General features: G+C 33.8%; 8 protein-coding genes and 1 long non-coding RNA gene across 20 annotated transcripts in view; 5 read left to right on the forward strand and 4 right to left on the reverse strand.

Moving 5' to 3' along the window:
• Positions 1–316, forward strand: part of LOC133687899 (uncharacterized) — a 4,741-nt gene extending 4,425 nt beyond the window's left edge. Inside the window, exon 2 of the mRNA XM_062107235.1 lies at positions 1–316. This exon is cut by the window's left edge and continues 1,879 nt beyond it. Within this exon, the coding sequence (XP_061963219.1) occupies positions 1–195 (195 nt within the window). The 3' untranslated portion in view covers positions 196–316.
• A 1,167-nt stretch (positions 317–1,483) lies between these two features.
• LOC133688764 (F-box protein CPR1-like) lies at positions 1,484–3,764 on the forward strand. 3 transcript variants are annotated; one of them, XM_062108374.1, is made up of 3 exons: positions 1,484–2,824; positions 3,200–3,286; positions 3,383–3,764. In XM_062108374.1, the coding sequence occupies exons 1-2, from the start codon at positions 1,623–1,625 to the stop codon at positions 3,237–3,239; spliced, it is 1,242 nt and encodes a 413-aa protein (XP_061964358.1). In that variant the 5' UTR covers positions 1,484–1,622; the 3' UTR covers positions 3,240–3,286; positions 3,383–3,764. The 3 variants fall into 3 exon arrangements, with proteins under 3 accessions (XP_061964358.1, XP_061964357.1, XP_061964359.1); XM_062108373.1 differs by having other exon boundaries at positions 3,419–3,764; XM_062108375.1 differs by having other exon boundaries at positions 3,452–3,764.
• A 2,012-nt stretch (positions 3,765–5,776) lies between these two features.
• On the forward strand, positions 5,777–9,270 carry LOC133690021 (F-box protein CPR1-like). Of its 3 annotated transcripts, none has more exons than XR_009841381.1 (4): positions 5,777–7,033; positions 7,127–7,204; positions 7,441–7,578; positions 8,818–9,270. XR_009841381.1 is itself a non-coding variant. In XM_062110164.1 (3 exons), the coding sequence occupies exons 1-2, from the start codon at positions 5,883–5,885 to the stop codon at positions 7,164–7,166; spliced, it is 1,191 nt and encodes a 396-aa protein (XP_061966148.1). In that variant the 5' UTR covers positions 5,777–5,882; the 3' UTR covers positions 7,167–7,204; positions 8,818–9,270. The 3 variants fall into 3 exon arrangements, 1 of the variants encoding a protein (XP_061966148.1); XR_009841382.1 differs by having other exon boundaries at positions 7,441–7,566; XM_062110164.1 differs by lacking the exon at positions 7,441–7,578.
• A 3,328-nt stretch (positions 9,271–12,598) lies between these two features.
• LOC133689089 (uncharacterized) lies at positions 12,599–15,010 on the reverse strand. The gene is made up of 3 exons (XR_009841246.1): positions 14,760–15,010; positions 13,786–13,857; positions 12,599–12,852 (listed from the first exon to the last, which is right to left on the reverse strand). It is a non-coding gene; the product is annotated as an uncharacterized LOC133689089 (long non-coding RNA).
• A 9,257-nt stretch (positions 15,011–24,267) lies between these two features.
• LOC133688735 (E3 ubiquitin-protein ligase UPL5-like) lies at positions 24,268–30,617 on the forward strand. 8 transcript variants are annotated; one of them, XR_009841194.1, is made up of 5 exons: positions 24,268–26,384; positions 27,464–28,050; positions 28,760–28,918; positions 29,515–29,721; positions 30,006–30,139. XR_009841194.1 is itself a non-coding variant. In XM_062108328.1 (3 exons), exons 1-3 carry the CDS (start codon positions 24,503–24,505, stop codon positions 30,267–30,269), a joined length of 2,586 nt encoding a protein of 861 aa, XP_061964312.1. In that variant the 5' UTR covers positions 24,268–24,502; the 3' UTR covers positions 30,270–30,617. The 8 variants fall into 8 exon arrangements, 4 of the variants coding, with proteins under 4 accessions (XP_061964312.1, XP_061964313.1, XP_061964315.1 ...); XR_009841195.1 differs by lacking the exon at positions 29,515–29,721 and having other exon boundaries at positions 30,006–30,144; XR_009841197.1 differs by lacking the exon at positions 28,760–28,918 and having other exon boundaries at positions 29,515–29,676; positions 30,006–30,144.
• Positions 30,618–32,550: 1,933 nt separating this feature from the next.
• On the reverse strand, positions 32,551–34,058 carry LOC133690281 (major latex allergen Hev b 5-like). The gene is made up of 2 exons (XM_062110513.1): positions 33,901–34,058; positions 32,551–33,392 (listed from the first exon to the last, which is right to left on the reverse strand). The coding sequence occupies exons 1-2, from the start codon at positions 33,913–33,915 to the stop codon at positions 32,955–32,957; spliced, it is 453 nt and encodes a 150-aa protein (XP_061966497.1). The 5' UTR covers positions 33,916–34,058; the 3' UTR covers positions 32,551–32,954.
• Positions 34,059–40,582: 6,524 nt separating this feature from the next.
• Positions 40,583–45,181, reverse strand: LOC133689755 (uncharacterized). The gene is made up of 8 exons (XM_062109769.1): positions 44,907–45,181; positions 44,547–44,640; positions 43,994–44,113; positions 43,850–43,898; positions 43,553–43,652; positions 43,365–43,426; positions 43,125–43,183; positions 40,583–41,036 (listed from the first exon to the last, which is right to left on the reverse strand). Exons 1-8 carry the CDS (start codon positions 45,056–45,058, stop codon positions 40,932–40,934), a joined length of 741 nt encoding a protein of 246 aa, XP_061965753.1. The 5' UTR covers positions 45,059–45,181; the 3' UTR covers positions 40,583–40,931.
• Positions 45,182–49,443: 4,262 nt separating this feature from the next.
• LOC133688307 (F-box protein CPR1-like) lies at positions 49,444–50,722 on the reverse strand. Its single transcript, XM_062107744.1, has one exon. The coding sequence runs from the start codon at positions 50,679–50,681 to the stop codon at positions 49,587–49,589; it is 1,095 nt and encodes a 364-aa protein (XP_061963728.1). The 5' UTR covers positions 50,682–50,722; the 3' UTR covers positions 49,444–49,586.
• An 8,656-nt stretch (positions 50,723–59,378) lies between these two features.
• On the forward strand, positions 59,379–65,540 carry LOC133689361 (hydroxyproline O-galactosyltransferase GALT2-like). The gene is made up of 7 exons (XM_062109195.1): positions 59,379–60,946; positions 61,474–61,706; positions 62,178–62,468; positions 63,474–63,602; positions 63,729–63,902; positions 64,808–64,915; positions 65,069–65,540. The coding sequence occupies exons 1-7, from the start codon at positions 60,037–60,039 to the stop codon at positions 65,273–65,275; spliced, it is 2,052 nt and encodes a 683-aa protein (XP_061965179.1). The 5' UTR covers positions 59,379–60,036; the 3' UTR covers positions 65,276–65,540.
• The last annotated feature ends 4,583 nt before the right edge of the window (positions 65,541–70,123 follow it).

Here is a 70,123-nt window from a genome sequence, read left to right on the forward strand (position 1 = left end):
GCAAGTCATTCTGGATGGAAGCAGCATGCTGATGCACTTGCCCGAGGTGGGGAGCTACTCACTCATGTCTGTCTTCTCATGGCACATCTCGGTTTAAGTAAGCAATGTCCACCTGCACCAAGTGACGATTTGGATGCTCGGTATAGAAGGCTTGATGATATTCTCGAGACTGTCGACTCTGAGTATGAGGTATAGAGTACTATCTGGGTTTTTTTCGGATTAGTACTATTATTTTTAATGCTTCAATTCGGATGGGGCTTTGTCATGTACCCATGATTATATTATGCCTTTTTGGCTCTATGCAATTCCTCTTCATCAGCTTATATAGTTAATTTAATCCTTCTAGGGTTTAGCTTTATTTTGCTGTTCTGATATATATATATATATATATGTTCAGTTTAAAACTTGATTAAGAAGAATTATTGTCTTTATTATGTAAAAATTGGTCTAGAAATTCTAGATAAATAATAATAATTAAAAAAGAAATTTGGAAATGTTTGAGCTGCAAGTGGCTGAACTCTTATTTGTGTTTTTTCCTCTCTTTTTTTCTTGAAACAAATATTTTCTTGTTTTTCATTATCCAAAAACTGATGTGAAAATACTCTTACTATCAAAATTACACACACAGAAGAACTGAAAGCAAGTTCAAAGACGAACCTCCAAAGTACACCGCATGACAGTGGGCTAGCCGTGGATTTGCTCACCGACTTATCAGTGATTTGAAACAATATGTAGTCTAAAGTTTTATTTGCAATAATCGGTTGTAAAAAATAATAGCAAAAATTATCATAAGATAGGTCTAAAATATCAATATCAGTTACATTATTCAATTTGATGAAATAATGATAAGAACCCATCCATTATAAATCGAATGACTTGAATAGTATCTGATTTTTTTTTATTGATATTGACTTTTAGTAACTATTTAAATATAGAATTTATTTTATATTAAGAATTTTTTATATACTAAGGCAAAATCTCATGTTCTTAATTCTTCATAGAAAATTTAAGAAATTTCAACAATTAAATTAAGATTTCATATCAATTTTCTTTTTACTAGAAAAAAATTAAAACAAGAATAATAGTATAAAAATGTAACTTTTGAGATATTAGTTCTGCAATACAACCATAATTAATAAATCGTGACTAATGAGTTGACTCGATAGTTTGACTCATTTACAATCTAGTTTAGGTTGAGTTTTTTTTTATTATATTAAAAGTTAATTGGATAAAATTCAAAATCATTTGATTAGTCAATTTGGTTTATTTAACTAAATTTAAGTGAATTTTTATTGATTTAACTTGGAGATTTATTTTATTTTATCTATAAGATATCATTTCAAATTTTTAAAAGTAAAACTTATCATTTTCAAATAATTCCAAGTTGATTGTCTAATTTATAAATTAATTCAATTAATCCATCGCTTGAGCATAAATATGGATACCGATGATTTTGTAGGGTCCTTGTCTTTTTACTCCCATGCCCAAAAAGGCCACCTCTCAAAATGCTGTCAAGTTGTACTTGATTGCCTTCTCCCACCTGTCCACTCACTCTTGCTCTTAGATATAGCGGCAGGCAACCCAACATAACAAACTAACCAACCTAACCTCTTCATTAAAAAATGTCAAGAATCCCACACGAGATCATTCACGACATTTTGCTTCAACTTCCGGTGAAATCCCTCGTCCGTTTCCGATCTCTATCAAAGCCAATTTGTTCCTTAATCGACGGCCCGGATTTCATCAATCTCCATCTAAACCATTCCATCACTACCAAATCTAATCACAGTATCATCCTCAAAGAGTGGGATCTTTTCGCTGTTGATTTTGATGCTTTATCTGATGCGGTGGAGGTTAAACATCATCCCCTTTATTCCGGTGGTGGAACGGAGGTTATTGGTTCGGTTAATGGGTTGGTGTTCTTGAGACGTTCTGAGACAAATACTGCTGTGTATAATTTGTCTACAAGGGAGTGTAAGAAATGTTATGTGGCGGAAACTGAGATTCCACGGCGGGATATGACAACTGGGTATGTTTATTATGGGTTTGGTTATGATTCTTATGGTGATGATTACAAAGTGGTGAGAATGGCACAGTTTGTTAGAGAAGATGGCGGCGGCGATGGTGGTGGTTTGGGTTGCGAGTATGAAGTTAAGGTTTATAGTTTAAAGAATGATAAGTGGAAGAAGATTGAGGGTTTGCCGATTCGGCTTAGGTTATTAAGCAAGCCCTTTTTTCATATTTTGAATAGGAGAGGGTATGGTGTTTTTGCAGGTCACGCTTTGCATTGGATTGTCCCGCAAAGGCGTCAACTTGGTATTAGAGATTGTGTTCTTGGTTTTGATATTAGGGATGATAAGTTTTTCGAATTGCTGCAGCCGGATTATGAGAACAAGGGTATGAACTTTCAGGTTGATGTTGGGGTTCTAGAGGGGAATTTGTGTGTAATGTGTAATTATGAGCATGTTTGTGTTGATGTGTGGGTTATGAAAGAATATGGTGCGAAGGAATCTTGGTGTAAGATGTTTTCGGTTCATGCGATTAAGTGGATTAGTGCTTTTATGTTTTTGAGACCTTTGGTTTATTCGAAAGGTGGTGATATGGTGTTATTGGAAGTGAATGGTGAGAAGCTATTGTGGTATGATTGGAAAAATAAGCATGCTAAGGTTGTAAGGGTTCGTGGTGGACCGAGCTCGTTTGGTTCTGAGATGTATGTGGAAAGCCTTATTAGGATTAATGATGGTGATCGAATTGGCTGGAAGAAGCAACAAGAGCTAGATGAGGAGGAGGAGGAGGAGAAGAGGAAGACAAATAGGAATAAGAGGTAAAATAGAGTGAATTTGTTGTGATTGATTCCCTTGAAGCCATTTAATTTTACGGATGATAATGAAATGGAACTCCAAGTAATGTTGATAGGTAGAGTGTTTTTTATCTCTTTTAAAGCTATAGCATGTTACCAACTTATGCTATTTGTTGTTGGGACCTGAATTTTGAATTTGGTTCTCAAGTCAATGAGAAGTCGGTCTACATTTTCAATTTGGGGGACAAGTCAATGAGAAGTCTTCTTTTTCAATTGGGATGACAAGTCAACGTACAAGTCAATCTAACAGCTTATGATTGGTGAAAGATTGATTATTTATATACCTTGTGGTCATTTGCGTATTTTGATTTAGTACCTCATGTCAGTTGTTTCTCTCAGGGATGATTTCCTGTCTGTGGGGTTCAAACTGAAGTTGTAAGACCAATAGAGAAAAAGGATACAGGACAATGGCCAAAATGGAAGAAGGTAAGCTTTTTGTACGGCACACTTTAACTAATGCTTTCATTCTGTTGTCTGGTTTAAACTTTGTAAATATCAAGGCAAATTGATTTAAGTTTTCAGGTTTCAGAGGACTAATAGCTGCTTCCATTTTTCCAGATGTTCTTGCTCCTTTTATTCTATTATCCTCAGGGCTGATACTGGAGTTATGATACATACTAGTTTGAAGACAGAATGGAGAGAAGAATCCTTCATGCTGAACATACTGTGCCTTCTGCAGAAAGTACTATACAATGTTAGATTTGTTTTTAGGGCATGTTGTGTCAGAATAATCAGATACTTAATGGCTCAACAGTGCAAGAAAACTTTGGAAATCATGTATAGTTTTCCCAGACAGAGAAGCTAGTCTGTTTACTTTTCAAAGTTGCAGGAAACTCTTCTGAAATGAATAAAATGAAGTCATTAACCCACAAGCCTACAAATTTATGGGTTTTTTCTTTCTTAATTGCAAATTTATCTGCTTTTAATGTTCATGAGAAGACCTGGTAGCTTGTTTCTATCAAGTTGACCAAGCATGTGGTAGATGTCATTGGAACATCTCGCAGGGTACTTGCTGTGGAAATTTATTGTTCTCATGTTCTAATGACATTGCATATGCACTTTGCCGTGTCATGGGAGAAATCCATTGGAACCATTGGATTTGTCAATTTGAACAAAATAGCACACAGGGACTCCCTAATTACCCGAAGATTGAATCCACTGGCCTGGTGGTATTGAAGCAACAGTTATGTTGCTGTGATGCGGAAATGGATATAGATTTGGCCATGAAAGTTTCTGGGAAACATCTGATTTTGTCCTGTTAGCATTCCTTTTTGTCCCATTCATTTTAGCAATTTTTATAGCATTCCTTTTAGCAATTTCACTGTACAATTCTTCTAGCATCATTGCAAGGACTATTCAAGCTTGAACCAGGTCAATTAAGCTCACCAGTTCAAGACCTTTCATGAAATAGCTGCAATATATGCTTGTGGTCAATTGAAAGAGTCCCCCTTGATTCATTTTTGTCCCATTCATTTATGGGTTTGTGGTCTGGCCATTTTGCTAGGCTCTCTAGTCTCATCACAGATGGTGTGAATGGAGGAATTTAAAGTGGAAGCTTATGCGGCAATACAAGCTATTTTTTTGCCGTCCAGGCCAATGCTTGTAATTTCTTCAAGTGCAATCCATTCCTAAAAATAGTTTTTTGTGTCCTTTTTACCATTTTTACATGGTTTCTTTCTTCATGAGCTTTGTCGATTCATCAGACCGACTTCAGCCTTTTTCACAATTTCGGGCATGCCCCATCTCCTCCCTTGTGCCAAAAGTGAAAAAGCAATTCCTTGCCTTGCTGCAATGCTTACTTACAAGTTGCTGTAATCAGAGTGTAAAAAAAGATGCTCCTCAAGTAAAATAATGGGCATATTCTGAGTGGCTTGCTTCCTTCTAGGCACTCATAAAGTGACCTTCCGAGCATCTCGTAATCAGTGGATCGATCAACTTGTACCACTGCCCAGAATTTGTTTTTGACAAACTAGAAGGTATCAAAAATATATTTGGAAAAATAATATATTTTAAAAATAACATAAAGATATAGGCTGTGGGTCGTGAAATCTATAGAATGTATTATTCTCAACAACACAGCTTAAATTTGAACGTAATTCATGAATCTATGCTCTCTTCTCAAATAGTTTTTAAAATGCACTAGCTTGTTAAAACAAAACAAAAATTTCCAATGCTATTTAAAGAAAAAAAAAACACCTCGATCATCTTATCTTTAGTTAAGTTAACCTAGCAGGAACAAGTTTTTGTCTCAGACATGGGAGCTCCCCTGGCACAAAGGAAATTGATTGCCTTCAATGAGAAACATTTGGTCTCACCAATCTATAACTCCATGGTTTTTGTCTCTGTTGTTTCTTCTTGTTCTAGATGTAAGAGGAGACATGAAGATAAAGACCTAAATTTGGCACCAAGGAAGTAGAGTTGACAGTGGGTAGATCAATCCAAGCTATTGTTTTTTTTAAAAAAAAAAAAAAACTTGAAAATAATATTATTTTGATTAAAAAATAATTTAATATAAAATTAAGCTCGAGTTAAACTCTAAATTAATATGTTATTAAATTGACCAATCGGGCTGATTTCATAGCTCTGGTAATATCTTCATCTTCTCTACCATTTATTCTTGTTGACATGGCGTTATTGATTCCTTCCCATGACCAATAAAGTTGAAATAGAATCGTTGTACTAATTTATGCGAGGAAAAGGACTAAAATGTAATAGTAATGAAACATTAGATACCAAAAGATTTTCTTCATTTGACAAAATTGAATCAATGTGACGAAGCTGCCCTTTACTGTCCAAATAACAGTTAACAATAACTACCCTTATGTTTTCTTTTCAGAAATAACTACCCTTGATTTTTTTTCTTGAGACATAACTACCCTTGATGTTTAGGTAATTTATTGTATTAACAAAGACAGATATTTTACTTCCAACAGCGTTATCTCTCCTTCACACTTTCTATGACAAAATTCCACAGAACACGAAGACCTTAGTTAACAGTGACCTTCGAGTTCTCATCATAACCATGTCTGGTCTTCCTCTTGAGATGATAGCAGAAATCCTCTGCAGATTACCAGCAAAGGAACTTCTTTGTTGCAGGTCTGTATCTAAACCATGGTGTGCTTTAATTGATGGTCCAAACTTCGTTAAATTACATTTGAAGCACTCTATGGACACAAGTTCCAATCTTTACATCATCCTTAGAACTACTTCACATGTTCACTACATGGATTTTGAGCAAAATTTAGTCTTAAATGACTGTGTTACTCTGAAAGAGTTGAATCATCCTTTGATGTGTTATAATCATGGGATTAAAGTTTTAGGTTCTGTTAATGGGTTGCTTTGCATTTCTAATGTTGTTGATGATATTGCTGTGTGGAACCCATCAACTAGAAAGCATCGTGTGGTGCCCTTTTTGCCTATTGAGCTGAAAAGGTATTTTGGGACCAAGTCTTGTAGTGTTTATGTGTTTGGATTTGGGTATGATAGTGTTAGGGATGATTATAAGCTTGTTAGGATTGCGCAATTTGGAGGTGGGGGGAAGAGGAGTTTTGAGTCTGAGGTTAAGGTATATAGTTTGAGGAAACAATCGTGGAGGAGGATTGGTGATATGCCTTATTGTGTTCACTATCCTGGTGCAAATGGGGTTTTCGCTAATGGTGCTTTGCATTGGGTTGTGGGTGAGAATCCTGAATCGAATGTGGCAAATATAGTTGTTGCATTGGATTTAGGAGTGGAGGATTATAGGGAGGTGCTGCAACCTGAGTATAAGGATAAGAATTTTTATATTGATTTGGGGGTTTTGAGAGGATGCCTGTGTTTTCTTGCAAATTTTCTAGGCGAACGTGTTGATGTGTGGATGATGAAAGAGTACGGGGTAAAGGAGTCCTGGACTAAACTGTTTTCAGTTGCACAGTATGAGGTCATTGGGTTTCTTAGATCTCTTAAGCCTTTAGCTTATTCAAAGAGTGGTGATGAAGTTCTCATTGAACACGACAATTTGGACCTTTGCTGGTATGATCTGAAGAGGAAACAAGTAAAGAATAGGATTCCTGGTATACCATATTCCTTTGAAGCAGATACTTTTGTTGAAAGCCTTATTTCTGTCAATCCGAATAGGCATCTAGATGGAAGGACACAGGATGAAGATGAGGACTCGAAGGACAGGAATAAGAGGTATGCAGTGCTGAATTTTATGCTTCCATTTTTCATGTCTATCTTTAGCTCACTTGATGTAACTTGTTATTTTGGCTTGGTTTTTGTTATTAGAGATGATTTCTTGTCTGAGGGGTTCAAATTGGTCTTATAATTCACCAGAAGAAACAGCAGAGAAAACATGGAAAAGAGGTAATTTGCTGCATTAAACTATATCAGTTGACATGAAGCTCGCTAGATTCTAAAATGTTTGTCAGTTGCTTAGTTTTACTTGCAGATTATTGCAAATTGGGATGGGATAGTAGATGATACGAATTAATGAAATAAGAGGCTGCTTGTTTGTGCATTTTAGGGGACTTTCCATTTTTTTTTTTCAACACAAGTTTTATTTTACCTTCTCTGTCCTTTGCTGCCTTTATTTCTCTCAGGGCTGATACTGGCGGATGGAGATTTAATTGAGCATATGAGAAATTTTGCAGATGAAGGAAAGAATGGATAAAAACTATGCTCATTATATATGTCATGCACTCACATGCGTCTTTCTTAATGAAAAGGTACTTGGTCAGGTATTGTCTAGTTGAGGCTATATTCTGTCCATGTATTATTTTCTGCAAGTAGCATAGGGTGTGTAGACTTCAATCAAATAGGATGTTATGTAACTGGTAGTACCTTTAGGCATTCATGGTCATGACTCTATATGATATTTACCTAATCCTCTTAGCTCTACAAGGTCCTAGAAGTTGTTTTCCTCAATGATGGAAACTAAATGACCACCAGGGCCTCTGGAGCCTGTTGCTAAATTCTGGTTTTTCCAGAATGGCTTCATATGGATATGGGAGGAATAACTCCGTTCCTCGGGGATTTTGATGAATTCCTGCAGGCACCAAACTGCTCCAACTAGTTTGTTTTTTCAAAATTAATAAAATCTCTCCTTGCAAAATTAATGTCCATATCTGGAACCTAGTTGGTTTTTGATGAACAAGGGACAAGACTAAAAACATCTAGTCCTTGTTGTAATATAGTTAGCAATTCAGGAGATCTGCTGTTCCATGCGTCAGTTCCAAGATTTTGGTTTTTCCCTCCAGATTTTCATGTGTTTGGCTTTGAATATTTTGTTATTTTAGATTGTTTAACTTTGTTAAGTCTTTCTGCAATGCTAGAAGATTGAGCACTTAACAGTTGTAGTTAGCAACCTAGTATTTGAGTGGTTTGCCTGGTGAATGATGTGGCATGACTAGCTCATCAATACCTCCATCTGAACCAGAAGCTTAGGTATGGTCTATGGACTTGGAGAAGCTTATGCTTTCCTGTCTTCATAGAGTGAATACAGTTGAGCTGATTACAGTGCTGGAATTTTGCTGGAGTATAAATGTTCTCTGAGTTCGGAAATTAAGTTTGAAAGATTCATTATTATTGTACAAGATAGATTACAAATATTCTACTTTCCATTAGTTTCCGAGGGGGGAAAAAACAGAGCCTGTCCTGCTATATGCTTTAAGGGTAGTAATAGAAATGCCATCATGATTTAGCTTCAAGGTTTGGTGTGGGAGAAGAAAAATTAAAGAAGACAAAAGTAAGCTGTCAGAATCTGAGAAGTCTTTAATGATGACTACCTTTACAGTGAGATATTTGATGCTTTCTTCATTTGGCTAGCACTACGCATGAATGCAAGCTCTTTGATTTTAGATAGTTATTATTTTTTTTCCTGGTTGATATGGAAAGATGATAACATGCTGATGAATTGAATTTAGTTCTGATAAAGCAATGTGATCACTGGAAGAACAACTTGGTTATTTGTTTTGCAGGGAAAGATGGGCTGATATATTTGGATGAACGTGCTTGGGTTGCAAAAACTCAATTTGGTTGAGAGTTATGAGCCATATCTATGTACATTTAGCCAATGCTTGCTCTTAGTGTTAAACCTATTAGTGCCAATTTTTTTTAAAATAAAAATAAAAATCAGGCTTCATAAATGTATGATAAAGCTACCATGCTAGAAAGGATTGTGATGACGGAGATTTACTGTATATATCAGATCTCGTGAGTTGATTGCCTGAAAGTAACGTAATTTCTTGATCAAGCCTCAAGATGTTGAAGACTTCTCTATCTAGTCAGTATGGTCGGTCATATGTTTTTGTAAGTTTGCTCAACTTTGTGAAGTTGGATGGCTTTATTGTATTGTATGGATGAAATCTCTGAGTTGTAAAACATAATCTACGATTAAACTTCAACTAATGAGGATTGATGTTGGAGAATTTGGAGAATTTACTATCTATTCAGTGTTGCATCTTCCTTTCCCAGTATTCCTTTATTTCTCAATACACTTTTTTTTTCCCTTCAACCCCAATGCAGGTCAGGTCACGGGTTAAATCGCATAATTATTGTTTAATTTTAAAGTGTTTTTTATTTAGAAATAAATTAAAATAATATTTATTTAAAATAAATTAAAAATGATTTAAAAATATAAAAAAAATTAAATTTTAGTGGAATGTAATTTAAATTGCTGTCCTGTTTGTTTTTGTATTTTAAAAGTGTTTTTAAAAAAATTTAAATTTTTTATTTTTTTATTTAAAATTAATATTTTTTAGTGTTTTTATATTATTTTGATATGATGATGTCAAAAATAATTTTTAAAAATAATAAAATATTATTTTAATGTATTTCTAATTAAAAAATAATCAAATTTTTAAACACTAACCATAAATAAAAAGGTTTTATTCAAAATATAGGTGTCCCATCAATCAACAAATTTTAGTCCCATTAGTATAATTGAGAATCAAAACTTCTATAAATTCTTGATTTATTCAGATGTGAAGAAACCCTAAATATTCTCCTCTGATATACAAGAACCTAAACAAAAAATAAAGACACTACCATTAAAGAGGATGCTCATACCAGCAGAGATAATAACAGATATTCTAAGCAGGCTACCGGTCAAAACTTTCAAACGTTTCAGGTGCGTATCAAAATCATGGTGCAAGGAAACCGAGAGTCCATATTTCATCAGCATGCATATGCAAAAGTTAACACAAGCGCGTACCAATCTAGGGCTCATCCTTGGGGATAGAAGTTCCACCAAGTTATAAACTGTAGACTTAGACAAGCCAAATCCCACTAATTCCATGGAACTATTTGTAAGTAACATAAACTAGAATATTGAAGTAATAGCTAGCTAAGATCTTGTAATGGACTGCTTGCTTTGTTATGTTCTGATAAGAAGACTATAGCCTTGTATAACCCGTGTACAAGAGAATACAAAATACTACCCTCTACACTGTTTGAGTTGCGCATACCTAGCGGTAAGGAATATGACAAATTTTGTTGGGAACGTACTCTTTATGGATTTGGGTACGATCCCATTAATGAAGACTATAAAGTTGTGAAGATTGTTGACTATTATGGTAATACTATTGACAGGTGTTTCTTTTCTGAGGTTAAAGTTTATAGCTTGATGAAGTCTAATTCTTGCAAAAGAATTAAGGGATACCCTAATTATTACGCTATTTTCCAACCTGAGTATCACCGTGCTAATAAAGGGGAGTATATATATATGGTGTGTTTACTAAAAGTGCTGTTCATTGGACAGCAAGTACTGAAATAATAAGACGAGACCTTTCGCCTACTGTGATTGTTGCGTTTGGTTTTGGAGTTGAAGGTTTTAGGATTATAGCGAAACCTGCATATTATTTGGCCAATGAGCATGATTATTTTGATTTGGGGGTTCTAGGAGGGTGCTTGTGTTTGCTTTGTGCTAAGATGTGTTTTCGTGTGCAAATATGGGCTATGAAGGACTCTTGGAGTAAGTTGGGTACTGTTGTTTCAGAGCTGCAAGTGGATCGATTTAACTTTTATGTTAGAACTTTAGCTTATTCAAAGAGCGAGGACAAAGTTCTTTTGGAATTGGACAAAACGTTTTTTGTTTTGTGTGATTCGAGGATGAGAAAATCCGAGCTTGTCAAGATTCATGGGGCTCCAGAGATGGTTACAACTGAGATTTTTGTAGGAAGCCTTGTTAGCACTAAAAAGTGGTGGTGGAGGTGGCAAGATTGATAGGAAGTGGAGGCACAAGAGAAAAAGAATAGCAGGAAGAAAAAGGTTTGTTTTTTATTCTTTTTGTTCAAGCAAGTTTCTTTTTATGGTTTCTCTAAACAGTTTAGTTTCTAATTGGTGGCATTTACTGTAATGATCAATTTAATTTGCGAAGTTTTCTATCGGTAAATACTTTTAGATGGTATTTTTGGTCACTATCTCAGGATATAATAAACAAAACAGAGGAGATAAAAAAGACATGTACTTTTTGAACTTTCGAGTGCATCGCGAAACTTTGGTGTTCAGTTCAGAAGCAAATATTTCATCCAACTTCATATCTAATATAAATCGTCGACAACAACACCAAACTCAGCCTCATTCTTCCAGGTAAAAAGGTCCTTCACTTGTAATTCTCATGAGAGCCTAGCATGTCTTGATGCTCCATTCAGGGGCAGTACCATGATACTGGGCTTTTATATATATACAAAGGCAGAATAAGCCTATAAAAGGCAAACAAGAGTTCAAAGTGGAGAGTGGTATGAGGCAAGGTGATCCCCTATTATCCTTTCTTTTTAATATGGCTGCTAAAGGTCTATTTATTCTCTTTCAACATGCGGTTGTTTCAAACATTTTTCCTATATTGATTTTGGCTCTAATAACTTCCTGTGTCATTTTCAGTACGCAGATAACACTCTTATCTTTATGCTAGCTAGCTTGCATGCCCTCCGGTCAGCTAAAAGAGTCTTAAGGTGGTTTGCTTGCTCTATGCTCGGGTTTGCACATTACTCTCCTTTTGGGAATCAATGTTGATGACTCTTGCTTGAATGAGTTTGGAAAATCAATTTACTGTAGGCATGATAGGGATGCTTTTGGGGTCTAATCCTAGAAGGATTTCAACCAGGAAACCTGTCATTGATAAGTTTTGAAAGAAACTCAATTCGTGAAAAGGGAGAAGGTTAAGAATGATGGGTCACATTTGCCTTATCAAAAGTGTGTTGAACTTTCTTCCTTTATACTTTATGTCCATCTTCCTCATGGCAAAAAGGTATGTGTTGTTTGCTTACTTTCATCCAACCGCAAATTCTTATGGTCAGGAACTCTAAGAATGAGAAAAATTTACAAAGTTGAATAGAGTGTGGTTGTTCGAGATAAGGATAGGGTGGCCTTGGGATTGGGTCATTGATAGCAAAAAAATAAAATAATGCTTTTCAAGTGAATTTAGAGGCTCTCTCTTCCTAGTAATGAGCCATGGAAGAAGATGATGTACAACAAATTCAAGTCGGCGTTTGAAAATGATCTTTTTATTTTTAGTAGAAGATTGTATTATATCTGAAGAGACTTCACATCCCTTATGATTTCAGTAGACTCGATCTCTTCAACTTTAGCCAATAACTACATATTTGTAGTGGGAAATGAGAATCTATCTCGGTTTTTGTCACGACCCGAATCACGGGTCCGTGACCGGCAACGCAGGAGCGGTGGCGGAAGGACACCCCTCCCGCACTAAGCCTCAAAACGGACATATCAAAAGAATAATTTATTCAAAAATACGCAGCATTTCATAATCTTCAGAAATATTAACTGATGAAACCAAAAGATATTTTAAAACTCCTCATCAGTAATTAAAACAAAACAATAATCCATAATACTTATTACATTGTCAAAAATCCAAACTTAATTAAAACAAAGTAATAGTGGAGCGCCTAAGACATCGAATCAAACAGCCTTGAAAGATAAGCAAGGCATACTGACCCAACACTGAAGAAGCAGGAACGCTCAACAAAGTTCACCTGCTATCAAAAACTAAGAACCTGAAATAATATTAAGAATGAGGGGTGAGTTCAACCAACTCAGTGAGGGAATAATATTTAATATACATTTTAGATATTTTAGATATTAATAGTTTGCAAAACTATTTATCTTCATATACATATACATATACATACTAAAACATATTATCATAAAGTAGTGGAAATTTATCCTCATAGACATATACAGATACAGATACAGATACATACTAAACATATTATCATAACGTAGTGGAAATTTATCCTCATATACATATACATATACATACTAAACATATTATCATAAAGTAGTGGAAATTTATCCTCATAGACATATACAGATACAGATACAGATACAGATACATACTAAACATATTATCATAATGTAGTGGAAATTTATCCTCATATACATATACATATACATACTAAACATATTATCATAAAGTAGTGGAATACATGTCAGAGATCAGATGACACCCGAAGGTGACCAGATGACACCCGAAGGTGACCAGATGACACCCGAAGGTGACCACTGTGGGATGATCAGTCGCCACAGGCTGATGCCTCTCTCACCAGCTAGGTATACAGAATACTATGTGCACATAGGCTAACTACTCTCCGTTAGCATGGAGTTACTGACAAGTCCGATATCAAGGCATAATAGATATTTACAAAATCATCAGAGAAACGTATATCATATCAAATAGAATCTAGTTCGACAGATTGCGAAGTCCGATATCAAGGCATAATAGATATTTATAGAATCATCAGAGAAACGTATATCATATCAAATAGAATCTAGTTCGACAGATTGCGAATGCAAATTCAAGAATAAATGAGTACTCGGAAAATAAGCAACATATATAAATATTCAAGAAATTAACTAGTTGTACTCATTGTATAATCAACATACATATTTACTTATCATATATGCATATTAAAGATTATCCCACTCACCCGGAAAATATAGAACTAAAAGGAATGTCAGATGAAAGACCCGAAAAATCTATTGAGGATCGTTAGGAGAACCTACAATAAATATATGAAATATACTTAAAAGCAACTCAAAGCAACACAAATAAAAGATTCCAATGCATAAATGAAAACCAGGTTTAGTCTCCTAGGTTTAGGGACTAAAACAACAATTATCCAAAACAGGGATCAAAACGTAATTTTACCAAAACTGGACCAAATTGTAAATACATAACCATACTGAAATTTATCCATAATTCATCCTTATCTTTGTCCAGAATCTCGAATTATGCCCCAAGAGCCAAACTGTGATTTTATCAAAATTTTAGGGGTCAAATCGTAATTTGTCAAATTGGAGGACCAAACTGAAAATATCATATATTCCTAATTATACTGGAATTTTGCCCTTAAATCATCCTCAGTTCTGTTCAGAACCTCAATTTATGCCCCAGGGACCAATCTGTAATATTTCCAAAGTTTGGGGACTAAACTGTAATTTTCATAATTTGAGGGACCAAACTGAAAACATTCCAAATCAATTATCAAACTGAGATTCATCATCCTTAACTTCATAATAACACTGTCCAGAGTCTCAAAATACAGTTAAAGGTCAAATTATAATTTTCCCAAAGTTTAGGGACCAAACTGTAATTTCACAAATTGAGGGACCAAATTGAATTTTCGTCATCTTCAACCTCAAACCCAGAATTTCACAGATTACCTACTGTCATCACCTGATTTCTAACACAATTTCACCATTCAAACAAAATCATAACTCAAAATCATCATCTTTACCTCCAATATCTCACAATCAACTAATTAACCAATTACCCACAACAATCAACCCATAACCTTCCAATTAATTCATCAATCAAGCTCAAAACACAATATTCAAAACCCTAACATTTATCAAAACAGAAATTAAGGCTTAAAGAACACACATTTATACATAATCTTACCTTTAAACTTATTTCCTCCAATTCTCTTCTCCTTTCCTTATCTTTCCCTCTTTTCTCTTCTTCTTCTTCCCCTTTTCTTCTCTTCTCCCGTCAGTTTTCACTCTTAAAACACAGCTCTCTTCTTCTATTTTCTTTTCTATTTATATTTATCAACTCTTTATTCAATTACTACAATACCCCTTATTCATTTATACTCATTTTTAGCCTTCAAGGGCTTTATTGCCTTTTACCTACTCATCTTATTTCAAAACATCACAGTTTTGATCTGATGTTTGGTTTAGTAGCTCTTCATTGAAAGTCACTTACTCACGGCTCTATATTCTCTCCACTAAATCGAATGCCACAATTGCTGATATGGAAAATTAGGAGTAAAGGGAATGGAAGTGGAAGTTATCTTGGAGGAGACAATTGTTTCTCTTCGAAATTGAATAGGTCGTCTACCTTCTCTCATCTCTAGAAAGCTTTCAGCTAAAGGCAACAACTTCAGATAAGAAATTTTGGTCCTCATCAGCAGATGAAAGTTGTACAATTAAAACTTGCTCTTTACTTATTAATAGAATTGTAAATCCAAGGCTTAGAACTTTTAAGGCTTCAATCTGGTTACCAGGGATTCCTCCTAAGGTTCAATCTTTTTTTGGCTAGCTGTTCAGAATAGATTATGCACTAAGAAATTCTTACTTTGTTGTAATATAATTCTAGTTGATCAAGCTATTTGTATTTTTTGTGAAAATGAGATTGAGACTTCAAATCATCTTCTCCTTCATTGTAGACCAATGTAGAAATTATGGATGAAATTCTTGGATTGATAGGGTATTAGTGGTTGTCTTCCCTGCTATGTGGATGATCTATTACATCAGTGACCTAACATAGTGTTTAGAAAATTCTAGCGTAAGGCTTGGTCTATGCTTTCTTGTTGTGTTAGCTAGAGTATATGACTTATGAGGAATAAGGTTATCTTTAATTATGGAATCACGACCTTCAAAGACAACTTCCCATTGATTCTATATCGTCTCTCAAATTGGCTCAAGTTTGCAGATAAGCTTTTCATAGCTATTGAAACTGATTAATTATGGGACCTGAAGATATTATAGAATAGTCTAACAACACCAAATCAAGGTTTTAAGCATGATGCATCAGCTCTTTTAGTCTTGAATGTCTTTTTTTGTCTCTTGTTGTTGGCTATTTTCTAGTTAACCATTTCAATATATCAACTTCAAAAAAAAAAAGAGCATAAAACTACAAAAAAAAACTATGCAAACAAGGCCCTCGATAGCAAAAGAGAAATGACAATCAAGGAACCTGCCCCTGCCTTTGCAATAACAATGAAAGAACCTGACTGATATTGGGCTCTTGCAATGCGGTTTGCTTTGCATTGATGAATCAGACCACAAAAGCCTACACAAACAGGACAGAATAAATGACATCTCTCTCAAGATTGCTTTGTGGAACCCATCAATCAAGAAAGTTCGTATACTACCTGTTGTGAAGTTCATAAACAGCATCTTATTGCTAGTTGTTAACAATACACATTCTGATGGCAGCAACCATTGTGTGAGTAGATGGAGTGATAAGGTGACTCAAGATTATGACAGAAATAAGATTGAACACTCACAAACTGCTGTCAGCAACGTATCTTATATTATTGGAGAAATGTTTGGAGAGAAAAAGGTTTAAAAGGCAACAAACTCAAGCTAAGATGGTAATCTTCTACTGCACTGTTAGTGCTCACGGCTCATTCAAGTGAGAATTCAATAAAACAGTAGGCCTTGTTTTCAAACAACATGCTCAATTCCAGTTTTCTACTTTAGCTACGGTTAACTCTTCATTGATGTTTTTTATGCATTTGGATATGATTCCATGGATGATGACTACAAGGTTTTGAGAATTGCACTACCTGGAGTGGTTAACTATGTTATATAGCTTGACTACTACTTCATGGACGATAATTTTTACGAGAGATTTGTTAAATCATCTGTTATAGCTATTAAGAATATGACTTAACAACAAAAAAGTTTTTAAAAGAGAGAAAATTCATTTTGCTTGATTATGATTGTGGATTTAGTATTGTTGATGTGCTTACGCTACATCCACCATGCCCTTGTTCATGAAGTTTTTCATTGGTTGATGATTTGCGATAAAGAAACTTATTGTTTCATTTGATATTCAAATGGAGCAGTTTTGCACTCGCCACTGCCGAACTTGGATCTTCAGCCTATACCCAGAAAGTTGAGTGCCTTTGCTTAGTAGAATTTGTGTATGGAATTGTTAGATTGACATATGGGTGATGAAGGATTCATGGGATAAACAGTTTTCATTTACAGGCTCCGTGTACACAAATCCGATGCCTTTTTTCTCAGGATGACGACGACAAGGTTCTCTTACTACAGATCAGTACAATTTTGAAGTTTAGATGGTATGATCTAAAGAGAGATCAAATGAGCGAAGATGTGCCAATTTCCAGTGTTGCCAATTTGGTTCGTTTTCTCCTTCATGTCAATACAATTCTATTTTGAAATGCTTGAGGTCCTCATTCAGTAATTAAGCATGAAAGAAATTGTGATGCAGACAGAAAGCAAAACACAAGAAGACGAACAAGCAAAGAAAAGTTGTTGCCGAAAAGGGTTATGAACACAAGAAACATAATTCTTATTTTATTTCTAAATATTTTTCTCTAATCCGATATGTTTTTTTAAGAGCTTTACAATATCCTTTAAATAGGTCAAAAACTGATCATTATAAGGTAGAAAAATCAAAATCCTAAGTTAAATAGGAAAGACAACAAGAAATCTGAAATTAAGCTAAAAATCTAGAAGAAAAAATAACGAAATTGATTCTAATTTCATTTTTCAAGCCTAATGTGAGGTTCTTTTGTATATCACCTAGTTACAACTAGTTAGCCCTCGATTGAACTGGTTTTGTAGAATCATTTAGGAAATTTTGAGCTGATTATCCAAAAGTCAAATATATAATTATGGTCTTTTCTTGTTAGGCTATTCATCTAGCATAAACAAGTTTTTTTTTGGATATAACTCTGACCCACTAGTTTATAAACAAGTTTCCTAAGCTTTCTACATAATCCACTAGTGACAGATACATAAATTACTATTCCGAACTATCAATATTTTCAAAACAACCTACATCAAATTATCAAAAATCCTTCTCAAACTACATCTGAAAAAATCATATCTACCGTACAAATTTCCGGCTGGGACGTTGTGTTTTTTTCTCTGATGTTCTGTTGGCCTAGAGCCTCACAATGAGAGTATCTACTGTTATGCAAATGTTTAGCTCCAAGAGCATATATGCTACAGCTGTTTTCTTTGTTCGTCTCTTGCTCCGTGAAGACATAAAATCCACGGATTGATTGGCATTGTTTTATAAAGATTATATTCGGTGCTACTGAATTGCCTAATAATTTCCTGGACTTGTCGCTAGAATCTTATTAGCTCTACTTGATTATATTAATCTCTTGAAGGAGGAACCGACTGTGGAATCCATAAGCGCAGCATTGATATTTTGAACAAAGAGCCTGCAGCTCGATAAAAATCCGGGTTCCTGAAGATATATACGACAACATCATATATAGCCATGCCACAGATTCACCATTCCTCGAAACTCCTTGTTTCGCAAGATGATCTGTCATATGATTTGCCTCCATCCTGGTGTGAAAGAGAAAAACAGAACCCATAGCTGAAGAGAGTTGAGAAGCCAAAATGAAGAGTTCATGATAGTACCACGGGCTATTACATGGTTTAAGCATCCAATTAACCACATGAGCGGAGTCAGAATGTTTCTTCCAAACACATCTTCTCATGGTGAAGATAATTCAGGTGCTTTAACATAGCAAGCAATTCGGCTTCGTTAGAATCTTTGACTCCAGCAGGTATAGAGAATAAACCCAACACCATTCTATTATGATCACTCAGAACTCCACCGATTCCTGCAGGACCAGGTTTGCCAAGAGAAGAGCCATCTACATTCCATTCAAGTATAAAGGATTCTAGAGCAGACAACGTGACAAGCGGTCTAGGCTTCTTAATATTTTTCCATTTAACCAGCCCATCAGCAGAAATTAACAAGAAAAGTGCACAATAAGAGAAATCAAGGTATAATGCTTTGATCCACACACGGCCTTGTTATAATTTAAAGAAAAACAGTATGATAAGTAGGTTGCTCGTTGCTAAATAGAAGCTCATTTCTAAGGATCCATAAAAACCAAGATATGGAGAAAAAATACCATTGACCATACTACCTTTCTTCGAAATCCTCTGAACAAGGCACTCCCATTGCCGAAACAATGCCGACAGACTCCCTGGACAGCATTAAGAAAGGCCCCACCAATCAACGAATTTAGACCAAATACTCCAATGGTTATGGCAGTGAATGAGAAAGTGATCGACCGATTCTTCGGATGACAAAATATTGGAATAATTGGAGGGACTAAACCTTCCCACAGACCACAAAAAGAGAATCATGCATGTTTGAGAATGAGAAGGAGAAGATGGTATAGTTTACACATAGACTTCACCGTAAACACACCGACGTTTGTATCTGCTTTCCATGTCAACTTGTCTCTCAACTTGTCTCTGAATCCATTTGTTATTACTGTAAAAAAAATCACCAACTTAATAGTTAAGTTATTAGATGAGATTTTAAAATATAATTTATATTATTTTTTAATATATATTTTTAAATAAAAGTTTTTTAAGTTTAAAATTTACACTGATCTATACAATTTTATATTTAATTTTTTTATTAAATAAATAAAAATAATAAAATTTAAATTCATAATTGCTTAATTATTAAAACTCTAATATAATATTAAATAATCATTTCAATTTAATAACTTAAAATGTTAAATAACATATGAAACAATTACCACCTTTGATAGCTTTTCAAACATAGAACTGAAATCACTCACTTCTCTTCCTCGAAGTGTCCTCCTCCATCCGAAATTACAAATTAAATCCATTCAAAACCATCCCAGATTCCCATCGCAGATACTGATGAACATTTGTTGTCTTCTGAAAGATTATACAGTCGAGGATTACCAATCCATAAATCATTCTAGAAACTGGTATCTTGAACATTACCCACCGACACACATATTTCTCTAAGGTTGAAATTGTTAGGCTGATCTAATAAACATATATGTCATGGTCGAATTGTTGGGTTGCCTAACTTGAATTTGATTTCTCATCAGCTTTGAAATCCTCATCATAGGTAGCGTTGGGTTACTATATCATATAAAAAAAACAATAAAAATAAAAAGGGACATGCATACATGAATTTCATGTTTTGAAAATAAAAAAATTAATTTAAAAATTATACCAGATTTATTTTATATTTTTATCTTTATTTCTTCAATCAAATATATTTTTAACTTTTTTTTATAAGTTTTTTCTATCTTGATATAATAATAAAACACAACTTTGTTTTTCTTTAAAATAATTTTTTTAAAAGAATACTTCTCTTTAGCTACTTGAATAATATATTTCAAAGAGAACTCTAGATATAATGTAAATTAGAAATAATGATAGACTTGAGTTAATTTGACTATCTATGAAGTAGATATTCATAATTAATCCTGAATCAAAAATTCATTATTTCATTTATTATTTCATAAAAGTCTTCGTATCATCTCAATATTATATAGTATCTAAACGTTACTAAATAATTTCTTTTATTTAATTTTGCACAAATGAGACAAAGCGACAAACTTAAATTTAAAGTTACTATGGTATAGATAAGCATAGTATTTGCAAGAGTTTTAGGCCCCGTTTGTTTGCTGGAAAGTAACTTTTTTTGAAAAGTGAATTTCAGAAAAGTATTTTTTGATATTTGGTAGTGTAATGAAAAATAAATTGGAAAACACTTTCCAGTATTTGGTTATGTCATGGAAAATGAGCTGGAAAATAACTTATTAATGTTTTATTTTTTTCAAGTTTATTAAAATAATAAGGAACAAATCTTACAAATTAAAAAGTTAAATGAGAATGAAATTGAAAAAAAAATATAATTTCATAAATTATCTCAAATAAAATAAATAATAGAGATCAAATAAAAAAAAATTAAAAAATGAAGAAATTAAAATAATAATAATTAACATTTCATAAATTATTTCAAATAAAATTAGTAACAATCAAAAGAATGAGAACCAAGTTTGATAGATAAAAAATTTCAATTAAAAAATGATAAGGGAAAAGCAAAATAAAAATGAGGACCAATTAAAGTTAATATAAAAATTAAATTCTAAGGGATGAAATTAATATATATATATATATAGCAATCAAAAGTTTGAAGATCAAATTTGATATAATCAGCAAATAATATGACATTTCTAAATTTTTCACAACTTCCGAATAGTATTTTCCGCCCAAAATAAAAGAAAAACACTTTCCTAAAAACCAAGTCAAATTTTTTTTTGACCGGAAAGTGTTTTCCGTTGACCAACTTTTCTAATGGCAAACAAACACAGGAAAGTTTGGAAAGTGGTTTCTCAAAAACCACTTTTGAAATAAATGCCCCCTTAGTCATGTTACAAAATCCAGACTGTAAACTCGCTTGATTTGGGGTTTAGATTGATTTGAATATATATATATATATATATATATATATATATATATATATATATATATATATATATGTGATTTAAAATTTAAGTTGATATGGTGAATCCTTATCAATCAACTTATTGATTTATTTATTTTTACAAAATGAGTGTTTTTAACCTATTATTTGTTTTCAAAAACTTAGAGGATTACCCTTTTAAGCAATAATCTAGGCCTTATTTCAAGTTAACCGCAAAATCAAGATTTATAATGTTGATCATAGAGTACTGATGCAGTATCTAGATGTAAAGTAAAGTTAACCATCCCTAATACAAAAAAAATATTCATATATAATGAATCTTTAAATTTTATTACACTATATTTTATTTTTGTAGAGAATGAAATAAATTTCCTATAATTTAAAATGAATCTATACGAAATTAAAAAAAAAAAGAAGAGTAAAGTTGTAAGTTTGCTTACACAATAGGAATATTCATATCCTACTTGTTTTCATATATGTATCTTATATTATTGCCATCACATCAACCAGCTATTGTTTTTTTGGCCACTTTACTCAAGAAATCACATTTCAAAACAGAAAAGACGGCATCCCAAAAAGTAAAAAGAAAAGAAATCGAATCTGATTGTGCTTAAGAATTAAGATAGTGATCATTTCCTCCTCCACTTACCGGCAATTATGTATAGACAACACGGTGCATTGCGACTGCACTTAAATTTCACCAGCAATATAAAACACAAAAAATAATATTTTGTGGTGTGACACAACCTGCAGTGCACTGCGTTGCAATTTTGCTGATATCATTTTGCACGATGACCTAATTACAGGGTTTGAGTAGAAATCTTGGATTCTCTCCAGGAATGAGATCAGAATCCACTCAGATATCCTGCAGTATTGCCAATATAGATCCCTCCTCCTTTGTCCATAAATACCCCCCATCTCCTCCTTCCTTAGCATACAACTAAGCCTACAACATGCCAGTAGCAAAAAATGAGAGATTCTTAGTAGACTCCCTGTGAAGTCTCTTTCAAGATTCAAATGTGTATCGAAGTCTGTTTAGGCATTATTAAGCAGCATCTCCAAAGAGCAGTTCTCGAACAAGCTCTTCTGTGTTGATGATGAAGAATGGAGCAAAGTTAGAAGGCTGTCCTTGCCATTTTCTTCAGCACTATGCAGAGATGAACTCTCCGGTTAATGTTGCAATGGATTGCTTTGCATTTCACACCAACGATTTAATGAAGCTATCTAATTTCTCATCAATCCCTCTACTGGGGTCTATAAAAAACTTCCATTTCCAGGTTTCGATATTGTCGCACCCAAGGACTCTTACACTGCTATTTGTGTTTTGGTTATCATCATGGCGACGATGACTACAAGGTCGTCGGATGTGTTTATGTATATGAAAATATTGACTCCTATGTACGTGAGGCTAGAGTCTACTCTTTGAAAACAGATGAGTGGAAAGGCACTGGAGATATTCCATTCCATCTAATTGATATGAGCTGCTTTTTGGCTCGGAAACAATTTTATTATCTGGAAAGCAATTCGTGGGCTCAAAGAGAAGGGAGGTACTTGGTAGTTTCTTATGACATGAGCACAGAAGAGTCCATGGAGCTTCCTCAACCTGTGGTCAGTACTCATCCTGTCCAGGGCTGAGTCAGCACAAGAGATTTCTTAGCAACAAAGAATTAAATCAATCGGAGTCGAGCAGAATGGCCTTTCTCTAATGGTATTATGTTAGGAATATGATATCGAAGAACAAGAGTTCGTTCGTTTGGTTTTTTTTTTTGTTTTGTTATTGTTGCAATTATGTTTTGAAGTTGTTTTTTTTAAATTATATTAAAATAATATTTATTTTATTTTTTAAATTTAAAATTGAAACTTTTTCTACACTAGCAATGACTTGTTTAGAAGATCTGAAAGCATTTTAGACAGGATATCTAAGTTTCTTTTATCGTAAAAAGAACAGTATCACTGTATTTCTTTTCATCTAAAATACCATTATAATGGTATTCTAACTTACTAATTACGCTCTCGATTATTATAAAAAAGAAAAAAGAGTATGTACATAAATATGACCATTTTATTGGATTAATTAAATTGTAGGATCTGCTTCCTCAGGTTCTGCGGACCTCACCGTCCTTGCTCAGGAAGTTGTTGATGGGTTCCTCTTTTTGTTATGCCACGTGGATTTCATTAGGTGAAGACGGTAGCACACATTGCACTGTACACCGACCCTAACCAGCTTCGCTAACACCCATCTTGCATTGTCCGCTCTAGAGTCCAGCCTTTCCATCCCAATTAAATCTTCTTCTCTTTTCAAGCATATCCTTTACATTATATTCATATAAATTCATTTATTTTTCATATTAAGCTCAAGAATATATAAAATTTTAAATAAATATCATTAAATGCAAATTAGTTTTATCGATATTCTTATCAACACGTTTATTATCTTATTAAAACAAATTGGATTAAATGCATGTTAAATTCATATATATATATATATATATATCATCATTCAAAATCTATTTTTTTGTTTTATAAAAATATTATATTTAAGCTATAACTATAAGCACTTACGGTCATAATTTAAAATTCAAAATTCAAAATTTATCAATTATCTTTTCATGAAAAAAAATTATAATGCTCAAGATATAATTATCAGTACTTATTTAATAAAAAAATAAATCCGAAATTCATTAAATAGATATTATCGCTCGATCGCCGTAAAATTTATCTTTCACCGAATCATGAAAAAAGTAATTTCCAGTAACGTAAATCAATCACACAAATAGAATACGTTCACATTACCGACGTGATCATCAAGAATCTCACAAAAACCCCATGAGCCGAGCCACACCTAGCCTTCTCTCAAGCCCAATTTCGTAAATAGCTAAACAAAAACACACACACAATAATATAATACTCTAGCGTAAGATTACAGTCTCTTCGTTGCTGACGGCTGTTAAAATAAACACCCAGAGCCAGTCCCTCAAGAAACCCCACCGAGACAGAGACGACACCATCTTCGTCCAGTCCTTTCCTCGTCGTTTACTCTCTCCGTTAATCAAAACCACGCGGTTTCACTCTCTCCGACAACGATCTCATGCCTTCTCTCCTACCTTAAAGTTTCCCAGGTCGGGGAGAACACAATCATCACCGTTCATCAAATGTCTCTTCCCCAATCACCCACCGCTGATTCTCTTCATCAACAGCGCTCCTCCACCGTTGATCACCGTGTCTCTTCCAAACGCAAACTAGACGATGTGGATGACAACGACGCCGTTTTCTCTGACTTAATCTCTGTCAGGATGCGTAAAGACGACACCGAGTCATCCACCGGCAACAATCAAGAACAACAACAACAACAACCTCCCTCCATCTCCTCCACCAATCAGCTCTCCACGCGTGTCTCCGACGCCTCCACCTCTTCATCATCCACCAACTTCCCCTCCTCCGCCATGGGGACCACCACACCCTCGCCGCTGCGGAGGTCGCAATCAAGACTCCAATTCTTTATCAGAATGATCTCCGATGCAACTCATGTTGTGATCAACGCGAACTCGAGCGATTCTGTTAAATCACTCCACGAACAGATTCGCGCGATGACCGGAATTCCGGTGATAGAGCAGAGATTAATCTACTTAGGTAAGCAATTGCAATACGAGAACAAACTCTCCGATTACTCTATTGAGAACGATTCGATTCTTCATTTAGTCGGTCGAATGCGTAGCACTAGGCATCCTCGTACTTGTCAATTGATTAATGATATGGTTTCTTACATTTGTCGGATTTGTAAGTCTATATTGCCGTGTGGTGTTCATCCTTACACGTCAAAACATATAAAGGATTTGATGGATGAGTTCTTTAGTTTGACGCCCAAGGATGATAATGAGGATGCTTCGGGGCACTTGAATGTTTTTTTGTCCAATAGTGCACCGGCCGCGCTGGTTGCACTTTATGTTTCGAGTATTAAAGGGAATAAGGATTGTGCGGAGGGTGCTATTAGGCACTTTTTGAATTCGTGTAGGGAGTCGTTGCCTAAGAATTTGCATTTACAGTGTGTGCCGATTGTGATGGAGTTTTGTAATTTGTTGAGGAAGGTTGGGAGTGATGATCCGTTGTATGTTGTTTGTAGGAGTTGTCTTGGTTCGTTGTTGGAGAATGGTGGGGGTACGTGTGGGTGGAGGTATCATGGAGGGGAGGAGGGGAAGGGAGTTGTTATGCAGGAGATTTTTCCATTTGTTAGTGAGTTGGGGAGCAAGTTGTCTAAAGATTTGACGGGGAGTGTGGCGGAGAGTATGGGGCCATCGGAGGCTGATGTTAAGGATTTTTCGGCGTTTTTGATACCATTGCATAGTGTGATATCCGAGCAAAGGGGATTTGGGAGTCCAATTTCGATGCCTTTGAAGAAGAGGGCGTTTAATTGTCCATTGTATGCGAAAGAAATTGAGCAGCTTCATGTGATATTCATTGATTTGCTGGATATTATGGAGAAATGTCTTGAGAAAATGCAGGATTCTTCGAATTTGAAAACGAATGGAGAAGGTGAGTTGAATCATACAGGTTGGATCCAATATTTGTTTATTTTGAAGGAGTTGAATAACATTGCTAAACTTTATAAGGGTGCTGAGGAAAAGTTTTGGACGGTTTTGAGGCTTAGAAAAGCTTCCTTGTGTGTGCTGATTGTTAGATATGCTAAACGAACTGATGATCATCAGTGGCTTCTTCAGCATAAGGATGTGACTGATTTTGACTCTAGGAGGCATTTGGCTATGATGATGTTCCCTGAGGTGAAAGAAGATTACGAGGATCTGCATGAGATGCTCATTGATCGGTCGCAATTGTTGGCAGAGTCATTTGAGTACATAGTGCATGCCGAATCAGATACACTGCATGGTGGTTTATTTATGGAATTTAAAAATGAGGAAGCAACTGGTCCTGGTGTATTGCGTGAGTGGTTTTTCTTGGTTACACAAGCTATATTTGATCCTCAAAATGCCCTTTTTGTGGCATGCCCAAGTGATCGTAGAAGGTTCTATCCTAATCCCGGTAAGCTTCTGCTGCCTTTTTAATAAATGCTTTACCTGAACAATGTATAGGCTTTCCTATACGTTTTATCTTTTCTTGATTGAATGTAGTTCGAGATGATGAAAATTCATAAACAATATGTTGAACTTCCCTGTGTCTAGTGTGGCACACAAGCATCATGTTTGGAACATTGAGTTGCATATATTCATACGGGAAAATAAAAATATACTTAAGAGAAACTAGATGTGCAGTTCCTGCTATTATATGAACTTATATTTAATGTGTAATGATGTTACTAGTGGGCGAGTTCATCTGAAATTGCTCAACCTAAATTCTTTTGGAAGTCAAAATCAGGATTGGAAAAATGATTTTTGGATGGTTCAATAGTTTTAACATGTCAATGCTTATCCATCACTCACAACCAGGAAGAGTTACACCTAAATCTGAAGAATGTGAAACTTAATATTAAATTTAGGTCATAATTTGGATTGAAATAACAATTTTAAGAAGGTTGGAGAGTTTTCCTACACATGATCGAATACTGTGGGGCTTAAACTTTTATATTTTGCTAATATTGTTTGGTATTTAACTGTAGGAGAGATTAGTCATTGCACTCTGTTAGTGCTCTTTCACTAACATTTATTGGTATAAAAGGTATTTACCATGTGGGTCCATGGCAATATGGGATAAAGGAGCATTGCATCCTATAGAATAAGTTTCCTAGCATAAATTTGTTAAGCTCTAATTGCTGAACCTCTTGTTTTACAAATATTTTTTTGTGAAATACCTGAGCCCCTAGTATTGTTCTACATGAATGTTTTCCATGTTCTCCAATTCTGTTATCTGAACTCCATATTTTGACAAATATGTTATTGGTTCTGTTTGGAGGATTAACATATGTAATTACTCCACTGCATTAAACTTGCATTGATGAGCTCTGAAATGGCTCTTCAAAGAATTATCATTGAGGTTTTTTATTGTGTTCTGGTTCTGGACTTGAATTAAGTTCCATGGTCTTGGTTGGATTCAATTGTTGGCATGGACAACCACTAACAAACAAAGTATAAATATGGACTTCATTGTTTTCACTTCACGTGCAGCATCTAAGGTGGATCCCATGCACCTTGATTATTTCACATTCTCTGGTCGAGTGATTGCATTAGCTTTGATGCATAAAGTGCAAGTCGGCATTGTATTTGATCGTGTGTTTTTCTTGCAATTGGCTGGGATGCATATTTCTTTGGAAGACATACGGGATGCAGATCCATGCTTGTATAGCAGTTGCAAACAGATTCTGCAGATGGATCCTGAGTTCATTGATTCAGATGCTTTGGGGCTGACATTTGTCAGAGAAGTTGAGGAGCTAGGATCCATAAAAGTTGTGGAACTTTGCCCTGGTGGGAAAGGCATTGTTGTAAATAGCAAGAACCGGGAGAAATATGTCAATCTGCTAATTCAACATCACTTTGTCACATCTATCTCTGACCCTGTATCTCGATTTGCACGTGGTTTTTCTGATATTCTTAACCCTGGGGAACAGAAGCTCTTCTTCCGAAGCTTGGAGCTTGAAGATCTTGATTGGATGCTATATGGAAGTGAAAGTGCTATATGTGTGGAAGACTGGAAGGCTCACACTGAGTACAGCAGCTACAAGGAAACTGATCCTCAGATATCCTGGTTCTGGGAGGTATGCTCTTGCATGCTTTTCATTCATGTTATATCTCAAATCTAAACATTTTTTTTTTTTTTTTTTTGCGGTATAGGTTCTTCTTCATCTCATATTTCTAGACTTTATAATCAGTTATAATCTTTATGGGATGGATGGTATATTTTCTTGGGAAACAAATATCTGTAGAATGCAGACTGTTTGTATTCTTTTCTTTTATATTTCTTGGATGTAGCTTTTGTTCATTATTCTCTAACATGACAGAACAATCCTTTTCTGTATATCCTTACCAGGTGTGCTGCTGTTTTGCTAATTAAGTATAGCCTAAATACTATGTGAATTCATTTTTTTCTAATGTACGATGGTGTGGAAAATAGGACATGTGAGGTTGTTTGCCAGTTCACCATTCGACTTCTGCATGTCAGCTAATCACTTTGGTGCAATGTCTTAAATGCTGACAGATGTGTGACTTAAGTTGTTGACACATGATAAATACTAAAGCAAATTCAAAGTGCTTTCCATGTTTGGCTTGTCACATCTACAGATCATTTTGAATCTCAAATGCTCAAGGTTGTGCCATGAATTCCTCAACTTAGTGACGATCTCATGGTTAAATAAAGAAGCATATTAGGAACTTAGTTTGTGTTTGCTAAGATCAAATTTAAGAGTTTAAGTTATGTTATTATGGGAATTTTTGGTGATGAAGTTTGAATTCATGGTATTCATGCAGGCATTTACACAAATACAAATGTCAAAATGTTGAGCATGTACGTTATATTGACTGCATATATACATGGGAAGGGAAAAAAAATTGTTGCTGTGAAATTAGAGTATGGTGGGTGTAGTTGGATTTCTTATGTGCTTCCACAAGTGTGCTAGACTTTGGGAGGTAAGGCCAGAGTTGGAACAATTGTGGATTTTGTTTCCATACTTCCGTTGGTTCCTCTTTCCGTGGGGTTGTGAATGGATAGGCCTTGGGAGTGGTGTTTTATTTGTCAAAATATTGATTTTATATCCATTAAGGAATTTTCTGTATTTTATAAGGTTTTTCTTTTGCACCAGATGGGCTGTTTATCCCATCAGCAGTTTGGAGTTTAACTGATTTTTTTGTTAGGTGATAAAATTGAGTATGTGGTTTCCCTTTGAACTTTAATGTGCCGCTAATGTTGGTCCATCAGGTTTTATTGTCTCATAAAAATATTCCAGGTGAGAGTTGAAATGAGGGTGGATTTTGTTTCTTTTAATTTCTTGCTTTGCAGAGTGAGCTGAGCAAAACAGAAATAAGGTACATTTTGTTTTGAAAATCAGCCTTAAGGTAGATATGCCTATTCAGCTAGTTGGTCATTGGTCATAACAAAAGCATATCTCTGATAACAGTGTGGGATTTGATTGATGCTCATTTGATAAAGCACTGCTTTTGAGAAAGTTTGTTATTCCATTCAGGTCTTTATTAGGTCCTCCTCACTCTTTATCCTTGTGTATCAGGCATGTCCTTATTCCATCACCAGCGTGGAATAACCTTATTAATTAATTTGCTAGCCATCAAAAACAGAGGATGTGGGTTTCCCATGAACTTTGATTGATCACCAGTGGTAGGATGCCTGATTTTTGGTTGGTTCATAATATACTCAACAAATGACACTCAAGGTACTTGAGAGAAACCAGTAAATAATCGTGCACTCCATGGAAGAGGTAGTCAAACCCCACATAGAGAGCTCCACTCAATATACTGAGTTTTATTCCAGAAGTCTCCATAGAATTATTTTTTGCTTTTGATCTTAAAAATATTCATGAGAAAATGATATGAGGAAGTGAGAACCATATTGGCCTGCATTTGCATTCATGGACCTTGAGTTTTTTACCAGTCAGCTGCAGTTGAGATAGTCCCACATTTCTCATATGTAATAGTAAAAAGTTCTGTCAGGGCAAAAGCATTGCTTTTTATTTTATTTATCCTCTACCTGAACATCTTGCAGATTGTTGGGGGAATGTCAGCAGATCAGAGAAAGGTTCTTCTCTTCTTTTGGACCTCGGTGAAGTATCTACCTGTTGAGGGTTTCCGTGGTTTGGCCTCGCGACTTTACATTTACAAGTCCACAGAACCACATGATCACCTTCCTTCATCTCATACATGCTTTTACCGGCTGTGTTTCCCACCTTATCCCTCCATGGCTATCATGCAAGATCGCCTCCGCGTCATCACCCAAGAACATGTTGGATGCAGTTTTGGCACTTGGTAATGCATTGGGTACATTCACTTTCAGGGTAAACAAGGGTTCTTACTGCACATAGAAAAGATTTCATCTCAGCTTGTACAGATAGGTTTATGTCGCCAGTTTCATTAGACTATGTAAGAAAGTCTCGTAGTTAATTTATGTTTCCTCCAGGAAAGTTGGGATGTCATTGCTCTTTTTGTCAGACTGTTAATATAGGTATAGCGTAAATAATGCTGCTGGGGGCTAGAAGGAAGAAAATTTCTAAGCTCCCAGATGGACTTCCTTCATCAGTAACAGTAGCTGATTTTCTTGTCATGCAAGTACACAGATTATGCAATGACATCCAAATTCATAGAAAGGTTATTATTCTCACTTCTCTCGTTTGCACGTCCAAAATTATTGAATGATTCAACTGTCTCGTTGAAAAATGTATGTAATTTATTTTGCTGGTCAGTATATTATTATCATCTAATGCTTGATTATCTTTGTATTTGGCTATGTTCTTGCCTAATTAGGGTTCTGTTTTGCTAATACAGCACGGTTCTTGTTACGACAAAGATTCTCCGTGTTTCGCAAATTATTAGGTCATCTGATAAGTTATGTTCATCATGTGAAGGAAACATGATGAAACAACCTTTTTCCCTGAAAGTCGTTACAATCTTACATTGTCCTTTGCATTTGTCGTATGACCAGGCACTGGATCAAATTTCTTGCCTGTATCTGTATGAATCTTCTTGCCTGTATCTGTATGAATCTTGTTACGGATTATCAAGTCGTTTGGAGTCGATCTTTGATATGTTGTTTCAAATTATTGAACTGCATGATGAAGCTTATTCTACAGGAGTTAACATTGATAGATATTTGTTTCATTGTTCTGGCACTAAGCTGTTGTCACCATTCATAGATGGACCTGAGCCTCCTGACATTACATATCTTTCCATTGGAAAGAGACCACTGTGAACTTGTCTTGGCCTCCAAGATTCAAGATCACACGTAACCAAGATTTGTGGCGTAGCTACTTTGCCATGTTGATAAGCAAATAAAAAGTCTGGAAGGTTTAATTGGGAAATTATTTCTGTGCTTGAAAAAATGAGATATTTCATCAAAATCACACTGTTTGATGTAATGGTAGTGGTAAACCTGTAGCAGTCCTTTTTTATTTGTGTGGGTTCCAAAAGGAGTTTCAATCCGTGCTATTGTATGATATCGTTTGGTATTTTGCAGTTTGATTGTTTTCCAAGTATATTAATTTAGCAAATTGATATTTTTTTTCTGTGTTTTTTTCTTAGTAAAAAGCATTTATATTTTTTTTTCAAACAAAAAGCATTTAGAACTAAATTACTAAATATAAAATCTTTAGTTATTGTTTCGACTTTCGAGAGATAGAAAATATAGAAACAATGAGAATAAAGGGGAAATGTCCTTTGTATATTTATATTAAAATGATAAAAATTTATTTCAAGATTAACATATATAAATTTATTTTGTATCCCTAACTCACCAACTAAATATATTTCTAACCAAATGTAACATAAAAATCTTGTATCTCCCACTGCTATTGAGCATACTATCAACCTGTATGTCCAACTCTTAATGTTTCCTATATGAATAGGATTGTGATATAGCCGTCTAGTAAAAAAATTAATATAAATTTACCGTAACTAAATAAAAATTTACTACAAATAAATAAATTATCTAAATAATCTAATAGATATTTTTATGACTTGATGTGATTGATAGAGTTAGATTTAAGAGGAAGTCCAGTCACAACAGATTAGCATAGTGATTAACTTTTGATTGGATTATTAAATCAAATTTATATTTTTACAAGAGATTCTTGAGACCTGATTCTAGAAAGGCACTTTACCAATTTATTAGCTACATGAAATTCATCAAATTAGGCTTTAAAAATCATGTTTGATTCAGTTTCTTTATTTTTTTTTTGGATTTTATGATTTTAGCTATCTTTCAATTTTCATTTTAGGTTTCTAGTTTTTCAAGGTGACTTGTAATTTTTTTGGAAATGTAGAACTTATTAGATTAATATTTCAGAAATAAAATAAGATTTAAGTTTTTCAGCTAATTTTTTTTTTTTTTTTTTTTTTGGTGCTTGCTACTTTCACCTGCATCAGATTGGATTTGACATGGCCTAGAAATCTATTATGTGCAAGCTGTTATTGCTGCAAGGATGATTAGCATCTGCATGCCTTCATGATTTATGCGTTGGACTTTATACTAAAACCTTGGCAAGTCTTATTTCTCACAAAAAAACGAAGCATAGAAAACTAGCAGTAGCAAGTGCTCATTTACTAAACATAAACATAGCAATATAATTTTTATTATCAAGCCTAGATAGAGATCACATCATCACACCATTTCAAAACCAATAGAACATGTGGAAACCCACATACATTCAAATTAACCCCATGCCACCATGAGTCATGGCCCTTGCAATGGCAACCGTTCTTGCTGTGTGCTCTGACCTGGGCTGGCAAGTTGTAATCTGATGTGTGTTCCAAGTGCTTAGTATCGACTCTATAGCTTCCATATCCCATGATCCCATCCAAAACCCTTTCTGTAACCATAATCATAAATCAATAAACAGAGAAATGAAACAAAACAGAAACCTGAGGACTTTGACAGTGAAACCTAGAAGAAAAACAAAGACCCCACCCCACTAGTATCAATCACTTCACAGAATCAATCTATTCACTCAGTAGTCTCCACAGGAACTTCTGCGGTGGTTGTCTCTGCAGCTGGTGTCTCAGCTGGCTTCTCTTCTTCTGCTGGCTTCTCTTCCTCAACAGGAGCCGGTGCTGCCTCCTCTTTAGTCTCTTCGACAACAGTATCCTCAGCAACAGTCTCCTCAGCAACAGTCTCTTCAGGCTTGTCCTCAGGAGTTTCTTCTGCTGCTGGGGCTGCAACCTCTTCAGGCTCAGTTTTTGCTGGTTCTTCTACAACCTCCTTGGTTTCAACCTCAACTGCAGGTTCAGCTTCAGGTTCTGCGGCTGGAGCATCAGCGGGTGCTGCTTCTGTTGGCTCTTCAGCTACTGGCTCAGAGGCCGGTGGTGCAGTGTCTGTTGTTGTCTCCTCAGTCTTGGTCACCTTAGGTACCTCGGTCTCAGGAATTGATGGAGCAGCTTCAACCTGCAACAAAAACCATACTGATATTTATCCCAAGATGTATAACCAAACAGAAGAAAACTAGAAGGGTTTTTAGGATTCATATTTCCTTAATCTGTGTTACTTTCTCTTGAGAACAAAAGCTTAGAACATGAATAGGGTTCTTGAAAAGATCATCAGGAAAAGAAAAAAAAGTGTCAAGTGGCTTATGATTTTGTTGGTCTATCTCAAGAGGTAAAGTTGGTTGATCGAAACCAGAATTTTCAAATCTAGCTCAGAGAATAAGTTGATCTATCACTTGATCTAGATGCAGAAACATTTGATCATAAAATTAAGAAGTAGGAAAAAAACTTCAGTCAGAAAGATACTATCGCTCAAAAGGACTCAACAACACGCACACGCTGCATGTGTCTCAAGGTGATCTAGCTACCACTTGTGCTAGATCAAGAAATGGGTTGTAATGATAGACTAAGAGGCTTGAAGATTTGTGCTTATAGGCAAGAAAAATATTGATTTTTGCAGAAATATTTACCTCAACAGTGGCCATTTTGGAAAGCAAAGAGGGAACGATAGTAGTATTCGGAGGAGGATAGAAAGAAATTAAGAAAGGAGGGTATAGACACAAATTAGGATGCTTGTGAGCTAGTGAAGTGGAGAGATGATCAATGCGAGAGCTATTTATAGAGGAGAGAAATGCATAGATTATTAAAAGAATGAGAGCATGAGATCATCGGGAGCATGCTCACTTGGAGAATCTTTCAACTTGACACCTCATATTGCTGACAAGACACCTTAGCATGTCTTGCTAGTTGTAAATATGTTATTTCTTTTTTCATATAAAGTATGATTGAGATTAGAATTTTTATATGATTTTAATAGATGGAATTGACAAATACTTAAATCAAATATGAATTGGCAATCCAAATGGTGGAGGCCATTTCATATATCAGCAACATACCTTTCTTTTGAGTGGGTTCCCATGTGTTCTTATTTTCTAGGAGGGCATAATCTAGGTTAATTACTGCCTAGATCATGTAATGCATTCATGTTTTGTATAGGATTTCTAGTTGATTTTCTGTTAATTTGAACTAGCCTAACCTTGTCCCTTTTCTTTTTTATTTTTTTTTCATAGAATGGTTCCTTTTTTTTGGATCGAATTAACCGTGTTCATCATGCTGATATTTGTTTTGAAGAGAATTCATTTTGTTTTTTTCTTAGTTGAGAAGAGATCTTTCTACTTTGAACATGTTTGTTTTAGTGTTTTAAATGCAGTTTTTTTAAAATTTAAATTTTTTTTAATATTCTTAGATCGTTTTGATATGCTGATGTCAAAAATAATAATAATAAAAATATTATTTTGATGGATTTACAAGCGGAAATCACTTTGAAAGTAATCGTTATTGCAATGTTAAACAAATTTATATAAGAGATATATACTTAAAATGTTCGATAATATACTTAAAATGTTCGATAATAGACTTAGTTTCAATTTACATATAAGTTAGTCTAAAAATATACTTACCATCAAACAAAAAAATAAAAAATATATATATCTAAAAGTATATTAAAATCAAATATTTCACCTCATTATTATTTTTATAATGAAAATCGGGTGCAAGATGCAACCAAGCCATATAGAAAATAAAAACCTAAAAAAGAAGGAGAAAATATTGTTCACCTGGAAACAATTCATTGTGGATATAAATAATGTTTTTTATTAAGTTTATTTTTAGATAAATTTTATTCTTGAGTTAAATAAGATTGATTGGTTGAATATCCTTCCTTTCTTTTTTTTTTGTTTAATTTTCTGCAACGTTGCTCCAAGGGTTTTTAATGTCATCATGTATTTTTTTGCAGTGAGATTTGGATTGTCTCAGCAAGGTTTTCTGGTGGTAGACATTATCTACAGTACTGGAATAACAGTGAGTCTCTAATGATTTTTTTTTTCTCCTTTCAGATATGATATTAACATCTTATTTGTTTTAGTTAATTGCTATCAAATATTTTTTGTACGAATCATTTATTATCATTTTCTATAGTTTAAATCAGACTATTATATTATTTGATGTAATTGAATATAGTCAAGTTAATGACTTGCGTAAACATCTATATTATACATTAAAAAAAAAATGATAAGCTCGCGTGCTACTCAACATTCTAATTAACCCTATAATTATTAAGATTATATACTAAAAGAATTGGCATATGATTTAGCTTTTGCAAAACCTAAAAGGCAAATGGTGTTTCATGAATTAAGGCTTTTTCTTGAAAGTGCTAGTCTTCATTAACATCATCAAAACCTGGAGTGGCGTACATGTCATGACGAACACAATTTAATATGTTTCGACACAATCACATGCCAAGCAATATATTTGTTTGTACAAAATAATGTTGCCATATGAGAACATCAAGAGCCATCCAAGTAAGTTGAATGCAAATCTTGTACATTATTGTTTTGTTTATTTTCAAAGATTCTAATTAAGTACAATCAAGAGACAAGTTTTACCCTCTCTTCTTTTTTTTTGTTTGTTTGCTTTAAATTTTTTGCACATATGATTTTTTTTTTATTAATATTTTTAAATATGTCTAAAATTTTTGAGATGTATATATATTGATTTAAACATGAATAACTTGTTTAAAATTCGATAGAATTTAATCTTGATATATATACTAAAATCAACTTTAAATACTTTTTTCCAATAAAATTCACTATATAGATTAAAAAAAAAATTCCATGTAATTTGTATTCTAATTAATTTTCTATATACAGAAACTAATGGTGCCCAACTTCTTTTTGAATCGAAAAATAAAATAAAATAAAAATTGGTGGGAGCTTGGGTACCTACTACCTACACATATAATCATAGTAATAGGCTAAAGAAAGGCTAATTCATGGCACCTTTTGTGTATGTAAACAATAATGAAGGACTACTTTTCACTGTTGTGGTCAAATAATTTGCTATTTTTAGGGTATTTTTTTTATTTTTAGCTTTTCACTTTCTTTAAACCATAAAACAATTTCACAATGTAAGGATGGGCGTGGAGCCAAGCAAAAGCCAACAATGGTGTCTAGGCCGGTGCCTTAAATGGGGCCTTCAATCACCAACCATGATCATTGTTATCAAATGACCTCTCTTGGATGGTCCCACTAGAAAAAAAAAATTATTGAAACAATTTTGGTGTTATGGTTTTTATTTAATCCTATATTTTGATGGTAATATTTTCATTGAAGTTTTTATATTGAGATGAAGCTTTTGATTGAAATAAGTTATTCATGCATCGAGATTAAGAGGTTTACGAGGAAGAAGTGAAATTGATTCTATTTATATATTATCATTATAATAAAAAATAACATTTGTCAACCTTATAATTTATAAGAGTTTGGCCGGTTAAACTTGATTGATTCTTGATTTTGTTAAAATCTTGTTTAATTTATTTAAAAAAATTTAAAATAATATTATTTTAAGTTTTAAAAAAAAATTAAAACCACATTAATTAATCTAAATCAATTCTAATTAATTCATCAAACTCATAACTCAAGTCTTGAATTAATTCATTAACTATCATGTAAAATAACTTTGCAAAATAGGCTACTTTAAATAGATTCACGAAGAAATTCATATATATATATATATATATATATATATAATTTGGTGACTAAAAGAAAGTACCATGGATGGACCATGGTTTTACTTTTTCCTCCATTGATGTATATAAATGTGTTGATAAATAGCTCTGGGAACCGACCTTTCTAAAGATGGAGCTTTAGGTGGGCCAACGTGTAGATGCTTTCCAGGTAGGGCTCTCGTGGTGTTGGGACCCACTTTCAGCCGTCTGATTTGCCACGCTTGATCACAGTCACTGATCTGATCATGTCTTTTCAAAATATAGATTTTTCTCAATACCGAGCACCCCCAAATCATATAATTCCAAACCACCCCTCCTCAATTCTCAAAAACCTAAAAATAAAAAAGCCATTCTACATGTACTTGCCACTATATCCATGTCTTGCAAATATTGCAATTTGTTTTTGTAAAAAGATTTTAGTTTAGTATCATCTATGATCTTAGTTGGAAAAAATATTTTTTTCATAAATTCATTATGGATATGTATAATCTATTGCTTTTATTAGCATTAAAAGGAGAATATATGTACATATAAAAAACAAAAACATAATTGATTAGAAAGACAGAGACAAGATCTAAAATAAATATTTCTGTGATAATTTTGGATTAAATTTATAAGAAAAATATATTTTTTAATTTTAATTATAATATACACATTCCAGTTGACCGGATTTAATTCTAATTTTTTTGTTTCGAAACAAAAATACCTACGGAGCGGTTCGTTCTGCTCAAATATTCACAACCAAGAAACACTGGATTCTCTTACGGATAGGCTCTGAAAGGAGAAAGAGAAAGAAAGCTGGAGTGCTAACAAACGCCTATTATTGAATTCACCTACATGATAGTATCCATTTTATTTTGAATCTTAGGACAATAAAAAATAGTATTTGAATAGTTAAAAATAAAATAATATATATTTAAAACAACTTAAATTACATTCAAAATCTAAAAAAAAAGAGAAGGAAAAGGTAAATTTTGAAAAAAAAAAAAAAAACTCTCACATCTTAATAGAAATTCATATCCATGGTGACCAAGAAGCTTAAAAAACTTTGGTACTTTGAAAAAAAAAAAAAAGACGACTTTGGTGGTTAAAAGACCATAAAAGTTGGTGTTAACGAATATGTTACTCTCAATGTAAATGCAAGAAAGAAATGATGGACAGACAGACATATATATATATATATATATATATATATATATATATATATATATATATATATATATATATTTGCAGCTTGAAAAGTGTCATTATGAGATTTTGCATGACAATTCATCATCTTGTACCCTATGGTGGAGCTGCCATTCAACCACAATGTCTATTGTTGGACACCACTCCTATTATGATATTATAATAATATTTTTTATTTATAAATATATTTAAATAATATTTTTTTTATTTTTAAAATTATATTTTTAATATCAATACATTAAAATAATCTAAAAATATTAAAAAAAATTAATTTTAAATAAAAAACCTTAAAAACTTTGAAAATACGCGGCCGCGGCGCATTCCAAACTAGCTCTATATATATCTATTACATAGTATTGCTATAGATCCAAGATTGATGTTGGCCATGCATGTACTTTGCTTTATTACTTACTATGTATATTTAAGTTTAATAATTTTCTTTAATTCGTGACATTATAGAATATTGTCTAGAAGTGGGTTTTTCATCAAGTAAATCATCGATGTATTCTACTGTTATTTTATTATATGAATCTAAAAATAATATATTCTCAAGATTTTTTTAAAAAAAGGAAAAACAAAATCATTTTAATTTTTTTAAAATATAAATTAGGTTTTAACAAGATTATAAATTTATTTTTTGATCCATCAAATTTGACAAGGTTAGTTCTATTTAAAACTCAACTGGGTTAGGTCTAAAGCTAAGCACATGAATGAATTGATTCGCCGAGTTTAATAACATTATTGTTGAACGTAAGAGAAATTAAATTATAGTATAGAAGAGAACAAGAGGAGGGTTGCATTTCCCATGTACACACTGTAAAGTGAGAAAAGAAAAGTTGATGGAAAGATGGGAGGATGATAGGTATCCTGGAAACGGGACCCCATGAGATTTTGAGCCGTTAACCATTCTTTCAACAAATAAGAACATGCATGCCACTTGGATTTTAATTTTTTCTTTTTAATTATAGTTGTCCAGACCAGTTTAGATATATCTTAATTAATCTCTCGAGATCTTTAATAGTTTTAAAATTTATAACGCTTGAATTAATAATTTTTATAAAACAAAATTAAAATCTAATCAATTAAAATACACCCGTTACGTAATTTCAAATCTCTTAATATCACGGGATAGCTAAATGGCTTCTTGTTCTTTATGTGATATTGTGATTACATGAGCATCCCAATGGACATGCAATGTATAACATATAAAAACATAAATATAAAAATAATAAAAACATATTTTATTGAAGACATATTTATAAATTTGTAGAGATTTAAAGTGATTTTTTATATTTTTAAACTAGAAAATACATAAAAATATGTTTTTTTTTATTCTCATTCTATCTGTGTCAGTAATCTAATTGGATTTTTGATAGATAGACAAATAATACTAATATCCTTAAACTATAATTCCCTCCCTTTAAAATGCTTTTTCCTTTGCATGTGTGCACCATTAAGGCCAGGCAAGCCTGGCATTGATTAGAGAGAGAGAGAGAGAGTTTCAACAGTATATTGGGTCTTATCTGCTATAATTACCTTTTGTTTTTTGGCTGCTAAGATTCCAATTTAGTTTGGTATAAGCAATTTTCAAACAGACTTTCAATGCCATATCAGGAAACTCTATATCAGGTAGTTGTACGCATGACACAAGCGTACAACTCTTCCAAGCACGCAATATATAGGAAGCTATCAGTAACAAGTCAAGAAGCAGCTTCTTCTGGACACAGTTTTTTTTTTCAAGTTTAGGGACTTGCAGCTCTTCCTTCTCTCATGATTCAACAAATCTTGTAGGCAGCGTCTGATTATTGTTTGGGATAAAAAAATTTAACAGAGATGACATGTTTCTCGAGGAGAAAACTCACTCCAAAATTATAATAAAAATATATTTATTTTTGTCTATGTTTCTTGTTATGAAATAGCAACCAAAACGTAACTCAATGAATCAAAAGATAAGAGCACAGTAATGAGCTAAATAATTGCTCCAGTGAATGGAACGTCCAGCTTGAGAGGGACCTCCATTTCGAGAGTGGCCCAGGGATTGCTTTACGCTGCTAAAATCTCTGCTATAACCTGGCAATCTACTTGGTCAGCAGATAAAGTGTTAATAAAAGAGCAGGAAGGCTCCGACAGCAAACATCAAAGGAAGGTTTCAATTAGCACAAGTTTCCACATTAAAAGTTACGTAGGTTTCCACCAATGTTGAATGTCAGCTTAGCTGAATCTGTTTAGCTTTTGAATCGTTTAAAGTTCCCACCATATATGATGACTATCAAGTAATATACACTAAACCCTCAAGAAAAAAAAAGAGAAAAACATCGGATTGCTAAGCCCACTAGATAAAGGCGTTATTGGTTAGTCCAATCGCAGAAAAAAGATGGAAAAGATACAAAGATTAAGCATTGCCTAAAATATTGAGCGTCATCACATTAATAGTAATTGATTTGATTGCATGCCATTATATATGCTGCAAATGCTCTTGGCTAGCATGCTGAAAGACTGGCGTCGCGCAATTTTACAGGGAAAGCACGTTATTACCACCAGCAGTGTGGAAAATTTCTCCAATGGTTATGATAAAAACTAGTATTCAATCTAAATACCACAATGATGATTCACTGGCTCTTATAATTGTTAAAACTCTTGCCAACATGCAGCCATTGAGTGAGCAAAATTCCAGTAAGAATCCATGAAATAACAGGGGAGCCTCGTCGAGCAGAAACTCGTGTGGCAGCTGACTCCTGTTGACAATGTTCAGCTGATAAGTTTTTTCAACGCTGCTTCAGCACGCTGCTCAAATTTTGGTAGGGCCCATTCATGCTGAATTATGTCAAGGCCGTCTTTCTCAGCACTCAAGTTCTGAGGAGAACGCAAATAGACAAGATTACAAGTCAATAGTTTTTGCTCAACATTATACATACAAATGGCATTTATCGAGTTAAGAACATGAAAGAGAAGTTATACAATCCTAAATTCTCTCTATTAGCACATCTCATACTGCAACCATACATTTAACTGATTACAAAGCAAGGCCAGTGAACATCTTGCCAAATAAATTTAATTTTGATCTTATAAAGTACAAATCAGCCCCAACAATTCCAATCCCTTTGGAAAATGTAATGCCTATATTCACACCTTTCCAGATTTGCCAATTCTGGTCTAAATTTCAACTAGCAAAAACAGGGTCAACTGTCTGTCAGGGTCCCATTGGAAAGATTCTCACCAGTTACAAATCAAACCCCTAAACGTGCAAGAGACATTTCTAAAGTAGTGAAGAAAAGCAAGCCAATGCTGCTCAGAAAAGCTAGTTAGTGATTATGTTGACATGCTTAGCAAATTTAAAACGAATTAAAGTAAGCTTCATGAAAAGCCCCACATGCCTAATCATGTATCCCTATGACCCAAACTTAGAAGTAGCATAACAGCTGCCACATGAAGAGCAAAAGATTGACCAGGGAAGCAAAATGATGGCAGCAGCTAAAAGAGAGGCTAGCCAAATAGTGAATGGAAAGAGACATAATCTTGTTCACCACCCTTTCTCCTGAATCAAGCAAGGCCTAACTGTACAATGGACCTCATATTATTATTAAGTTGCCAGACAAGCATTAATCCACAGCTGACCAAAACCAACCTGAGATGGCAAACCTAGGACCAGTACTGAGTAAATTAAGCAGGCCAGAGGCAACCTCTAGGCTGTCATCTCTATTACTCACTGACTTAAAAGATTCCTACCTGCAATATTCCTTTTTACAATCCATCAATCAAATCAGTCTAATCAACCTCTAGGCTGTCATCTCTATTACTCACTTAGAGCTTTATTATTTGAAGGAACATTTGATAACAAAACGAGCTCTATAGACCACTAATCTCTTGGTAGATGAAATTTACATATTTCTCACAAAATATGAATCAATTTCAAGTGCCTGTTGAAACCTTTAAATAGACACGATATCAATGATAGGAGGACTTCCTTTGCCCCCAAACCAGATAACAGGGGGTTCATAGAAATCTAAATATTGGCTTTTCCCAGAAGGGAAAAACATAAGGAGAAAAAAGGCAAGCTGCATAACAGACAGTTTAGCTAACTGGAACACAAAAGGTGCTATTAATGACTCAATATGATAGGCAAAGCCTGCAGCTGATATAACATGAAAAGGTGCTATTAATGACTTAGACATCATATGGTATTACAGACAACGTTGACAACAGGCAAGACACAATGAAGAATCCACCCCTGTACCAGTTACCTAAACACCAGCAACAGCGCTCGCAGCGAGTCTATATGGAAGTGATCTACTTCTAATGAGTCCTTCAAACCCCATCAAGAACTCACAAAAAGACTTGATGGTCTTGCTTAGTTGGTACTTGATAAACACTTGTTGCCTCCAGCACCAAATCACTGGTTCAAATTTTAGTTGTACTTATAAATGTTTGAACTCTCCAACTTGCTTATGGTCAAACAGTTTCTTAATTTCTTTTACTCATTGAAACAATAAGACTTACATGCAGTAGTTAAGATGGTCCAACTAGCATTTCAAACAGGACAGCTTGATTCAACTCTCAACCATATATCTATTCAGATCTGAGGTGCTAGTAAAACCACTGAATCTAAAGATTTTGTGCATGACAGAATTATAAAGATGTATCATTCCTTTGATTCTTTCTATACAGTGATAGTAGCACAATTAAATAAACAGTTGCTACTTAACTAAAAAGCTGTGGTGTTCCAGTGGCAGGGGCACAACCTTGGCTCAAAGTTAGATTTAGGACAGTAAAATAGATATCAGCAAATCAACATGCAAAGGGATTTCTTTGACTAATAACAGTCATATTGCAATTGATGTATCAAGGACGCTATTAATAACTAAATCTGTTCAAGAAGATCATGTGCATCAGTTTAAATTCTTCAAGCTAAAATGCTCAATAGAGAACCAGTTAAGTTTGTACCTTGGTTGGATCCATACCAAAACCACTCATTTGCATCATACGCTGTGTATCATCCATGGCTGCATTATAAATATCATATTTGAGCATCTAGAGAGAGTAAATCCAGAAATCCTAAAGTATGCAAAACTCCAATCCATGCTTCTAGATTCTTGCACCAACGATTTAGCAAGAGAAGCAAGCAGCATGCAGATTCTCAGTCAAAATAGATATAACCATGAAAATTTATAAAATAATACTAACCATTTTCTTCACCCAGAATGAGACTAAATAAACCCCTTAATCCAAACAAATTAAGGAAATACCTGCAAATGAAAGTGATTGTGGATAATTAGAATTATTAAACTAGGCAAATGTCCACAAATTCTCTAGAAAAAGCTTTTCAACAGTTCTTTTGAAGTACAACTTCTCATTCAAAAATGCGGACATACCATGACCGACTGCTGACATAGCTAACATCCACGGTACTCAAATCAATCCCATTTTGCAACATTGATCTGAATCTCTGAGTCAGTGGAAACGGTATCTTGGCTGCAGGGAATAAGAGATCATTAACAAAGTCGTAAAGATCAAATCGAGTACAAATTTATGATCAAAAAAGGTTATATATTATCTATATAAGAGTATTAAATGTACAGATAAGCCATAGCAAGGTATCAAGGACATAAAACATAGTTTAAGAATCAAAAAGCTAAAAACAGTGAAAAAAAGAAAGAAAGAAAACTAACCTGCAACAAATCCAGAGAAGAAAAAGTTAACCCATGCAAAGGTAAGGGTCTGGCCAGCAGGAAAAAATAAGAAACCACCAAGTCAATTATCTTGTTTGAATAGACATGTCAGAGAATGACAAAAAGCTATTAAACAGTTAATACCTGGGGTATAATCATAGAAAGGTTTTTCTTCATCATATCCATGGCCATATTTGGGTCGGAGAACATTTGTGCTTGTGGATTTTGACCTTGGCCCTTAGGAACATGCAATAATCCATTTTCCTAATAAAAAAGAATAAACTTTCAATTTAGCATCTGACCTTCTAAAAATGAAAACTTCAAGCTAGCATCAGGATTATGCACCCTAAGTAAAGCTCCGAAATATCAAAACTGAGGAGCACAAACAAAGTATGGCAACCTGGCATATATCAAAAACCCATCTAACTCCTTCTAAAAATCAGTATGAATCATGTCAAAACTATTTGGAAATTTAAGAAGTTTACCATCAATCAGAATTTCAGCTTCAACCAACTTTAAGAAATACACCACAACTAACCACAGAATCCACTGAATCCCAAATCTCTTTTACAATTACACTAGCACAAAATTAACCACAAAGCATAACCAATTTAGATACTTCCACAAATAATAAACAAATCCAACATTCAATCACCCAAAATCAAACAGGCCAAAAACAATAAAAATAAATCAAAACCTCATTGCTAAAATAAGCCCTTCGTGCTCGAAAAGACTTGGAAGGTATAAAGTTAGCTCCAGCTCGCAAGTTCCTAGCTCTTATAACAACTTGCCTGCAACAAAATCAGAAAAAGAAACAAACTTTAACACTAATCAAGATTTTCGTTGTTTTTCAATAACGTACAAAAATAAATCGCCGAAACCATCAAAAATCACAAAAATAAACAGAATTTAGCACTAAACAGAGAATTCATGACATGGGTTTTCAATAACTACCAAAAATACACCAAAACCAGCACAAAAAACAATATAAATCCCAAAAAAAGACAAACTTTAGCACTTAACAGAGATTCTGTGACCTGGGTTTTTGATAGCTTACCCTTCTCTAACAACTTTAGCATCTGGGTTTTGCTGAGATCGCATAAGCTTTGAAACAAAGTAACGAAGAATCCCAATAAGAATCATCACCACTGTTAATGGGATCAGTACCCAATCTCTTATAGCTGTGTCTAACACTAGATCTTCTGCCATTGATTTGTTGATTGGACCACAGCAAAACCAGAAACAAAAATTTGATCTTCAGAGTGATTAATGTTGTCTTTGTTCTTTGGTTCTGGTCTTTGTATTTATCAGTTTGGTTTTTATCGAAGGTGAAGGGATGTGAGTGTCTTTGTGGGAATAGATTCGTGGTATTTCTGTCTTTCGCTATAGTTGAGATGTTAAAACGCAGAGTTTTCAGTTTTGATTAGATGACAAATTATTAGTTGCCACGTGTAAGTTTCAGGTGTGTTTAGTTACCGAAAACATTTTATTTCTTTTTTCTTTTTTTTTAATTTTTTTTTTCAATGAAAATTAGAAAACAAATTAATTTGTTAAAAATAAAGATAAATTTCTCACTTAAAAACTAATAAATTAAAATTACAATTATTTTTCTTATAAAATCAAATTCACATTATTTTTCCCTAATTTTTTTTTATCTTCGTAGAAAGCTTTCATGATAAGATCACTTTCTTCTCAAGATAAAACCCTCACATTTAGTTTCTTCATCAAATCAGAAAATTAATTTCATCTTTTAACTTGCATCCAGCTTTTCATCTTCAAAAAAAATTATTTGACTTGATATTCTACATAAAAATTATAATCCTGAATGAGTAGATGATTTTGGGCTTTTGAATTGCATGATTTCAATATCTAAGACTTAAAATATGCTCATTTAAATATGTAGTGTGAAAGCATAGAATTCTACTACAATTAGGATTTCGGTTCGGTTTTGCAAGTCTGATTAAAGGTCCAAACAAACTTGGATTTCTGCTCATAATACCTTTCTAGAAAGCTTGATATATGTATTTTAACTTTCATTCAGCCACCATTCGCGTTATGAAATTAAAATTTGATGAAAAACTTGTCACAATAAGTAAGGTCCGGAACATAAAATGCAGAAATTCTTATCTTTTAGCAATTAATTTATAAAATCTTTTAATTATATCAAAGTCATAAAAATAACTTCCAGTAACCTCAATTAAGCTCAAAACACATTAAAAATCATAATGTAAAAGTAAAACACACACACACACACACATATATATATATATTGCACTTACCACATTTATAATAGTCATCTTAAAACTTTATATTTGTGATAATTTAATTGTAATATATTAATTTTATTTTATTCAAATTAAAAATTATCTGGAACAAGTTATATTGTTATCTCAAAAAAATATTTATATTAGACTTAAATTAAAAATCAAGTTTATGAAACTAAGTTAAATATATATATAAAAAATAATTTTAATTTTTTACATTGATAAAATCGCTTGTATAAAAGAAAAAATTGTATTCTTCATATTTTTTTATTTGAAAAAAAAGTGAAAAACTTGTTTTGAAGAACTTTGAATAACTTTTAAAACTAGTTTTTCAATTTTTTGGATGGAAGAATATTGAATTTTAACATGAAGTTCCAATTTTTCTTTTTAGTTTTTGAAGAAATTAGAATATCACTCTTATATATTATCTATCTTGGTTTGGTTTGTTTTTGGGTAATAGTGTTTGATGACCTTTGGAATTGGGCTCATGGTATTGAGATCTTCTCATAAGATTTATACAATCCAAAAGGATGGGAAACAAATTACAAATGTAAAGTTTAGAATGCTTATGTTTTCAGCATGGATACAATGATCAATATGATGAGCAAATTTATTAATAAAAAAAAAGATTACTTATTTTCATGTTTATAAATGATATAAGAGACATTAGCATTATAACAATATATCTATGAAAGAGAGCAATCAGACCATGATTATCAGAAATTCTATCATTATTATATTTAAGGGCAGAGCTAGGATAATTTTACCAATTTTGGTCCTAAAATTTAAGGTTGTTCTTCTTCTAAGAAGGCATATGATTAATGGGTTTTTTTCTTTTGCAGGGGCCTGAGCCCCACTTGCCACCCTGTCTCCACCCCTGACTATAGCAATGATCAAATTCCATCCCAAAGAATGTGATCATGCTAATGAGGTTTTTCAATGCTGATGAGCTTATTTGCCACAACAATGTCGACAAGTCCATGAGCAACCTTATATACTCAATGACACCATCTCCAGAATTCTTTAAAATGATTGCTTCTAAATCTCTCAACATATCACATGAATAGTAGTAGCTATAAAGCCTCGATTTTGTAATCAACTAGTCTCACAACAACACATAATTGATAATTACAATTGGTTCCTACTATGCACAAGTCTCCTTGGGTGAGCCTTCTGTCCAGGTTTACAAGAACGCCAAGAAAATCTGTGGTTGTCTTCTCCAGCTTTCCTTCGTCACCCATATGTCAATGTTTCCAATGACACGACTAGAATTTAAGCGAAGGCATTGTCCAGGACGCCCAAATTCCTGTTGGAACAAGCAGAACCTTCTAAAATAGGCAGTGGCACCGTACGAAACTCTTCTCTTCGGACATTAAATTCAATGATACTCGATTCATGCCTTCTCCATAAAATGTGTTTGGTTGATTGATGAAGATAAAAATATAAAATAAATTTATTTTAGAAAAGTTTTTTAGTGAGTTTCAGTTATTTCAGAGCAGGAAAACATATCTCCTCTATCTTCATTATCTTGTTTTTTCTGTCTCGAGATAGTCAACAAATGCTACCTAAGGGAGTCATCGTTGGCCGAATCATGTCCAAATGCATTCATATTCAACTTTAACAGAGTCAATAGGTGTGAGAGGGATGTCAAATTTCTTGGTTAGAGGGTTCCACAATGCAATCTTGGGTAATGTTTCCCAGATCGTTTGTGTAGGCTGTATTTGTCTGGCTGTTGACGAACGCCAAGCAAACCATTGCAAGAGCCCAATATTCTGGTCCTACACTCTGTAGGGCTTTGAGTTTTATGGTTTGGCAACGAGAACCAAGGGCAGCATAATAGACCTTTCCATCCTGAAGAATGAGGTGAGTTCAGTGTTGTTATTGACAGAGTTTCTAAGGTGAAATTTGGCGAAACATTCACTATCGATCATCGAACACTATGAGTACAGATAATGAAAGAAAGCAGGTAATGCTAGCAAGGTGTGAGTAGCAAGGCGCAAGTCAAGTGGCAGAAACGTGTGGGGGTAAGTGGGTGGTTCAAGTCCAAGAAAGTGGAACTTAAATTGTTGTATAATCTGAAAAGTGGATATAAAGCTTTGGAAGATAATTTTGAACTTTAGCTAAGAAAGCCAAGAACGATCCAAAGTCCCTAAAAAATTTTGAAGGCATGAAAAACTCTAGATTTCTACCTTTTGCTATATGCTGCGTCATTTATGGTTTGACTCCAAGAACCGATGGTAACAGAGAGGTTCTCTTAATCTTCGTTAATAGAGATAAATAGTTCTGTCGTGCTGCTGTTAAGGACATAGTTGCTATCAAACTTGCTGAGGTGAAATTGGATGAAAATTTTGCTGTCAAACTCTTGACAGGTAAGTGGCATGACACGAGAGCAAGTATATCCTCTGGTAGACTCATAATGGTTTCGATCGATTTGATTCCGTGTTTGTGTGTATCAAGGTTTTTAATTTAATGTTTTGTTTCTCGAGAACAAGAGAAGGGAAGCTTGCCTTTCAAATGGGGCGAGTTTTCCTTAACTTCCTTCGAGGCTGGATTTTGTATACTAGTACTGTATGTGTATCCATGTTGTATTTTATTTTATTGCTTATCGCTTGATTTCTTGATTGAATGTTTAATACTTCCTTGGCTATTTACATAGTCTTAAATCTCAGCATAACAAGGATTCTACTTGCTAGAAAATAAAATAATCCTAATCTAATCTAATAGTTGTAACACTCAGAAGTCAGAAGTCCTCGATTCAGAGACCTAGTTCTGCCAAGTTTGGTTGCTGTCTTCGAGGCTGTTGCGGCCACATATAATACCTCTCCAGATCCCTCCCGCGAGGACTTCCAGCACCGACCTACTGCTGCAAACTTCCTCCTGCTGGATTATTCTTTGCTGCTGTTTCCTCTTGATTTCTGCTGCTGCCTTCTGCCGTATAGCTTCTCCTGACTGGTTCTCATAAGAAGCACAGCACTCTCCTATTTTATTTCAAATCCTAATCGTGCCCATGAAATATTTACTTTATATTCACAAAAATTAGGAAGGCTGTCTGTAGCTTGCAGGTTTTTAATTGATTTAAAACACACAAAGTGAGTTTGCAAGGAGGTTACGGGTTCAAATCATCTTTTTCAAGAACTTAAGCTTAAAAAATACCCCATGGTAAGAGGAGGTCAGAGTATCCTCTCAATACACAGCTAATTACTAACAATTGACCCTAATCTAGATAGCCTAACTATTGATTGTGGGATGCGCGCACACAGAGAGAAATAGAGAGGGGAAGTTTTGCTCTGAGAAGTAATTAGGAAATCTTTATTCTACAAAACTGAGAAATTTTATAAAACTACAAAATTAAGTAAAAACTCAAAACCTTGACAGCCGAATTACGAAATTAAATGCTTAAGAAACTTAATTAAAATTAATCCGTTACTTGAACCATTAACTAACTTCCAAATCCCAACTAGGTCATGCCCTTTTCAGCCCTGATGATAATCAAAAGGTGAAACCAGGCTTCCCACAATAGGAGTCACTAAAAATCTTCGAGGAACTCCACGAATAGGATTGATGATTCTGTAGCTATCCTTCTTAGGATCATGCAGAATTCTTGCTTTTTCACCTGCCTCGATCAGGATTTCACCATTCTTCAAAATAGTCAGGGGCTTCAATAAGATATAGTTGTAGTTCTCAACTCTCCAAGGCAGCTTAATCACAAACCGCAATTCCCAGGAATCCGTCACTCCATACTCTTTCATGGACCAAATGTGAGCCTCATCATATTTTGAAAGATAGAAGGTTGATAGCAATCCATCAAACACACTTACCTCCATGTGAAGTTCATCATTATAATTCACATTAGGCTGAGGAATCTCCTTGAACTCTTCTTTGCTCATGTCATAAGAAACTATCAGATACCTCCCCGTTCTTCCGAGCCCGATAGTTGCTTTCCAGATAAGAAAATCATTGCCAAGCCAGATAGCAGCTTTATAGCCCAGATGGTATGGGATAGCTCCAATATCCTTCCACTCACCAGCTTTCAAAGAGTAGACTCTAGCCTCACATTCATAAGAGTCAATGTCAATAAAAGGCTTATCATATATATAAACACACCTTATGACCTTGTAATCATCTTCTGCTTGATGATAACCAAACCCCATCGTGGTGAAAGAGTTCTCAACTGCGGCGATATCGAAACCCGAGAACGGAAGGTGTTTGAAAACCCCAGTAGAGGGATTCAAGAGAAAGATATCCTGATTGCACTGTTGGTCCGAAATGCAAAGTATGCCATTGCATGAACCAGAAATTTCAACTTTTTCTAAGCACAGTGAAAAGGGCAATGGCAGCCTTCTAGCTTTGCTCCATTCTTCATCTTCAACGTAGAAAAGCTTGGAGTCATGCTTCAGGACAAGATTTGGGTTCTTCAAATTTGCTCTTTTGAGATGCTGCTTAACAAATTCTGGATTGCCAAGGAATGCAAGCATGGACTTGGATACACTCTTGAATCTTGTAAGAGACTTGACAGGCAGTCTAGTAAGAATATCAGAGATAATATCACTCGGAATGTTAGCTGACATTTCAGTGAATGCAGAGCTGCTGGTGGATGCTGAACTTGTTGAACTCATTTTTCGCTACTGGTATATTGTGAGTCTAATCGTTTGGTAAGAATGGAGAAGAATATTGGGTATATAAGGACAAAGAAGGAGGGCTCAGTGGCCATAATGCCATAAAAGGAGAATATCTAAGTAGATTATGATCTAATTGTTGGAGAGAATCCAAAATTTATGACCAATATCTTGTCATTTGGCCAATGTACAAAATCATATCAATGAAATTTTAGAAAGTAAATCTATATAAAATTGTGAAAAAGTTGAGGAGATCTAGTGATTACTATCTTTATTAGCACATTAATGGATGCATTTTATTTATTTATGAATATGATGCAATTTGTTTCCTGTTTTTAAATGTGATTTCTTAAGTGAAATTTGTCAAACTAGTTAAAATACTATATAGTATCATGGTTGATGTGATTTAACAATTTCACTTAACATGTCAAGAAATTTAAAATTGTATTTTTTTACTGATAGTAAAATATAAAAGATGAAAGGAAGGAAGATTTATTCCATTGTTAAAGCAACAAAGAGCAAAAAAAAAACAAAAATTGTTGAAGCCTCCAAGATTTTTAGATTTTCTAGAATTTCTTTAAGCCATTTGTGCATTTCAAGTAAGATAAACTATTTAGAAATTTCTAAATTTTACGATCGTTGTGACGTTACATAAATATGATATTATCACATTTATACAGATATAGTATTATTAGATATGAAATTATGTATAAAATACTAAACATTAGATTTGAAATTAATTGTGAATATCTACATCACAGATATCAAAATTTCAAGTATATCCTTATTTCTTGCTAGTTAACACTATATAATGTTATATTGGTCATTTAACTTTCGTCTCATCACAGGTTATAAATTTTTTTTTTAAAAAAATACTAGATATGCAAGATGCTTCAATGTACTTTTTACATGAAAAAATTCAAAATATAAATTGAAAAATATATATAAGCAAGATCAAGATATTTAATAATATAAAAGAAACATGTATCTAATTGTGTTTCTGATCTTATTTATCTAAATAAATAGATGATAAATTCATATTTTTAAAAACTCATGATTTAAAAAATAAACACAAATGAAACTGACTGAATAAACTCACACCATAAAAAATATTACACAAGGTCAAACACATCAACAATATAATTTAAAAATGAATATTTTTTTATTTTAAAAAATAAACTTTATTTGTATTAAAAATATTATAGACGAGTTAGAATAATATTTTGAAAAATGAAATAGAAACATAATAACTAAAAAACCTTATATTAAAAAAAGGCATGCAAAAATTGTGACTTAGGTAACGAGATCAGAATAAACATATATAAAAAACTTGAAAATCGAAAACTAATGTTAAAAAAACTAATGTGGAACAATAAGATCGTACGAAGCCGAATTCCTAATAAATTAAATGTTAAAAGATGAAATCAGAAAAAAAATTTAATTACACAAAATGATCGAAAAAAATGAGGGTGAGAAAAACATTAATTATAGGAATAAAGATTTAAAATTGGAGGGTTTAATTAACTTCAAAAATAACTTTAATAAAAGGAAAAAAATCAAAAGAATGAGGGTCTGAAACAAATAAAATAACAAGAAATTGATTAAATGATGAAATTAAAAGAAAAAACTTCAACAAAAGTGTCATGGACAAAATTAGAAATTAAAAAAAATAAGGACCAAAATGAAAAGTTAAACATATGAGAAATTGCAATTGAAGAACTAAATTGAAAAGAATAAAAACTTCTATAAATGAAAAGGGAACAAAATAAGAAATTAATAGTATGAGAACTAAAATTAAAAAATAAGAAACAAGTAGGACAATAGTATACATTACTTGTCACGAGAAAGAAAAGAAGGAAAAAAAAATCAAATGACCACCAACAACAATACAACCACCGTAAGCTAGTTACGTCCACCTGGTGGCATTACACGCGCCACCTGAATGACGGGTATACCACCTACGTGTCGAGGCGTGCCAAGCACGCTACAACAGCTTTAAGCATTAAAAAATTTAAAAAATATATGAAAATACCAAAATGTTGCCCACAATCCCGAGAATTATACAAAATACTCATATGCAAGTATACAAATACCCTTAAATGTTAAGCTTATGTTTTGTCTCTTCCAAAATTAAAGATGTAATTATACTGTATATTCAAATTCAAAAACTTTAAAATACTCTTGTCTGTCAGCACAATAATTGTTTGATTCTAACGGCAAATATGTATTTTTACTATTAAAAAATTTATACAAAGTCAAAAGATTCATCGGGCAATGGTTTTATATTTTGCGCGTCCAAGAGGGTTAAAGTTTTTGAATAAAAAAGCACAAAGGTAAAATTTTTTTTACTATAGCCATGACACATTTTATTGTAAATTGGGCTAGAACACTTTATTTAGTTTCTTAAATAATAAATAAATTATTTAGAAATACAAAAATGTCAAAACCCCCTGCCATTATGAGTTATGCCATCCTACTTTGTTGATTGTGATTTAGGTAAGATCTTAATGAATTTCCTAATTTTGACACGAATGATCATATCTTTTTGATAAAATATAAAAAAATAAATTTTATTTTAATATGCACAAACTAGCATAAAAACACAACTTGAATACTAACTAGTTCAAGAAAATATTATTTCTATTTTTTTTCCTTGAAAATATAATCTTGGCTAGTGGAACATTGTATACTGCAAACATTTAAACCATGTTTCTTTTTCTTTCCTTTTATATATATTGTAAAAGACCTCATGTTACTATTTTCATGAAGATCAGTAACCTCCCAGGATTACACTTTGAAGAATTTGGAAGTATTGCTTCAAATTCTTCTATTACAATGAACCGAATTAAAAAATATATACATTTTTCTTACATGTTACTTACCCTTTCTTCATTCGAAAAATCCCTTGAAATAATTATTTCTTTATCCTCAAGACTTCTACTTATGTCGCATCCAGTGCTCATCATCTTATCCATTCAACATCAAATGGCCATTGTCTCTCTCCCCCCACCTTGTTAAATGGCACAAGATTAGTCTCAATTTCTCCTCCCTAACTCATCCCACGAGCAAAGGAATTCCTATAATCCTGCAAGTAATATAAGAATTTCTATATATAGTATTCAATATTATAATAATAATTATTTTTTAAAGTATATTTTGCTTGAAAATATATTAAATTAATATTTTTTATATTTTTAATATTAGTATATCAAAATAATTTAAAATTATCTTTTTATTATTATTTTTTAAATTTTATATTTGATATCGACACATCAAAACAATTAAAAAATTAATTTCTGTTTATAAATTTAGGAAAAGCATGGCCAGCCGCGTAGCACAATAGAAATTTAGTCGCGGAAATATGCGTACGAGAAGTTGTGCTTATGTGTATGTGTCATTCACCATTGTTGCACCAACCTTTGGTTGAAACGTCTAGCTACTCTTCAAAGCATAGAGTGTTATTGCCATTAGTGTCATCCAATGCTAAGACCTCATCATCACGATCAGGAGAGGAAGATAACCCAGCTGTAGAAACAGTTCTCAAGCTTTACATTGCAATCAAGAACAAGAACAGTATCTGATTGTCTGATATAATTGGCGATGAATGCCATGTGTATGCAATTTCTTCTCATTTTTCCAACCCTTCCAAGGAAAACAGGTGCCAATTAAAATTTCAATTTGCTAATTTTACTTTCTATCATGACTAAGACTGTGTGTGTATATATTTGCAATGTCCCAAAAATTCAAGTAATTTGAAAGTAAAATTTATGTTTTGGATAATCCGTTATCTCTTGGTTCTAACAATTTGATCCAAAATTTAGTTATGCTAAAAAAAATGGGTCCTTCCTTTTGCTAAGCCCAAGGGATGATGGAGGGTTTTTTGGACCCTTAAATTTGGTTTTATTAATAGTACTCTAAGTCTTTGTGATATTTGTATGCAAAAACTTGTAAAAGTACCCAGTATAAGAATTTTATCGAATTTTTTTTGTATGAGAAGTGAGGTGAAAACCCCAGTTAATATACCATAAAGCTTATGTGTATGAGTATGCCCTATGTTTGAAAAAACAATTTCTAAGTATTTAGAGGTGAACCATGGAGGAATTCATACTTAAAAAAAAAATTCTAAGAGGATGAGGTGAAACCATAGAGGAATCTATACTTAGAAAAGTTTTTTTAATAAGTGGAGAAATCCAAGAAGAGCGAGCTTATATTTAAAAAAAAATTAAGAGGCTGAGAGGAACCCATAGAAGGTGGAGTCCATGCTTATAAAATTTACAATAGGCTGAAATTCTAAGAGGCTGGGGGGAGTAAATCCCTATCAATGCCCATACTTGGAAAGTTTTTAAGAGGCGAAGGAAACCCAAAAGGGTGAGCCTATGCTTAGAAAATATTCTAAGAGGCTAAAGGGAGCGAATCTCTATCGATGCCCATACTTAGAAAATTTCCAAACGGTAGAGGGAAACTCACGGAGGGTGGTGCTATTGCACTAATGAAACCAAATCAATTCTTTTTTTGGAGAGTTGTTGCATTTTTTTTAAAGATTTTGAGGCTTATGACCTCCCTGGAAATGACATAGGGCATGAGAGCCTCTCTATTGGAGAGAGAGAGAGAGAGAGAGAGAGAGAGAGAGAGAGAGAGAGAGAGAGAGAGAGAGAGAGCTTGAAAGTTAAAGATTTGATATCATCCATGGAGATAACATGAGGTCTGGGAGCCAATCTGGGAAGTTATAGTAGTTCTCTAGGTTCTAGTTAGACATGGTGGTATATATTTGGCCATAGGACGAGGTCCTGTTACTTTTTTTGGGTTGATCATCTCAAGTTGTCATGAAGGATGAAGTTCTCGCACTAAAGAGAACCCCTTTCAAAAAGATTATGCAATCATATTAGGGAGAACCATTCCAAAAAGAGTGTGCACTCACACTAGGAAGAATCCCTTCTAAGAAGATTATGCAAGAGTCCAAAAGTTCCTATTAAAGATATGTAGACAAAAAATATATGTTAGAGAGACAATTATTTTAATTTAAAAATAAACTTACTTACTATCAATGATAATATATCATGGGGTGATTTATTGGACTCTAAGGAGCTCTCTGATCCACCCCTTAGAGAGTGATATTATTGCACTAAGAAGACACATTGTTAATCCTTTCCAAGGATGGGGATGTCGTGGGTGCCAAAATTTGTTGAGGTGGCCAAACTTGATTTTACCCTTAAGTGGCCAACACAGTTCGGGTGATGGGTTGCACTCAGTTGATGAGCTGTTTGAAATCCAAATGGGCAAAAGTGCTTGTGGTAATGAGTAGATCTATCAAGCGTTCTAACCTAAGTGTGTCATGATTACGTGTCATGGAAAGATTAGGAAATGTTATTAGAAAAAAACTGACGACTTTTTAATCAATTCCTCACAAATTAATGTAGAAAGAATAGGATCTAAAATATAACTAAGCTGGTTTTTTTATTGGTTGAGCCCAATAGATGTTGGTGTGTGTGTGTATATATATATATATCCATTTTCTTATTTTGAAGCAAGTGTTGAATTTATTCAAAATTATGGGGAAATAAATTTGAAATTGTATTGCAACCTACCTTGCATGATGGATTGAATGTTGGTTTAGCATGGAGATTAAGAGAGCGTTTGGAAATACGGGTCATCTCGTGTTTATAAATATATATTTTTTATATTTTGAATTAATGTGCTAATCTCAAAAATAATTTTTAAAAAATAAAAAAAATATCATTTTAATATATTTTAATATAAAAACACTTTAAAAAATAATCACAATCATACTTCCAAACAAACATTAAATATGTCACTATCCTGAATCAGAACCAAGCCAATTTTTATTTTTTAAGAGATTAAGATTAAATTTTTTTTTCAACGAGAGCCAAAACTTAAATTGAAAATTCTAAATGGCTGGGGGGAGTCAGAATTTTTTATTTTAGTTTTTGCATATCCCGGGCCTAGCCCCTGCCAGCCTCTCCTGTTTAACTCTTACCTTTTTTGGGAAAACATCATTAACATCCCTAAATGATTAACTCTTTCTCAATTTCATCCCAAACCAAATACTTTTATAAATTTCATCCAAAGCCTTTTAAAAATTAGGCAATGTTGCCTTCATTGTCAAAATACGTGCAAGAAACACCTGATAATTCTTGTATGGGAGGGAAATATTGTTTGATTTTGAATAAGTTTTTGATGAAATTAATTGGTTTGAGATCAAAATATAGAACCATATAATATGTTAGGGACACAAATGAGGTTCTTCTTCTTCTTCTTCTTCGTCTTCGTCTTCGTATTGAGGAGGGCTAGCTCTAACTCGAGACTTGGGGAGGGGATAAGGTACACAACCACCTGGAGCAAGTTAATTATGTAGTCATTGCCCTCTCTTGATAATGAAATTTGCGCACTTTTGAAGAGTTGCAAGGTTGCTTTTCTCACCATATTTTTATGTTGGTTTATTTATTTTATGGACTGAAGCAAAACATACCACACACACAGACACAGATAGAGAGAGAGAAACCCTCTAAGTCACAACAATTTAATTGATGAATTTGACATTTTTTGTATATTTACAAGTCTATAAATCTTTTATATCACACAACTATATAGTTTTTTCAATGATATTGGGATAGAAGAGACGATATATCACTTTTAAAAGGATAAAAAATCATTTTAAAACATATCTCTATGCATGTATTTTCAATAAAAACATATTTATATTTTTTCTTATGCGTCTCTTTTGTTTTAGAATACTAACTAGACAAGACCTAGTATTTGAATTTTCTTTCTTATCAATGGCATTGTTTCAGGAATGTGGAGATGTTTACGTAACCACTTCTTCCTATTGAGCCTTTTAGACGGGTAATTAACTAGGAATCCCAAAATTCTTCTTTACTGAATTAATTTGGTATAAATCAGAAATCACGAATACGACTCCATGATAGACACCTTTTTTCTTTCTTCTGCAGAAAGTGATGGGATATGCGAAGAGCATTATAGACAAGATGAGCTCCTGCGAATTGGCCAAAACATAAGGTGAAGAAGGCTGTCTGTTTGCTTCAAATTTTGTGGCCATCATTTTGGCCCTCTCATTGACAGGGATGCATCAGGCCAAGATAAAACAACATAAGATGCAATCACAGCATCTCCTGTGTTCAGCTGGTATACCATTTGATCTGTGAAAAAAGATGCTTGAAAATCATGTAAAGAAGCATATATTATTTGAGACATGCATTCAAGTAATGCAGGAATAGGGGATGGTCAGAATGCTTTATAGAGTTGCTTTAAAGCCATGTTTTATCCATTAATTTAGCAGACAAGGGAATGTCCATGGTCTCATGAATATAAAAAAGATGACTGTGGAGGATAATTCCATGTGGAAACGAAAGAGGAAGCATAGCTGCTTACATTGAAAAAAGGCCCCAGATGTCAATATGATTCCATAGATCCATATTAAATTAAATAGTTTAACTAAATAATTAATCTTTATTTATTTATTGGGAGTTTTATATGGAAGGGAATGTTGGGTGTCAACTGTCAACCATCAATGTGTGTTTGAGTTGGTAAACTTGATGTAGACTAAGAGATATATTTTTTTTGTGTGGTTTTATTCAATTTTTTTTTTTACTTATTAATATTGATAGGCACTAATTACAGGATATAAGTTTTATTTTGCAAGTTTTATTCGGAGTGTAAAATCTAATTTAATACTGCAAATTAAATTAAAATATTCTATGTATTAATTTAAAAAAGGATGATATGGGTCCAAGTCTAATAATTTTCATGTATTTTTCTATGTGTATTTAAGCCAAATAATATTAGAGTTTTTTTTCCTGAATAATAAAATAAATTATTATTATTATTGTGGAGTTACATTTTAAAATTATCAATAGCAAATTTATATCTTTTTCGTTTTCAAGATTTTATCTTTTGCTTTCAATTAAAGATTAAATTTTTATATTTTTTTACCCATTTGGGTTTTTGATTGAGATTTGACAAATAGACATTTATTAGCATGGTCCACTATACATTCAATATAAATTAAACTCCGAATCATTAAAAAATTGCATTAAACACCAATTTTCTCTCTTAATAATACCAAAAGAAGCTTTTATTTGAAGGTTTTTTTTTTTTAAAATGTGAGGCTAATATAGATTAACATAAAATTTTGATATTAAAAAAATACAAAAATATTTTTGATCCAAAAACTTTAAATAGAAAAACATTAAGAATGTCAATAAACTCCTAATTAATTTTGAAAGCTCTTTCTGCTTTTTTATATTTTATTATTTCCAAAAGTTTTGCATAAATAAAATAAAAAAATAACTCAAGTTTGACATGTGTTATTAATCTTGACCTGCCTCTACTTGTAACTAGATAAATCTAAAATTTAACTCTATTGAATTTTTAAAAAATTAAGTTGAAGTTGACATAGAGTGGGAAGACCCAGCAAATTATCTCAGGACCTATTAACATGATCAAAACCCATTTGGTTTTTTCTTTAAAATAATAATATTATGAGTTAATATAAATTAATCTGACGCAGGTCTTGGACAGTATCATAGCTCAGACCAGTTTTAATGACTTTGGTTCGAGCTTGAATCGACTATTATTTAAAAAATCCAGCCATCCAACCCGAATAGCGAGACTAAAATAAAAAGAATTGAAGTACCCGAAAATTCTCAATTATTTTTTCAATTAATTTAATTTGGTTGCCGTATACACGTTTGAGATTGCAAACCTCTACCACACTGTCTCTCTCCCTCCCTTTACCTCTCTCTCTCTCTCTCTCTCTCTCTCTCTCTCTCTCTGCCCTTTTCTTTTCGATTCTCGTAAGAAGCTCAATTTGTCTCAGTTTCTTTGATCAATCACCCAATTCCCGTTCCTCTCCTTAAAAAAAGTCTCAACTTCATGGGTTTTGCTCGATTCTGATCTCCAGGTTCAACTCTCAAGATTTTGGCTTTCTTTTCGAATTCTTCTGATTTTCAGCTTCATTGATCATTTTCTGAAATGGGTTTTGAAGATTTTTGGATTCTTAATTGAATCTGATGAAAAAGGGTCTATTTTTTAGGACATTTTGAGCATTTTCTCTTAGCTTAGCTTGTTTTTGGAATCTGGGTTTTTATGTTCATTTAGAGGAATAGGCATATCAGAGGTTTTTGGGATTTTTTTCTTTTCATAGTTTAGTATTTTAGAAAGTTTTAAGCTTGTTCTGGGCTCTTATGCTGATTTAGAGACATGGGAGGTTTTTGGATTTTATAGAGTTTTTGTTTTGTTCTTGCATTGTCGCTTGTTGGGTGGTATTAAGATGAAGAGGTTAAAGATTGAACCTTCTAGTACTAGGAGGTGCAAGCTGTCGCATATGTTGTTGGCTGTAGGAGCAATATACTTGGTGTTTTTAGCATTCAAGTTTCCACATTTTTTAGAGATTGCATCAATGTTGAGTGTGGATGATAGTTATGCTGGATTGGATTCGTCATCTATGGTAAAAGATGTTGAAGACTCCGATTTAAGCAAACCATCTTTTAGTTCTGTTTATAAGGATGCTTTCCACCGGAAATTAGAGGATAATCAAAACCAGAATGCTCCGATGATGCCTAGTAAGGAACCTTTGGAAGATGAAAAGGGAGGTTCTAAAACTATAAAGCCACTTCAATATCGTTATGGAAGAATAACAGGAGAAATTATGAGGAGAAGGAATGCAACTATGAAATTATCACCACTTGAGAGGATGGCAGATGAAGCATGGCTGCTTGGGTTGAAGGCATGGGAAGAAGTGGAAAAGTATGATGGAGAGGAGATTGGACAGAGTTTGTTATATGAGGGGAAGATTGAGTCTTGTCCTTTGTGGGTATCCATGAGTGGAGAGGAGTTGGCTGGAGGGGATAAGATGATGTTTCTACCATGTGGTTTATCTGCTGGGTCTTCTATAACCATTGTGGGAACACCCCATCATGCACACCAGGAGTATGTACCCCAGCTTGCAAGGTTGAGGAATGGTAATGGTATTGTTATGGTTTCACAGTTCATGATTGAGCTGCAGGGTTTAAAGTCAGTGGAGGGAGAGGATCCACCAAAAATTCTACATTTAAATCCTCGATTGAGAGGAGATTGGAGTCAGCATCCAGTCATTGAGCACAATACCTGCTATAGGATGCAATGGGGGACAGCTCAAAGGTGCGATGGTTTGCCATCCAAGAAAGATGAGGATATGCTGGGTAAGATTTGACTTGTTTCTTAATTGTGTTAATTGACTTGTTTTCCTTGTTTGCTTATGTATGTTAAGTCAAATGCAACTTGGAAAGATAATTATTGAGTGTATACATGTATTAAAGAAAGAATTTATTTTCTTCTTTTCATGGGCGCCAAAACCACAAATAGCATTCCCCATTATATGCTGGAAATTAAGTAGATGTAAAAAATTTTCCCAAGTTGGATTTAAAATCACCTTGTAGCGGGTTGGGGCCAACGAAACATGGCTTCACATATAAGCATTGAAGAATTCAAGAAATGACTTGAGGTATTTGAATGAGGCTCAAGTCCCAGGAATTGATGTTTTAAAGGTTTGGATATTCTCTAGACACTATTCTTCACACCAGCTGTTGTGTGAGGTGAGAGAGATATTGTTTCTTTTCTTATTTGTTTATACAATTCAATTAGAAATAGGGACAAAAGCTAAAACTGCTTATGGCACTCTATTTTAAATAATTAAATTGAAAGTTTTTCTAATGCATATGTTTGACAGTTGATGAACATGCAAGGTGTGAGAAATGGATGCGGGATGATAATGTAGATTCAAAAGAGTCCAAGACAGCCTCATGGTTCAAGAGATTTATAGGGCGTGAACAGAAACCTGAAGTGACATGGCCATTTCCTTTTGTGGAGGGCGGATTGTTTATCCTGACCTTGCGTGCTGGTGTTGATGGATACCATATTACTGTTGGGGGGCGGCATGTGACCTCATTTCCATATCGTCCGGTATGTTGATATAGATGAGAAAAAAAGTGATTGGTATACCCTATGACAGTTTTTTCCAGATTCTCTAACTCAAATGGTGAACCTTGGCCTTCTGGATTGGGGACATATATTTGCATATCTAATGCTCAATGGTCCTGTCTTTTTAGTGGTTCCATCCACTCACTATGGAAAAACAGTACTTTCAAATTGTTTGTGAGATTTGCATTTTTTTCTATGAATATTTCCATGAACTAAGCTTAACACTGTTTGCCATCATTTTAAGTCTGTGATTCCTTTTCTTGATTCCCTTTTCTTTCCACTGGATTTCTTTGGTATGGTCTATCTGTAGATTTTTGAGGTTCCTGTTCTTAACAGTCATGTTTGTTACAGTGGTATTATGTTTTGTTCAAGTACATATTGAAAGAGAGTTCAATTCTTTTCTATTAAAATTAAACTCAAAATAATCTCCTAAATTTTTTTCTGTGCCTTTAGGGATTTACCCTCGAAGATGCAACAGGATTAGCAATCAAAGGAGACGTAGATGTTCATTCAGTTTTTGCAACTTCTCTGCCCAGCTCTCATCCAAGCTTCTCTCCTCAGCGAGTATTGGAAATGTCAGAGAAGTGGAAAGCTCATCCTTTACCAAAGAGTCCCATTCAACTTTTTATTGGGATCCTATCAGCTACAAATCACTTTGCAGAACGCATGGCAGTCAGAAAAACTTGGATGCAATCATCTGTAATCAAGTCTTCAAATGTAGTTGCTCGTTTCTTTGTTGCACTGGTAAGATCTCCACGTTGATTTATTTATTTTGAAGGAGTGTTTAACTGTATCAACAGTCACTTAATTATATAATGACTCAACCATCAAATTTTCTAATGTATTATTTCAACTTCAAAAGTGTAGTGCGTGGTCTTTTTTATCCAATTTCTGTTTCTGCTTGCTAACATTATTTTTTAAAAATATCATTCAAAAAGTGAAATTAAAAAAAATACACATGCTAGTAGTTGTTTGGCTACATCAGAAAAAAGTTATTGGAAAGTTGGGATCAAAGCACTGCATTAAAATCTCAAAGAAAATTGAAATTGCACTAGTAGATTTTGAAATTGAGCAATAGTTGAGGGACCACTGACACATTTAGCAGCCTTACCCCCCCTTTTCCTCATTGATGATTAAAGCACTCAAAATAATTTTACAAGTCAAGAGAACTTGGATGCTAGGATCAATCTCTATTGTTACCCTTCAACCTCTGCAGATGTAGCCACAGGCTAGGGCAGTGCTGGTTTAAGTCTTGGGTTAAAATTTTGCCTTGCAAAGAAACTTTACGTGGTGACACTCACATAAATACCCTTGATATATGACATATGCATGTGAGGTTTGCTCAATTTATGCACCCTTTCTATTTTTTTTTTTGGAGGAAATGCTTTGGAGTATTCTTATTCCTTCTTATCCCAAAATTATGATCCATTATTCCCTGATTTATGTCCATAGTCAAAAGTTAAGAGGGGTGGTTATTCTGTGAGTTGTCATTTTGCCTTTCTATCAAGTACTTATTATGTGTTTAGGGCTCATTGTGCATAAGTGAGCCTGTATGTGCGTCTCAGTTGAATTGTTTAATCCTCTTAATGTAATACTGTGCATTCTATAAGATGTTCTGTTGTTTTGGAACAGAGGAAGTGGCATTATGTTTTTTTACTCTTCATTTTTCTTTTTTTCCATTCTTCTTAGCTACCATTTTTATAACATTCACACTCTAATTTATCTTTGTACTCGTTTACGAAATCACAGAATCCAAGGAAGGAGGTGAATGCAGTGCTAAAAAGAGAGGCAGCTTACTTTGGTGATACTGTGATTTTGCCATTTATGGATCGCTATGAGCTTGTGGTTCTCAAAACTATTGCTATTTGTGAGTTTGGGGTAAGTCTATACTTTATTCATTGATCATCTTTCATTGAATCTTTTAAATAGGATATCTGTGACTGTGTACTTATTTATATCTCCTGAATCTAGTTGTTTTGGTATCTCTGAATATGCTGAATACAGGTTCGGAATGTCTCAGCTGCATACATAATGAAATGTGATGATGATACATTTGTTAGGGTGGACACAGTCTTGAAAGAAATTGATCGTACCTCTCCCAACAAGTCTCTTTATATGGGCAATCTCAATCTCTTACATCGTCCCCTAAGAAATGGAAAATGGGCAGTTACTTTTGAGGTATGTAAGTTTTAATGCATTTGTGGGAATTCTGATTTAATAAAATCCCTTGCAACACTGTCTTCGCTCTTATTAATTCAATTGTCTTGTTCCCTTTTCTCTTAAAATAACATACAAAAAGGAAAAAAAAATAAAATAAGAAAGTCCGGGTAAAAGGAGTAAAAGTGCAATTATTAGAATCTCTACAAAATATACATCTCAGCAATCTCTTCTGGGATCACATAAGCCACCTGGGGTTGGCCTGAACATCATGAAAAGAAGCTGAAGAAGTTTTAATTGTTTATCAAGCTGTAGCACCATTCTCTGTTGTACTAGAAGCAACGTTGGTGATACTGGTCATGGCACTTTTGCATTACCCGAATGAGGTATCACTTCCCACAGTACTTGCAAGAGTTGCCTAACTGTCTTCCTTTTTACCCCTTTCCCTTGTAATTTTTTGACCGCATTTGATATTTCATGGAATGGAATGGATGTTGGTCAAGGAACTTTTTCAAGGCATAGAATGGCATAAGACAGCTTTGAGAAGGCTGTTTGTGCTTGTTGGCTAGCTATGATAAGGGTTTTTCCTGTGTTAGTTAAAGAATTAAAACATCATTCCTCACCTGCTATCAGAGTCATCATCCTTAAAGGTGCTGCTTTTTTGTGATTTTAGTTTTTAGGGACTCGGGGACCATGTTTTAGTTGAGCTCCTTTCATGAATCAGATAGTCCTGAACATCTTACACGTTCTGCTTTGACTAGGAATGCAAAATGGAAAAGGAACTAATCTAGATATGGTTAGCTATGTTGCTACTCAAATGAATTCAAATTTCAATTTCTCTGTCTTGATAAATAGAATCTGAATGATGAAATTGTTTTTCTATGTTCACTTCTTGCATTTGAAGGTTATTTGCCTAAATGTAACAGGAATGGCCTGAAGAAGTATATCCTCCTTACGCCAATGGACCTGGATATGTAATTTCTACTGATATTGCTAAATTTGTCATTGCTCAACATGGCAAACGAAGCCTCAGGGTTAGTGATATTTAATCTTATCTAATACCTCCCTCAGTTGAAGGATGCTCTCTTTCCGTCTCTGCCCCCCTTTCTGTTAGCATTTCTTTGACAACTACCTTTCCTATCAGCTTGTAGTTTGTACATGAAAATATTGTTAAACTCTCATTGCAGCTCTTTAAGATGGAAGATGTTAGTATGGGAATGTGGGTTGAACAATTTAACAGCTCCACCCCTGTTCAGTACTCTCACAACTGGAAATTCTGTCAATACGGATGCTTGGAGAACTATTATACTGCACATTACCAATCCCCAAGGCAGATGATCTGTCTGTGGGACAAGTTGGCGAGAGGTCGGGCACAATGTTGCAGCTTTAGATGATAGATATATTAGCAGATGTCTCCAAGGATCAGCAGCTTTACTACATTTTGTTCTCGTTTAAATGGGCTGTAGAGATGGCTGTTTTTTAATTTGCAGCCTTGATTTTGGAAGAACAGACTGTTTTCTTCTTGTAATTGAAATGGCTTCCAGCAAAGGCCAAAACATTTTGGCTTCAACTAAAAGCTGGAGAAATTGTATATACCCTATCTTTCTATGACAAATATCGATTCAGCTGATGCTGAAGTGAGAAAATCCGTTCAGTTCATTACATCTGTTGCAAATAGGTTTGAAAACGTTCAAAGCGGATATCAGCAATGGAAAGTTCAACCGGGTATCATCAATATCCGATTGAAACTTCTACCCATTTTTTGTACCGAAATAATGGTAAATGGTAATTTCATTTTAGGGAGACAAATGGGCCTATTAGAATACCAATAGGCCCAATTGTATTCTTTCTAAGAACCAGCCCAAATACATTTGCTAGTGTACCTTTAATAAAGGGTTTAACGGCAACTTTTTGCCCTAAACCATTAGGATTGTGGCACATTGAAGTTTGTATTTTTATTTGATCAATTTTATAGCAAACACCCCTTTAATAAAAGTCTGTTATGTACCTTTAGCCTCTGAAAAAAACAACTTGAGTGTTTTGAAAAAACCCTATCCAATCCCAAGGATAGGCAGATTAAGATTTTTTTTTTAAAAGTATTTTTTATTTTAAAATATATTAAAATAATATTTATTTTTTTATTTTTTTTAAATTATTTTTAATATTAACCTATCAAAAAAATTTAAAAATATAAAAAGTTATTTCATGTAAAAAAAATTAACTTTTTTAAGAGTACTTTTAAAACATAAATAAAAAAACAATAGATATGAAAGCCACTTTCACGGCATCATGAGCACACTGGGGTGTGGTTTGGATTCCAAACATAATTTTTTAAAAAAAATTAAAAAAAGTTTGATTTAAAATTATTTATATATATATTTTTTTAGATTATTTTGATTTAATGTTAAAAATAAATTTTTAAAAATAAAAATTTAATATAATTTTAATATATTTCTAAAAAAAACAATAAAATCATTTCCCCCATCAATCTTGCTAACTTAAAGCATTCTAGAATCTCCCACGCTGCTAATTTTGCAGAAGATCAAAGTATCTCTATGCCTGAATCTACCATGAAGAAAGCGAGGATTCCTTGAAGCTTATTTTTGGCTTCGTCAGTCCTTAGTTTATTTATATGTTGTTAAATCTTATATGTATCCCCTTTTGTCCTTCCATTTGATTTTATCAATTTTATTCACCAAAAATATCATTTTAAAAAAGACTCAATTTTTAGTGTATGCTAATAAAAATTCAATCTAGTTTCATAAATATTAAGTATGTTTTATAGAATTTGGTAGGCATATTATTACATAAAATCATTCAAGAGTTTGTACAAACTGAGAAATTAAGAGCAAGTAATATTAAGTAATTCGATAGCATTAGTTAATTACACACACTGTCCATGGAGGCCAAGATGAGCCATAAGAACGGCCACCAAAGTGAGTAGCTCTCCTCCTCCTTGAAGTGCTCGAGCATGCTCTTTCCATCCACATTGCATCGCAGCATAAGTTAGCATCTCCACCAGAACTTCACTTATCAATTCCCATTTCTGTTCACTCTGCAGCAAGTTCAATGACATGGCAAGCTCGCCACCATCAGATAGTGCTGACCCTTCCGAGTTTTGACCGATTTGCTTGTACTTTGGTTCGCCCAACTCTTGGGGTAGCATAAACGGCAAATCACTCCATAGATACATCATGTAACGAGATAATGATCTGCTCATGTTACAATGAATTGAATCCTGGCCGACGCAAGTATTAACAGCAATGTGCCATATGAGGAAGCTTTCATAAAAGTCTTTACGAACCACGGACCATTCAAATTTTTCAAGGCAATCCTTACTTTTGAGGGCATGATCACCTCTCTCTACCAATATCTCATATGGAACTAATGGGAAATTGCATCTTGAACGCATATCTAAGACACGTTTGAAGATCAATTCCTTTAAATCACCACCAACATCCTCCCAGCTCTGAATGTTGCCGGTTCTAAAGATTTTTGGGAGGTGTTTACATGGGCTCTCTCTAGAATTTTTTGGCTCATATTGGGCTATAGATGCTTTCCACTTTTTGTTATTGCTAAAAAACGATAGCAACCGAGAAGAACAAGTAACTCGAAAAAATAGAATCCGCTAGTGGCTTCCTTTGATCGCTAAGCCAAAGCATACCCCAATCGGAGAAAAGCATCAAAATGGCCGAGTAAATCTCCAGAACAGTAGCTCCTAACAGCAAAATAAACTTTGTCAGAATTTCATAAAGAACAGTAGCTTCGAGAGAATAAACACTTGCTCTCACTACAAAATAAAAGGACCAATGGAATAAAGTGCTTTCGCTTGTCACAGCTAAAACTTTGTCAGAAGTTGAGAGTACTCATGAGCACAAATTACTTCCCATGCTCTCAAGAAAAGAATCATCTGTAAACTTTTAAGTTGCAATTATTCTTTAATATTATATTAGAGCTTTAATATGACCAAACACAGTTACAAGTTAATAAGTTTTTGTATTATCATCTAAATCAAGATGTTTATGCAATTAATTTACTTCAGGGACTCATTGTTGGTAAGTGTTATGCTTCCACATTATCATAAAGGATTTGAGTTCTACGAGAGCCTATAAAAAATTAATTTCATATGCTTAAAACTTGGTCATCTGGTGTGAGAAAATCTTCAAAAGAATGCCCTCTGGGATATATAGTTTAAAACATACATGTGCTGTACCGAAAAAATTAACCTTTTGTATATATAATAACATAACAATCACAACCATGTAAGAGTAAATTTTTATTTACAGAAATTATATTACCAAATAAATAAATGCAAAAGGAAAAAGAATACACTGTTTTTTTTCATTAACTAGATGATGGCTGCAGCTTTACTACATTGGTCGATCACACATTCATATTCTTGTCCTTACTTTATGCTCGCACCCTCCGTTCAGGTCGCCTTCGCCAGTTTTGTTTGTTCGTTTAAGTGGGCTCTAGAGAAGGCTCTTTTTTTTTTTTTAATTTGCAGCCTTGATTTTGGAAGAACAGATTATTTTCTTATTGTAATTGAAATGGCTTATTGCTAAGGCCAAAATATTTTGGCTTCAACTAAAAGCTGGAGAAATTGTATATACCCTATCTTTCTATGACAAATATCGATTCAGTTGATGCAGAAGTAAGAAAATTCGTTCAACTCATTACATTCTGCTGTTGCAAACAGGTTTGAAAATGTTCAAGCAGATATCAACGATAGAAAGTTAAACTGCGAATCATTAATGTCTGGTTGAATTTTTTACACACAATTTGTAATTATTTTTGTGTTAATGGCAAGAATTATTACGGATACGACGGATTGAGGTCTACAATTAATTTTGTGAATTTTATCCCTCAATCATCATGTTTTGAGCAAATATTGTTCCTCAATTTGATTTTGTCATTTTCATTGATGAAAAACCCTTTAAGAAATACAGTTTTTTGTATTTTGAGTTGAAAATGTTCACATATACAAAAAAAATGCAATCTAGTTTTTAAAACAATTTGCCCTTGTAGAGCCACTCTTTCTTTGTTTACAGAGTCCCTAAACTGGTCGGAGCTTGCTAAACAGAGGACCAAAACCCTCTCTCCATATTTGATAACTCCAGAAACAAAGATGGGAATGACTACATATATGAGCGGATCCTTGCTCCACCATGACCTAAACGATGCATAAAAGGCCACCGCAAGTTGGGTTAATAGTTGTAGCAAGTGCCTTGACCACATTTCGTTGTCCTCTACTGAATAGGAAGTAATAGTGTCAGGACCACCAAGGTGTACAAGGAGCATCGGTGCCCAAAATGCCGGGATGAAGCTTGCATTTGAAGTTGTGCCTTTGGATTCTGAACCCCCTTGGCTACGAGCAAGACTACCCAATGTAACAGTTACCAACCAATCTGCAGACAAATATGCTAGCCAAACAAACATCCCGAACCAGATTCCGGCTGTATACTTTCGTTGATGACCAGTGACAATGAGGAAAATTTGCAGGGAGAGACCTAGCAAAATCATTGCGCGAAGCTCCCATTCGTTCCACAATTGGATAACACATTGATAAAAACTATACCAATTCATCTTTTTTATCCTTCAATACAAGCCAGATATGAACTTTACTTAAAGAGACATTAATCGATTGAACAGAATACTAGACACGTAGTAATCACATAATGCAAGAACAGTACACTGAATGATGCATTCATAGCATGATTTCTGGTATATTATAAAATCAAAAGCAAAAGAAAAAAAAAACTTTCGAACTTACGTAGAGAGACATGATCAAGAGATATGAAGAAAAAAAAAGGCAGAAACATGCAACTCAAACCTAAACAGCCGAAAGATAACTGAAGATTATGGAAATAGCAGTTCTGGTGAACTAATTTACTGGTTGTGCAAGCAAATGACTACAGAAAGCAAATGTGTCGTAATAGTGTTAGGAATTCAGGATTTGTTGTTCTCTTTTCTGATTGCTTAGAAAACTGCAGCAAGAGAAAGCGTGTCTTAATAATGATATTTCATATGGAGTTGGATTCTAGTTAACTTTCCATGCAAATTAGGGTGGATGGACTAAATGATTGCGATCGTGTCCAAAATTAAAAGGCCAACATTTTTTTCCATTGCCAAAAGGCAAACAACCTTAAACTGTAGAAATATGACTAAAAAAATACATTAAAGCCACTTCCAACATAACACAACCCCTGAAGACAATAATCTCTTTGAACAGCAGTGAGATT

The sequence above is a fragment of the Populus nigra genome, chromosome 3, assembly GCF_951802175.1.
Source record: "Populus nigra chromosome 3, ddPopNigr1.1, whole genome shotgun sequence".
NCBI classification, from domain to species: Eukaryota; Viridiplantae; Streptophyta; class Magnoliopsida; order Malpighiales; family Salicaceae; genus Populus; species Populus nigra.

What these genes read in the sequence shown, in the direction of transcription:
- LOC133689361 (XM_062109195.1), top strand. Translation starts at nt 60,037, where the DNA reads ATGAAGAGGTTAAAGATTGAACCTTCTAGTACTAGGAGGTGCAAGCTG. An exon ending in AATGGGCAGTTACTTTTGAG is followed by an intron (nt 63,903 to 64,807) that starts GTATGTAAGTTT and finishes TAAATGTAACAG; the next exon opens with GAATGGCCTGAAGAAGTATA. An exon ending in ATGGCAAACGAAGCCTCAGG is followed by an intron (nt 64,916 to 65,068) that starts GTTAGTGATATT and finishes CTCTCATTGCAG; the next exon opens with CTCTTTAAGATGGAAGATGT.
- LOC133690021 (XM_062110164.1), top strand. Translation starts at nt 5,883, where the DNA reads ATGTCTGGTCTTCCTCTTGAGATGATAGCAGAAATCCTCTGCAGATTA. An exon ending in TCGAAGGACAGGAATAAGAG is followed by an intron (nt 7,034 to 7,126) that starts GTATGCAGTGCT and finishes TTTTGTTATTAG; the next exon opens with AGATGATTTCTTGTCTGAGG.
- LOC133689755 (XM_062109769.1), bottom strand. Translation starts at nt 45,058, where the DNA reads ATGGCAGAAGATCTAGTGTTAGACACAGCTATAAGAGATTGGGTACTG. An exon ending in CTTCTCTGGATTTGTTGCAG is followed by an intron (nt 43,653 to 43,849) that starts GTTAGTTTTCTT and finishes TATTCCCTGCAG; the next exon opens with CCAAGATACCGTTTCCACTG. An exon ending in TATGTCAGCAGTCGGTCATG is followed by an intron (nt 43,427 to 43,552) that starts GTATGTCCGCAT and finishes TTTCATTTGCAG; the next exon opens with GTATTTCCTTAATTTGTTTG.
- LOC133688764 (XM_062108374.1), top strand. Translation starts at nt 1,623, where the DNA reads ATGTCAAGAATCCCACACGAGATCATTCACGACATTTTGCTTCAACTT. An exon ending in AAGACAAATAGGAATAAGAG is followed by an intron (nt 2,825 to 3,199) that starts GTAAAATAGAGT and finishes TGTTTCTCTCAG; the next exon opens with GGATGATTTCCTGTCTGTGG.
- LOC133688307 (XM_062107744.1), bottom strand. Translation starts at nt 50,681, where the DNA reads ATGTCAGCTAACATTCCGAGTGATATTATCTCTGATATTCTTACTAGA.
- LOC133688735 (XM_062108327.1), top strand. Translation starts at nt 24,503, where the DNA reads ATGTCTCTTCCCCAATCACCCACCGCTGATTCTCTTCATCAACAGCGC. An exon ending in AAGGTTCTATCCTAATCCCG is followed by an intron (nt 26,385 to 27,463) that starts GTAAGCTTCTGC and finishes CTTCACGTGCAG; the next exon opens with CATCTAAGGTGGATCCCATG. An exon ending in AGATATCCTGGTTCTGGGAG is followed by an intron (nt 28,051 to 30,005) that starts GTATGCTCTTGC and finishes AACATCTTGCAG; the next exon opens with ATTGTTGGGGGAATGTCAGC.